The sequence below is a fragment of the Saccostrea cucullata genome, unplaced genomic scaffold, assembly GCF_032062105.1.
Source record: "Saccostrea cucullata isolate Sc308-1 unplaced genomic scaffold, CSIRO_AGI_Scuc_v1 ctg1396, whole genome shotgun sequence".
NCBI lineage: Eukaryota > Metazoa > Mollusca > Bivalvia > Ostreida > Ostreidae > Saccostrea > Saccostrea cuccullata.
Genome location: NW_026919687.1, coordinates 79,364 through 151,452, shown reverse-complemented (window position 1 = coordinate 151,452; position 72,089 = coordinate 79,364). Strand labels below are relative to the sequence as shown.

General features: G+C 35.4%; 3 protein-coding genes and 1 long non-coding RNA gene across 4 annotated transcripts; 3 read left to right on the top strand and 1 right to left on the bottom strand.

The window, feature by feature from the left end:
• Nucleotides 1–18,053: 18,053 nt before the first annotated feature.
• On the top strand, nt 18,054–20,231 carry LOC134235964 (uncharacterized). Its single transcript, XR_009985511.1, has 4 exons — nt 18,054–18,120; nt 18,652–18,705; nt 19,900–19,929; nt 20,144–20,231. It is a non-coding gene; the product is annotated as an uncharacterized LOC134235964 (long non-coding RNA).
• Nucleotides 20,232–20,866: 635 nt separating this feature from the next.
• LOC134235989 (IgGFc-binding protein-like) lies at nt 20,867–22,330 on the top strand. The gene is made up of 2 exons (XM_062718170.1): nt 20,867–20,963; nt 21,054–22,330. Exon 2 carries the CDS (start codon nt 21,155–21,157, stop codon nt 22,328–22,330), a length of 1,176 nt encoding a protein of 391 aa, XP_062574154.1. The 5' UTR covers nt 20,867–20,963; nt 21,054–21,154.
• Nucleotides 22,331–25,810: 3,480 nt separating this feature from the next.
• On the bottom strand, nt 25,811–62,997 carry LOC134235957 (uncharacterized). Its single transcript, XM_062718133.1, has 7 exons — nt 62,954–62,997; nt 32,946–33,005; nt 32,565–32,678; nt 31,145–31,395; nt 30,272–30,336; nt 27,190–27,536; nt 25,811–26,818 (listed from the first exon to the last, which is right to left on the bottom strand). The coding sequence occupies exons 2-7, from the start codon at nt 32,990–32,992 to the stop codon at nt 25,984–25,986; spliced, it is 1,659 nt and encodes a 552-aa protein (XP_062574117.1). The 5' UTR covers nt 32,993–33,005; nt 62,954–62,997; the 3' UTR covers nt 25,811–25,983.
• Nucleotides 39,162–41,378, top strand: LOC134235979 (uncharacterized). The gene has a single exon (XM_062718159.1). The coding sequence runs from the start codon at nt 39,162–39,164 to the stop codon at nt 41,376–41,378; it is 2,217 nt and encodes a 738-aa protein (XP_062574143.1).
• Nucleotides 62,998–72,089: the final 9,092 nt, after the last annotated feature.

Here is a 72,089-nt window from a genome sequence, read left to right as displayed (position 1 = left end):
AAAAAGGGGGTGTAATCCATACTTCAGGTGCCTGTGGGTACACTCAGGTGAAGTGCGATTTACATAATTGAACGAATTAATTACGCTAATAAATCACGACATTTAGTAAATCGTACATTGTTTCAATCTCTCAATATTGGTAACTATACTTGACAAAGAATAATCAGAGAAATATAATACAGAAGGGATATTTTAACATATGAATTATGATCTATTATAAATTTTGAAATGTTTTAGGACTAATTATTGGAAAAAAAAATTAATAAAGGCTTTAGCAATGCATAGTTCTGTGGGTTGTTCGAAAGATGGTAACGCAAACTAACTGTAGAGTTACACTAAATTGAAAGAATAATCTTGTTAAGTATCATCAGGAGTTGGGTCTAATTCAAGTTCATTGTGGTGAAGTCATTTAGTTTGTTAATACCATTAGGGCGGAATGACTTCAATCTGTGCATCCAGAAGGAAGATTTTTATATACACGCATTTTTTTCATGCCCAAGAAGATCAAGAAGATTAAGAAGATCAATCATTTTGATGTAAATTTTGAATAATTTAATGTAATACGTACATTGAGAAATCATAAATAACGTAATTAAATGATTAGAATTTTTTAAAGACAATGTGTGTGTGAAATAGGGGGCATATATTAATATATTCTTATCGGGTCGGGAGAACAATTATTATTTGCCTTTTTCTTTATTCTGATAAAAATCATTCTCGCTCCAAAATTTTCTCCGTGAAAAAGCTCTAATATACAGTGTAATTTTTTAAAGAAAATTTCCGGTAAATATTTGTTGCGAGCTTTTAATGTGTAACTACTATAAATGAAATCTAAATATATTAGATGTACAAAAGGTTACATGTAATTTATAGATGCGATATCATAATTTACGTGTTAAGCAACTTTTGAACTACGATTAAGCAAAACGTAAGGAATGACAAATGTATGTTGAAACTATATAAATCATGAACTTTAAAGGTATTTAGTTTAGATTTCTTTCGTCAGTTTCACTTGTACACCATTCGATACACTGAAAATCAATTCAACACTCTTTTCTTCCTCTTCTTTTTAGTTTTCTCGTTATAACGTAAGAAAAAAAAATGCCTTATAACTCGCTGTTAGTTTGAATTTCTCGGGATAGAGAAATCAAGGAAATCAATTATTCATGTACATGTAAATCTACGTCGAATAAACAGTTTAATTTTAGAAAATTTATCAATGTTCTCCATAATGTCACTGTTTACATGTACAGTGTACATGTCCGCATCGTCGCATAAACAACAATGATCGATCCACGATACCATTACTGTATTGGAATATACAAGGGGCGGGGCTTACTGGCGGTGAGATTAAAGCGGGGTCCGCTTCACGCATAGGTGCGTAAAGCGGTCCCAGGAAGCGAACACCGGGTTCGCTCTAGCGGACCCCGAGCGAACCCGGAGCGCACCCAAAGCGCACCCGGAGCGGTCCCAAAATTTCTGAAAGCGAACCCGAAGCGGACCCCGAGCGAACCCGGGGTCCGCTCCGGTTTGCTCTAGTGTTAGGTTGTGTCCGGTCGGTACTGTACATGTAGAAGACGTTCTCAATCCTTCACCTTGAAATTTAAGTATGAGAAATTCACCTTTAAAATATGTTATTCTCTTTCAAAGTATATTTCAAATTATCATGCATTCCATTTCCTGGTCAGTTTCGATTTCAATTTGCAACGTTAATACAGTTTTGCACAAAGGTTGATAGGACGTTTTATCGCTAAAATGATATTGTCTTACGAACCGGTTTAAGAAAATGTGGTGAGGGCTAGTTAATTTATTATATATTTTATATAACAACAAGAACCGTTTACGGTAGCTCAGTCTGTAGAGCGCTCGCTCCGTGATCGGGAGGTCGTGAGTTCGTATCTCGGCCGCGACTGACCTAGTCGTTAAAATGAGTAGCAACTGTTCCTTCGCCATGCGCTCGGCACTTTGAAGTGAAAGATGCGGGTCCTTCGGATGAGAACTTAAAAACCGAGGCCCCGTGTCAGCGGCAGACGCTGGCACGATAAAGATCCCTCACTGCTCAATGGCCCTGAGTGCCGAGTAAAGGTCAAAATTTGAAGCCCTTCACCGGCATACGGTGACGTCTCCATATGAGTGAAAAATTCACGAGAGGGACGTTAAACAATATACAATCAATCATAACAACAAGAGGCCCATGGCACTTATAGGTCACCTGAGTATTTTGGAAAAACTTTCCAGTGATTGAATTTGATTCATGTTTTAAGTCAGATGCTATGGCATTCACAATTCCGAAAGTGGCACCATTTATTATCATAGCTATACACTTAGCAGTTGCTTAGTTTGGTTACTTAAAACCCATAGGCAGGAAAGGGGAACAAAAACTGCATTTCAACTGATCAGTGATATTCAGCAGTAAACACTAGTGCCCCTACCACACATGAACCCCTGACCCTTGGGCATAGATCCACACATTGAACAATTTTTGAAAAGGTAGTCTTGCTTTTCAAAAATATTTGATTAATACCAAGGAGCAGATTTCAAACAATTCATTCATTTTCAGCATTTAAGTACAGCCCCCCTCTATATGGTACCCCTGACCCTGGGGCCTTGAAATTCACGATTCTGGAAGATTAGGGGCCTTGCTCATCATAACTTTGTAGGTACCTCATCTGCTTTATACCCAGGAGCAGAAAAGAATTTCAAAGACTTAATGCATTCTTACTATATCATCAATAGAACCCCGCCCTAAGACCAGATCCCCCGATCCTGGGGCCATAAAATTTAAAATTTCGGAAGAGGCATTCTTGCTCATCATAACTATCACTGGGTGAAAAAAGTGGTTTCCCATCATGGGAAACTTTATGGAAACCACATGGAAACCTCAAGTTTACATCATGTTTCCCAGTGGTTTCCGTAGCGGATGCTAGGTTATTCCGCCAAGTTTCCGTGACACGGAAACCCCCTACGCTCCGATTCCATAAGGTATCCCGAACCACGGAAACCTCTGTAAACCTGAAGTTTCCCGAACATCCATGTAGTTTCCCGTAATGGGAAACCTGAAGATTCCACTGGTTTCCAGAATCAGGAAACTTGATGGAATCGGAGCGTAGGGGGTTTCCGGGGAATGGAAACTTGGTGGAATCTTTAGGTTTCCTTTTACGGGAAACTACATGGAAGCTCGGGAAACCTCACGATTCCTAAAGTTTCCTTGACTCAGGAAACCATATGGAATCGGAGCGTAGTGGTTTCCGTGGAATGGAAACTTGATGGAATCTTTAGGTTTCCTTATACGGGAAACTACATGGAAGCTCGGGAAACCTCACGATTCCTAAAGTTTCCTTGACTCAGGAAACCATATGGAATATGAGCGTAGTGGTTTCCGTGGAATGGAAACTTGATGGAATCTTAAGGTTTTCTTTTATGGGAAACTACATGGAAGCTCGTGAAACCTTATGATTCCTGAAGTTTCCTTGACTCAGGAAACTATATGGAACTTGTGTAGCACTTTCTGTGTGGCGGAAACTTGGTGGAATTATCTGGAGTCCCATTCCTGGTGGAAATTACTGGGAAACTTCAAGATTCCCTAACTTTTCTAAAGGAAGCAATGTGAAATAATGCGTATTCTTTTAAAAATCTATCAAAAAAATTTATTACATGTAAAAGAAAAAAGCATTACCATTTTATATGTTTAATAATTCATTTGATGTACAAAAACTGTAACTGAATTTTTCAATGATATCAAAATATTAAATAAATTCATATATCTTAGATAAACAATGGAACAGTCTTTCACATTTAAGTCCATTCATAAGGGTCATTAAGTACTTCTTTCAACATCAGTTTCCTGGTTTTCTTCTCATCACCTATGATCTGCAATATTCATACAAAATTATTATATGATGTCAGAATTATAATGCTTGAATATAACTTAGAAATCTGAAAGATCAGTCAATGTCCTTTAATATACCAATATCAATAATTACTTTCCATGACCATGATACATATGATTTCAGCATTTAATGTATCTCTTTAATATTTAATGCTTTATGATAAGTGAAAAAAAATAACATAATATAAATAATGTTTTCAGCCTTATTATGTCATTGAGAATATATTACTACATGTATCTCATACTAAGAACCCTGCTTTAAGTTTGATTAGTTTGAGAGAAAACATACCCTTTATAATAACAAAATATTAGGGAGAGATTTTTTTTTTTTTAAATTTTGATATTCGACCTAGAAATTGGTTGAAGATCATTGCAGACCCTCCACCCCATTGCACAAAAGCTAGATTACACCAGGGGAGAAATATACTCTGGACTACGATTTTAAATAAAGATATACAGTAGATTTTGATACTGACCTTTGACCTAGAAAATTAGTCCAAGGTCACTCTTCATCCTCTATCCACAGGCTCTCTGTAGTTTAAGTTTGAGAGAGAAATATGCTCAGAACAAGTGATTTCAGATGGAGTGATGGGTAGACACTGTCTTAGGGCATCCACAGAACAGGACCTAAAAATAATGCAATATATATGTATTACAGTATATATACACATGTACTTGTATGTTAATGATTTATCATATGCTGCATTGGACACATATGATTTTATCATGGTTTAAGTATACATGTATCTTATGAGTAATTTTATACCGGTATTGCATGTAGCACATGCATGTACGCTCAGTTTATTTAAGAAATAAATAACAAGTTTATAAACTTCAATGGGAGAGATACCACAAATGTATATATAAACAAGTAATTTAATTTTTTTTTTTTTTTACATATATTGACCAACATTATTTAAATCCATTCATCATGTTCATGAATTGGCTGATCAAAATTCAGTCAGTTTTAGATCTATATGATATACCATAAAGGACTTTCACATTTACAAAAGTTATTCCCCTTCGCAGGGTCGATCTGGGGTCAACCGGCTTAAGACGCTGTTTTCCCTCTTTAACCGTATCAACTTTGAGGGACAATATCTTAGAAATAAAATCTGTATGAACATATTCATTATGATTTTCATGTTGCCCCCATACTCTGGCAATACAGATACAGATCGTAATTGTCCAATATTTTTGAAGATTGAAAATATTAACAAGTAACTTACAAAGGACAAAGTGGGAAAAATGAGCGATACGCCGACAATTGGAGAAAACTCTTAGGAATGTGAAATTCGTCTATTGGTGATGACAATTCCTGTTTTAATGTCACTGAAAAATTAAGAGACATTAAAAATTTAAGCCCTATTGTCATACACGCATGCTGTTTTTTCATCCATATAACCTTTTAGTATCATAAAATTTACCAAAATTTAATACTTCAAATAATTTCATTGAATATCTATAAAATAAAGGAAACTCTAAAAACTTAGTGACTTGCAGAAATTATTCCTTGGAGAGAAAAAAATCTATCATATTTCATATAAATATGTGCATAATGAGCCTTTTTTATTCATTTAGAACATATGGTATGTGCCTCATTTCCCCAAGAAATTTTCAAAGACAATGGACTATCTGTAAGCAGAAATCATTGCTGTTTACTTACATTGGAAAAATTTATGAAAATAATTAATTTCCTATTTTTTATTTTTTTTATTTTAAATAATGCTAAAATAATTTAATCTATTAAAAATAATCTAACTGACTGTAAAATAACATTTTTCATAATCAGTATGAACATATTCATTATTAATCTATGGGCAGATCACTCTAACTTCATAAAACTACCTGATATTAAAGTAGAACTCTTTAGTGTGCAGTTTTTAAAGCTTCCTTTAAGTAATCAAAATACTGACCAGCAAGAAATCAGTTAATAAGCATTTCCTTTTTTTCATTCAAATTTTTGGAGAGATCTCAGAGTTTTTTCCTGTTCAATTCAGGTTCAAGACGACAAAGTTTTATTGAAGTGTATGTATTAGAGAACTGATTGTATGTCAATCATAGCAATACACACATAACATGGAGGGGGCAAATTGTTTCAGCCCTAGCTTTTACATAAAACTTCTTGTAGCTCACAGCTGATATACCACAGTTCAGTATTTAAATAAAATTTAGAATCTTTTTTTTTTATACAGGCAATTGTCATATACATGTACAACCCCTCCAAAATCATGAATGAATTACCACTTACCAAATGACCACATGATGACATCCTGAATCATCATACATTTTCTATGATTTTATCTCACTGGTTTTCTTTTAAAGTCACACAGTTTTCTTCTCTCTGAAATAATAAATTATGTCCAGGTACTATTGCATTCTAATTTAAACTAATTATGTAATTAACAGCATTAGCCAACTCGGTTTTTCAGACCCCTTACATACATATGCATTAGTAGTGCAAGTCTTAAATTTTAAGCTCATGCCCAGAAAATATGTCAACATTATTTGATTTTCTTTTTTAAGTCTTATTTCCTATGCCAAGGCCTTAATAGCTGCGTTCAATTCATTCTGACAATTTTATTGAAGTGTATGTATTAGAAAATCATAGCAATACACACATAACATGGAGGGGGCAAATTGTTTCAGCCCTAGCTTTTACATTAAACTTCTTGTAGCTCACAGCTGATATACCACAGTTCAGTATTTAAATAAAATTTAGAATCTTTTTTTTTTCAGGCAACTGTCATATACATATAAATCATGAATGAATTACCACTTACCAAATGACCACATCCTGAATCATCATACATTTTCTATGATTTTATCTCACTGGTTTTCTTTTAACGTCACACAGTTTTCTTTTCTCTGAAATGATAAATTATGTCCAGGTACTCTTGTATTCTAATTTAAACTAATTATGTAATAGCATTAGCAACAACCGGGATGGAAGAAAAAATAACCAGAAGTCTCTGTCGAGATTGTAGCTCTACTGGTTTGTACTTATCAAAAACTGATGCACAGAATTATGTATCTTAGTATAGTCTACTTGTGTGCCAAGTTATATTGAAATCAGACTAAAATTTAAGGAGGAGTAGTGTTTGCAGACAGACGGACAGACGGACAGACGGACGGACGCCGGACGCATTACTATCGCATAAGCTCTTCTGGTCTCTGACCAGTAGAGCTAAAAACAAGATGCGCTTGTGAAACACAGCAACAAAGTTCGAAAATGCAATTTTTTTTAGCATACAGGTCACAGTCAAGATCACATAATCATTGTCCTTGTTGCCATTTGAAAGCACTTCATTAGTGGAGTATGCATACTAAATATGAAGCCACTATCTCGTATAGTTCTAAAGTTATGGTGAAGGTTTAAGTTGACAACAGACACTCAGACAGACACACAGATATACAGTTATGGCAAAAGTTTGAACATTATAACTTGGTATACACACAGCCACTTCGAGGTATCAAGGGTAAAATTCACAGCACAGCGGGACTGCATTTTGACTTCGAGGGATCAAGGGTTTCGAGAGATCAGGAGTTCGAGAAATCAAGAGCAAATCTGCTTAGTTATATAGTGGAAAAAATCGGGACCGGAGACTCACTTCAAGCGATCAAGAACTTCCGAGAAATCGAAGTTCAAGCCATCAAGAGTTACCTGTATATACAGATATAAGAAGCATGTTATTATTTGCAATTTTGACCTAATGACAGCTAAATCTGTTCAGTAAGACAATACCGTGTACATGTATGTAAGTAGTTTTATTGTGCATGATTATTTACTTATTTTCTTGATCTTCTCAACTTGAAGTGTTCTGTATTTTATTACCAAGTTTGTAATAAACATAATGAAACATACCCTTTTCCACATCACATCCTGTATCAGACCTTCGACCAATATCAGCCCTAGGGCCTCTGTCCCTCTGGCTGATATTGGTGTCTCTGGCTAGGATGTGATATGGAAAAGAGTATGTATTATTCACTATACATTGACCTACTCAGGTCAATAATTGTGAAAAAACTGATAATTCAAGCTGATGATTCATTTGCATTTCTTGACATACTATCAATATTAATTCACTATTAGGCTTTTCTTTTTTTACATCTTCATCTCAACAGGTTAGACATTACAAAAAAAAATCTTTTGAGCAGTAAACTATTTCAATAAACAATAAAACAAACCTAATCTCTTCAGAAAAGTGGACAGGCTTTCACCTACATTCACTTTTTTATGTATATTTTTCCTCCATATCATCGTCATGCATATGATTAAGGGTTATGCTATTCGCTACAATCTATTCCAACTGTTCTGATGAGGATATCCTTCATGAATAATCGGATAAGCTGAGATTGAAGACACTTTTTGTAAAAATATCGATGCTTTTATCAAAGTTTTGAACCAAAAATATTTAATTTATACCTTGCCATAAGTCGTAAGTTCCAAAAAACAAGAGTTGGCTATCCGAAAAGTCAGAAAACACATGTATTCAAACCGGATGTTCTACAGTCTGAATTTAACTACGAAACCATGCTCGGTGTAACTATTATCATCCGGATAATTTGAGCGGGGTTAAAAATATTTTTTTTTAATTCCGAAAAGTATTCATTTATATATAGAGAGAGAACATACATATGGAGCATACATTTTAATAAACATGATAAAAGGCGAAACGTTGCCATTTTACAACATACAGCATGCACATGCACGGTGCCTTTGGGGCCTCCATAATCTAAGTTATGCTATATCACTGTCTCAACTTTTTTTTTCTCTCTCTCTCTGCAATATATACACTTAACAATTTAAAACTTAGGTATCCAACTTTTCAAAATGGCGTCAGAACAAAAGTTGCCTCCGATACTCATAGTGAAGATTTGTTGTTGCCAAATATTACAACTATTTACCGTAAAAAGTTAACAAAAATATACGTACACTAATCCTTCATCGTTGGCCATTGCATTTATCACAGTCTTAAAGACACTGGGTGGTGAAACCATCTTAACTTTTCACATTTACCAGCTGCTTACACCTTCTTCTTCGTCCTTCTCGATCCTCCAAAAATGGCGCCTCGGGAAATTGACCAATGAAATAAAGCGCCTACAGAGCGATGCAGGATGGGAAATATAAACTGTTTACATTCACTATGATTAAGTGTGATTATGAGATCTTATATTAGAATTTAATTAAGTTTTCCCCTTTTCATGGAATAAAAAGAGGGGCTCCTAAATATTTTTGCCGATATGATGTGTAGGCCTAGTATATTTAGAAAAAAAGCGGTTAAATACATGAGGCAAGAGCAGAAAAAAAAAAATTGTTTCTTGCTTGACACCTCAACTTATTTGCCTTCGGGATATGGGTTTCGGGGCTTGGTTGTTGGTAGTGGCCGTCCTTGCTGAAAGTACCCCCCCCCCTCCCCTCTCCCCGCTTCTTTTAACTGTTACATGTATGATTATGAATTTATAATGTCACACCAAAAGATGTTAAATTTTTAAAAGCACATTTTTTTTTGTGAACTTTCCACAGGAATCCTAAAAGGCATGAAAATGAGCTACAATTATAATATGATTATCAAGAACAGTTTTTTTTTATTTCAATAGTGATGATTGAAAAGTTCGGTGATTAATAATTCATTGCTAATAAATTGTTGTGTTTTTTTTTGTGGGGGGGGGGGATTAAATTACTAATTGAACTCCCTCCTTTTCTGGGTTTAATTAGATTTTGAGCCTGCTATCAATATTACTGGTGGACCTGCTAGACTTTTCTCTAATTGCTACATGTACATTGTACTTTAAACTCCTTGGCCTTTAGCTAAAAAAATTTCCCACATCATTTTAACACATAAAATTGTTAAATGAATCAGAATGTTGAAAACCTTTTTCTTAGGAGAGTTACATCTCTAGGTGGAACAAAACTAACATCTTATCAGAGGCAGGAAAATATAACAGTATTTTAATTCAGTATTTTAGTCATGATTGGTATAAGTGAAGTCATGGGAAAGATTATGTCGAAAGTCATCTATACTCGTTGATGTGCAGGGCTGTACTTATGCATACAGCTTTAGCTGGTCCCGCCCTGTATTTCTTTAATGTTTTTTTTTTTTCGTTAAGAAATCTGGTAAGGTATGCTAGTAAAAATAAAATCCCGGTTAGTTTATTACTCTAACGGAATTTACTTTCCTCCAGGCCTGGAGATCGAGTCTATTAGTCACGCATTTTTTTTTTAAAAAGTAGCATGTCGGCGAATAAAAATAAAGTAGTGTACAACATAGATAAATAAATGTTTGTTGAAGTATTGACAAACTTCATACCTTTATAGAATGAAATCAACAAAAACTGCACAAAAATACAATCGTGACAATTATACAATGAATTAATTATAAAGTTAATTCTTTTAATAGATTGCCTTAGCATGCACTACTTTAAAAGCCATTGTTCTTAAGGAAAACAAAATCATGCAAAATATTATAGACTTTTCTTTATCTAGAGCAATGGCCTTTGGAGAAAAAAAAATGGCTGAAAATTTTAAAGTTTGTTAAATATAATGTATTTGCATTTAGGACCCTACATTGTAATTTCATGCGAAAAGTGCAGGCGTTTACTACACGGGGATCTGCGTACATATTCAAACAAAAAAAGGAAAGAAAAAAAAAGTTTTTTGTGATGAATTATAATATAAACATTTATCTAATAAATGTCTTTGTAGTACGTTAGATTACAAATTTCACACAAAAACCCATCAACAATATTAAATACAGTTTTGATTTCACCCTGATCTATTAAATTGAATGTCATTCTGATTTAATATAATTATACACGACGAGAATTAAGATCTATTCAATACCTATAGAAAATTATTTAATTTCTAAAGAGGATAGTTTTATTTTAAATCAGTAATGAAAATTGAAATAAAAATTCTAAATAGTTTGTTCTTTCATTGAACTTCTTAAATGAAGGTTATTTTATAAATATGTTCTCTTGTATAACTTTATTTATGGAATATACAATTTTTTAAATGATAAAAGAAACACGAATCACCATCTTAATTTAAAAGAATTTTCGGTCGGAGACTGTGTGTGTACATGCTCGACAACAGCCCATTGTTCCCTTTAGATACAAAACCGTCTCAATTCACATAGAATATACAAAAAATACACAGTGACAGGTGTCTTCGCGGCACGTGTCTCCACCTGAAATGGCACGTGAGGACAGGTGTCCTTAATTACAAAGGCCGACCATAGTGACTTTTTCTAAAGCGTTTTTTTTGGGGGGGGGGGGGGGGCTTCTCAAGGAAAAAATGAAAAGCAACCCACCCACCCCCAATAATATAAATAATAATTAAATAAATTTAAAAAAAAAACAATATTCACTATTAATAGTAAAATACTAGTATGATAATACTCAACCCCCAGCCAATTCGATGAATGATTCTTATATGACCAGTTTAAATTAATATATTAATTCATATTAAAACAAAATCTTTATCACTTTCTAAACTTGTATTTAAAAACTTGAAACACTAAGAATGTAATTTTGACAAACCAACTGAAGTATTTTTTTCCCTGACGGATTACCCCGGTATATAAGAAATGTCAACCTCTGGTATTTAACACAAATGCCCGGTAAGGTACCTTGATGTCTTGTGAATACATGTAATTATGTAAAAATAATTCTTCAATGTCAATTGCAAAATATTGGAAAAAAAAAATAATTATTTTATTGAGGAACGTCTCACCTGTCCTTAATCAGTAATTGTAACTTGACATATCTTTATTTACTTTTTAATCGATCTTTTTAGTAAACCTTTTCTATAAATAATTTCATTAAATGTACCCTTCCTTAGCTCTTCCATTTTTTCAAAGGAACATTCATCATAGACAGCTTCAAGAAAGTGGGATCGGAAATGATTAATTTCTACACAACTGCATGCACTTACTTTTTTCTATTCCACTTCACGCATTCTATACGAGTTTACCAAAACTTATGTGATAGATCAAATTCAAAATTAAATTAAATTAAATAAAATTCAGTTAAATAAAATAAAATAAAATTAAAATTGAATTGCGTTTGCGGTGCTGAAATATTAAATTAATCACACAGAAATACACATCTAGTTATTTTAACTGTTTGAAGTTAATTATTTTGATACAGCATGTAAACACTTTTGAAATATTTCTATAATTGGTAAAAATATGGTACCGGTATTATAATTAAATATTTAACTTTTTGTAAAATAAAAGGTTAGGTGGGTTAGTATTGAGATATACTTTCAAAGTTTCCCTGCCTGGGAAACATGGGGAAAACTACACATTGGTGGCTTCCATGTCGGGAATCTGTATGGAAACCACTGAGGCATGTTTACATGGTTTCCTCCTACTTGGGAAACTTACGGGAAACCACAGGTTGGTTGTTTCCATATTGGGAATCTACATGGAAACCACCGGGGCATGTTTCCATGGTTTCCTATATTGGGAAACTTACGGGAAACCACAGGTTGATTGTTTCCATGTCGGGAATCTATGTGGAAACCACTATGTGGTTTCCATAAAATGGAAACTATATGGAAACTACTGATGTCACGATTCCCATATGTTTCCATCGGGTTTCCAAATTCGGGAAACCTGGCTTTTCATCCTGTGCCAGGGCCATAAATTTCAAAATTATGATAGAGAACTCCATGCTGATTACAGTCATGCAAACAGCTTGACTGCTTGATGTCCAAGAGTGAAGAAGATTTTTAAAGATTGCATTTATTTTAGTGGTTTTGGCCCCACCCCTCAGACCCCAGAAGGCCAGGGATCATGTAAATCACAATATTTGTTCCATTTCACCCATAGATGCTTTGTGTCAAATTTGGTTGAAATTGGTTTAGTGGTTGCAAAGGAAAAGCTGAAAATGTTCATATGTTAACTCAGGTGACCTAAAAAGGCATCGCTTAGCTACATGTACACATCAACACATCTGTGGCGATATCAAATGACCCAATTGATCACCTTACTGTAACTCATAAATTATTCAAATGATGCACATTAATCGCTTTGGCGTAGGTGTATGGTACAATTTTTATAAACATGATACATGTACATAAATAAAATAATTGTATGCTATAAACATTAAATGTATCTGAAAAGTTCTTGGAATGGGATATTATGGTATTAATGTAGGGAATATTTCATGAGAATTTCAACTTGTCTACACATTTGAGAGAGTATTTCACTCATTTATTAACAATAATTTCACCTCGGATGATTTTTGTTTTCAAAGTTAAAAAACTTAACACTAGAATATAAACTTATTCTTATATATACCTCGTCAGTACTGCCTTTCTGTTCGTATATGTTTAGCGTCATTTCTGAAACGACCTTGTGACAACCTGCAATATAATTAATTTAATACCAAAATCAGCATACGAGATTAATTTCATGCAAAAGAGGTTAAATGCTTCAATGTACTTATTTTTCTCATGTTTTAATATTATATGAGACGTTTATATTTCTTTAATAAACTTACCTTTTATTTTGTGAAGCAATCCAAAAATTGTCTCAAGATTTTTTTTTATTTTTTTTGCAAAATGGTTAGCATTACCTAGGGTCAAAGTTTATCAAAATTATTCTTTGGCAACATAGAAATGGGTTTTAATTTTATCCAATAAACATCAATGTAAAACAAAATAATCTATACTAGTCTACCAAAAGAGAAAGCATGAAATACTGTTGAGCAATATAATATCAATACTATTATCCAATATCCTTCTATGGGTTTGAAAGCAAATCAAAATGTATTCTTATTATTATTAATTTAGAGTTTCACGTTTTGAAGTCTCATTTTATGGATGTTGCTAAAACGTGGAACAGAAAACAGAAAAAAATTATTTCCAGTTTAAAAGTCATACTAAAAACGCTATACGTGATTTTCATATTTAATAATTGACTATAAAACGTGAGTTTATTTAAACAATAAAATTATTTCTTTGGTTGATAGTTCGGAAAAACATGTCGCAGCTGTTGCAAAAAAAATGTAATAAATAAACCGCGTAAATCCCGCCTTCGCGTTTCATAGAATTTTTTCTGCGATAGGTGCGACGTTAATTCAGGCACTAACCAAAGAAAGACATGATTTAATATTAAACATTGATAACTGTATAAATAATCATTGTTAGTAGGATTGCCACTTAAAATTAAATCTGATTAAGTAATATGCATAGTGTTGTTCATGAACAGATGAACGCCAATGGTTTTCTTAATAAATCGGAAAAAAAAATCAGTGGATATAGTCGTGCACTCTCAAGATCCCTCAACAAAGTTATGGCATAGGGGACGGAAACTGTACCGAAAATATCTAATGCTGTACATAAACATGTAACTTGTCGTTGTGAAAAAATTTGGATGAGTGGGAAAACTTTATTGAAGACCTCTTGAAAATTATGATGTAATTTCCCTATCAATTCCATTTTCAATTCTTAATGTTATTACTGGCAATTAAGTTGTGCTGTTTTGCTCAGTTTTGACTAATATTACATATTTTTTATTCACAGTTAAGGTGCCTGTTGATTCCATCAAATTTAAAACTCCTGTAACTGTACAAAAAATATAAGAAAATTTTTCCCTTTATGCAAGTGAAATTTGTCTCTAACACAAGTATTATACTCTCCCACTCCCTTTCTCCGTTTGTTTTATAATACAACCTTTTTTCCCATTCATAATAAATGATCCATAACGACCAGACAGGTAGTGTCCTACCTCATCACTTTTATAAACTTATAACTTTCAAAATGTACATTAAAAAGCCCCCCGACCCCCTTTGTTGTAATATAGTCACTGAATTTAAGGGTTTTGTAATAGTGAATATTGAATAAAATTTGGTACTGAAAGAAGTTACACCCCCCCCCCCTCCGTAAAATACACTGTATTCATACAAAATAAAAGTTACGAGTTTGTAATTTTTTTTCAAAAGTACATTATATGGAATAAAATTTGGTACTGAAAGAAGTTAACCCCCCTCCCCTCCTCCTTAACATACACTGTATTCATACAAAATAAATTTTTCCTTATTTTTCAAATAATTTTTTTTTCTCGCCTCTAAACTCCCCCATAAGAAACTCTTCCCCTGCATCTCTACAATGTTAATGCATTTGAAGACAAAATACCAAAAGATAACTTGCAGAGCTATTTAAGAAATATATTCATCAATGTTGAAATAAATGCTGATAACGATCAGAATTCTGGATGAAGAGTCCATTCAAGCATTGTTAATCAAGAGTAGAGCCAACACCGACTTCTATGGAACGCTTGGACAATCTTGAAATGAGGAAATAAAATTCACGATGTGTATTTATTTTTTTTGTGATGTCCTTTTTCTCTTTAAGTGATGTGCTTTCAATATCGGCCGCAGCAACACCCAATGTATTTGTGGTTGTGTTAGAAAGTTTACCCTTTTTACCAATCCTAAAGGTGCACCAAGCCAAGAACAGCGGAACAACCAGGCCAATGCCTCAACAGGAGTCATGAATATAGTAGGTTGATTGATTGATTGTATGTTGTTTAACGTCCCTCTCGAGAATTTTTCACTCATATGGAGACACCACCACTTGCCGGTGGAGGGCTACAAATTGAATTGTGTCCTATGCTCGGCACTCAGGGCCTTTGAACAGTGAGGGATCTTTTTCGTGCCAGCACCTACTGCGACACGGGGCCTCGCTTTATACAGTCTCATCCGAAGGACCAGTCTCCACGTCCCACAGTGGGATTCGCACCCGCAACGTAAGGATTGATTCCTTACTTCGCGACTCTAGAGCAGACGCTCTAACCACTGCGCCACGCAGGCGACCAGGAATATAGTAGAGAGAGCATTTTGAGTGCTGAGGTGCAGATTAAGGTTTGTGGAATTATGACATCCGATTTTCCTCTACTTCAGGTGACAAATGATTTATTTTTACATTATAATTCACTTCTTTTCAGAGATGCCTGCACAAAACAGGTGGGAGTCTACATTATACATCTATAATTATTCACATTATTCGCCTATAGTATATATACATGCAGCTGTTTCAGGCTCCATAATAAAGCAATTAATGAAAGACTCCTTCTCCAAGTTACAGATGATCTAATCCAAATTCTTCATGACAACACTGTGTACAAAGGAAATGCCGTTTCAAAGAGATTTTAAGGGAGAACACAAAACATACAAAGTCACTTAGTGAAATTGTAAATAATTAAATAAACTGCATTGAAATCAAAAATTGATTTTGTGTAATTCATTCAGTGAAACATCAATAAATATTAAAATTATAAAAGATGACCATTTTTATATTAAAAAAAAAAATAAAACCCATTCAGCACTGTATATGGAAATCATTTTATCCAATTGCAAAAAATCAATCTGTAAAAGTAAATGAAAAAGCCATAATTAGGATGAACCCTAATACGATGGTCTACATTTCAAAATAGTGTGTTTGTAGCTGTTTATTACATGTATAACACGATTATTTACATGTATAAATAGACAGTATTTAAATATAATATACAATGATGTATATAAATAACAAGTTACCATGAGTTTATATAAGGAAAGGGAAAATACGGAAGTACCACAGCAAAGCGAGAGCAGCAATGTAAATCGGACACAATGCTCTTATCCATTTTAAAGCAGAATACGCCTATAAATAATTTGCTACAGTTGTCTTCAAACGGAGGTCAAGGAATTCAAAAAAGACACTCTGGCTCACCGTTCTTTACCTTGCTGCAGAAATGTAGCTCTCCGCGAAAAAAAATATATTGAAGGACCAGAAGAGCTACAGAGCCGTCCATTCTAAATAACTGTATATTACAGCGTAATACAGATGCACGGATAAAGAGGAAGTTGACATCGGACTTGAACAAAAACTAGAGGTTCTGTGAGTAATGAGCTCACTAAATGATATCCCCCCCCGCGCCTCCAACATGAATATAATGGAAGTGTCCATGTTTTGTTGTGGGAACCCAAAGTAAAATAAGAGATGCACAAAGGAAATATGTAGTTACTGTAAAAATTCTGTAAAAGTTTAATCAAATTTCATTCAGTGGTATGAGAGGGGTTGCAGATTAGAGAAGTGTTCCCCAAAAAGTAACAGACAGACGGACGGACGTATTGATTACTATATACCCTCCTGCTTTACAAGCAAGGGGTATAATAAATCCAGCCATATACATGTAGCATACATTGGCGTCGGAAGCAAATTGAAAGTGGGGGGGCTAAGTGTAACCAAAAAAAATTTTTTTGTACCTTCACAAAAAACCTGACAAGCAAAAAAAAAAAAAAAAAAAAAAAAAAAACACGAAAATCCTATTTCGTGGGGGGGGGGGGGGGGGGGGGGTTTAGTGGTAGGTTCGAGGTTCAGTACCAATTTTTTTTTCCTAATACATCCACTTTTCCCAATTTTTAACCTATACTAAGACATATCTGTGGAAAATGGGGGGGCTAAACCTAAGAAGATATGTTCAATGTCTATACTAAGTATATATTTGGAAAAAAAGTGGGGGGGGGGCTAAGCCCCCCTAGCCCCCCCGGTTCCGACGCCTATGGCATACCAAAGAAAAGATAATGTTTAAATTCAAAGTATCTGCGATGAGTAGTTGCTCAGAAAACTGCGACCAAGATTTGTTACGGACAGACATACAAGGGTATATTTGGTGCGGGGATATTCATGTTAAACTGCATGAAGATGAATGCACGTTGTTTTTGCTAACAATAAAAAAAAGACGATTTCTTTTCGTTTGCGTTCAACTAAGTGACATTCTAAAAGATATCGTTTTGTTGGCTGACAAATACTTCACGTTTCAGAAGATTACAACAAAAAAGTATATTTTTCTTACTTATTCCGAAATATCATCCTACACATATTTTGACATGTAAGACCCAGCATCGTCTGTTTTTTGTTTTTTTTTTTTTTGTAATTTTTAGGTCACCATGTTCCTTTTCTTCCTGGTACACCTGCACCTGCTTTAATAATAAGGAATCCTCTCTAAAAGGTATGAAAGTTCTACATTTTCTTTAAATCTGCAATAGTTTTTTTTTAATGGAATATGTTATCTTTCATTTCGCACGTTACACTTTTCTGGCAAAGCTTGTACTTTTCATAAATTCAATTTATGTATTGAAATTTTTTAAATAATGAACTTCTATTTTCAGGTCAAGAAAATATAAAGTAATAGGAATTCAAGTAGAGCAAAATGGCTGAACACAATTCGGATCAGGTTGGTTTGTCATCATCGAAGTTACAATATTCTTCACCTGACACCATTAAATGTTCATTGATATCGATTATCATAACGTCAATTTATTTTGTCAAATTTTAATTTTAACTGTAAATATTATGATTATCGTAATACACACATTTCCATTAAAGTGTCAATTTCGCATTATTTTTTAACAATGAAAAAACTTGAGACGCTTGCAAATTAATGTGCTCAAACAATTCATTTTAATTTTGACAAGCTATTTCAAGATTCGGCTAGCAATTCCATGCACGTCATTAGTTATGGAAATCAACAAGAAATTATTTTATCATATATCACAAGCCCTTGTATCTCTTAATCAAACCCGACTTTGAAAAATTGGGGGTTATAATGAAGATATCACAAGTCAAATTTTTGCCATGTAAAGACCTATGTTTGTTTTATATAATTAATGCGAGCGTGCGACTACATGTACTTTATACATGTATTACTTTTTAAGACTCAAATTTCTTTTGTATATATTATCATCATATTATCTCTTCCTTCCAGAATTACGAAAACCCTGCATATCAAACTGACGAGCAAAATCCATATGAAGTCTTGGTAACTATGCAAATGTCTTTTTTACGCTACATTAATAAATTGTTTTTTTACCTTTCCTAAATCATTAATGTATGATTGATTGATTAATTTGTATACTATTTAACGTCCCTCTCCAGAATATTTCATTGATATGGAGACGACACCATTGCCGGTGAAGGGCTGCAAATTTGGGCCTATGCTCCGCACTTAGGGCCATTGAGCAGGGAGGGGTCTTTATCGTGCCACACCTGCTGTGACACGGGGCCTCGGTTTATACGGTCTCATCCGAAGGACCGCCCCATTTAGTCGCCTTTTACGAGAAGCAACGGGGTACTGAGGACCTATTCTAACCCGGATCCCCACGGAAAGATTAATGTATGAAAATATATTTCAGAAGATAACCTTTTTGTGAATAGTAAAAATGTGCTTCCAAAATGTGTTCCAGATTTTTAGTCCTTTATAAATATTTGTTCGAAATGAGGTCCACTGTTTTTGTTAAAATATCATTTATAATATCAGGATACTTGATACTAGTATGACTTTTTTTTTCTCTGTATGTGGTGTTTGAGAAGGGTTTAAATGGCTCTATCCTATTGTGAATTTTTACCTGTTTCCTATTGCCTTTATTTTTTGTGCATCAATTGCCATATATTTTATGAAACGATATACATAAAACGCACATTTTTACTTAATCCTCAATCCTTTTACTCACTATACAGTGGATTTATAACCTTATAAAGTACACAACAATGTAAACTTCACACAAATTTCATGATTAAAACAGAAAGCATACAGCAGTTGTGATCATTCGAAAGGGGTTTCTCACTCCTCCATGGCAACTGACCCCCCCCCCCCCCTCAGATATTTTGGTGGTCAGACCCCCCCCCCCCCAGATTGTTTGCTCTGCTCCTACATGTATTTTGTACTATTTAATGAATACTGTTCGTACTGTTTGATATCTTCATATATTTCATTTAAATATAAATCTACGTAGTTTATGTTCCTGTGAATGTATATTGTATTAAATAAATTCAGTGTCTTTTAAGCTGAGGCTAATGACCATTGGTATTCTAAACAAATACAGATCTACATGTGTTTGAAATTTGAGGAAATTGTTCATTTTTTATAAATGATCAGACAGAAAAGTCTCATCTAAATGATTAAAAATGGAATATATTTAGACACAAAATCATGCACTGATTATTTTTTTTCCAGGAAAACGAGGATGCCGAAGGATATATTTCGGTAAGAATTTAAGGCCATTTTGTTGATAAATTTCCTTATTTGATTTACCAATCAAATATTTCTATTTCATTGCTTATAATTTTGATATTTGTTTGGAAACATTCGGAAAAAACTTCTGGAAATTTGATGAAACTAACGTACATGTAGCTGAATAATAAACTTAATGATAAGTCTTTTAAATCATTAATGACCTCTTTTTTTTTTTTTCATGAAGATAAAAAATATTAAAGCAACCCCTAAAGCGTTAGGAAGAGACCTGGAAGAAAATCATCGAAAATCATCAAAGACCTTTGCAAAAACAGTTTGTCTTATCTTCGTCATCATCGTCGTTTTCGCGTTCGTCGTTGGCTTTGTTACGATGACTTTCTTGTTCCTTCAGGAAAAGAATAAAAATGACGGTACAATGTTTTTATAATATTCTTCCTTGAAAGAAAATTTTCATAAAATTTACTTTTTAAATTGAACTCAGGTTGGTTTGGATAAGAGAATGATAAGCAGTTGACAAATAGTAAAGAATTTGCTTCTCAAATTACTCACTCACCGTGCCCTCAATATCTGCAAACCTTGAGCAGTGGTTTAAATTATTATGAGGTGGTCCTTCATTCGATTGATATTGAACTCTTATGAATTAAACATTTAAGCCCCTCGCTTTAAAAGTTGGAGGGTATATAATGATCGGGATGTCAGCCCGTCTGTCAATACACCCATCTGTTACGCATTAGGAGTACCGTTTCCATTCGAGTGAAAAATTCTCGAGAGGAACGTTAAACAATAAACAAAAAATATATTTAAATTATTTGGAACAATATTTTATAAGGGTTTTCTTTATAAATTTGAGCTAAATTTTCCCGTTTCGGTAGAAAAAAATACCTTGACCCTTTTTTGACAATCTAACTTATCTAATATTGACACTTGATAATTATGCATTATAGGTTCTCTGGATTCATCGCCAAAAGGAACCATACAGTCATTGATACAGGATAAAATTTGTGTGGACGAAAAATCAAATGTATTGAGAACGTACAACGCTTTGGGTGAGAAGTTTTAAAGGCCCTTGATATTTCTCTTTCTCTCCCTTTCTATGTATGATTATATCGATCATTTAAAGATTTTCTGTTTGACAGGCAGCACAGGGCGCAGTTTTCTTGTAACCTTTATCCAGAATCACATTGAAGTAAATGAAACTCATAGAAAGATACTTGTTTCTTCGGAAAATGATTTCAACATGACGGTCACACTTTCAGATAGTCGAAGTCCAAATTTATTAACTACAAGTACGCGCAGAACTGGAAATAGGATATTGAAAAAGATAAGTGTTCATTATTCGATGATTCCCGCTTATTCGGTGATAGAATCTAAGGCTCTTCGTATTACAACATCAGCGTTGACGACTGTATTAATACTAGACGAAGGTGAATACACATCTGACAGTACCTTAGTTTTCCCCATAGACAAGCTATCTAAATACTACATTATTTCAACAGCACCGCCTACAAGGGAATTTCTGGACAGCGGAAGTCACTTTACGATCGCTGCAACCACAGACAATACCCATGTCAGTATAGTCTTTGCTATAGATCACAATACTTCAATTTCTCTTCATGACAAAGAATATGGTAATGGTGATACTTTTACGGTAATATTAAATAATTTTCAAACATTTCAAATTGGACATAAGGCAGATTTGTCGGGAACAACGATAAATTCTACTCAGCCCATTGCCGTATTTGCAGGAAACAAATGCAATAATTTAGGATATCACGGAGCATGCAGCATGCAAATGGAAATGATTCCACCAGTTGACGAATTCGATGACGTTTTTATCGTTCCACCAAACATAAATAGATACCAATCACTTGTAAGAATAATTGCACCTTTTCAAACAAAAGTTACATACACTTTCGGTGGAATGGAAACTACAACTACGCTTTTAAAAACTCGTTATACGGATTTCACCACTCGTGAAAACGAAATAAGTCTCATACAATCTGCCAAACCCGTACTAGTTAATGTTTTTGCCGCTGGTTCAACCAAATCTCAGGTCTACGGTGACCCTTACATGATGACTGTTCCAGGAATCAACCAGTATCTCAATCAGTATATTGTTGATGTACCGGAAGGATACAATTTTAGTTTTGCAACTTTCATAATAAGGAATGAATCAATATTTCACCTCCAAATTAATAACACTAATATCCATGAATACGATGTGGTCTTCCATTCCACGATAACAGTGGGACCATATCTATTTGGCGTAATGACAGTAAACGTACCTAGTGGCGTGATTCAAGTGGAATCAACAGACGGTTCTTTGTTTGGGATGCTTATCTACGGACAGAGGAGGCATGACGGTCATGGTTATGCGGCAAATGCTCTGTTAACAAGAATTTGCAGAAAATAACATCTGGATATTTCTAAAACAAACTATACTTATTCAAACGTTTATGTTTAATGTGTAGAATTTAGACGAGGCATGATTGTTCGGTCATGGTTATGCTGCAAATGCTCCATGAACAAGTATTTGCAGAAAATAACATATCCGGATATTTCTTTAACAAGCTATATTTATTGAAACATTTATGTTTAAAGAGCTAGTAATATGCATATCTACACATTGCGTCCTAAATATCTGCAAAGTTTTACAAAATTCTGAGCGGTTACTGAGGAGTTACACTGACAAAAAATAAAAAGACGGACTGACTGACTGACGGACTGGTCGAACCATTAAACTTCCCGCAACTTTTCGCGCTGGGTATAATACATATAATTGACTAACAATTAGTATGAAAAACGTCAGTCAGCATTTGACTCAATGACAAATTGAATTTGATGAGAAGGTCATTGTATCGACCATAGAATTTACTAAATCTTGCTCGAACTATGAACCCTGGGAATTGGCGCAAGGTCAAGAGAAGTATAACAAGGGGCCAATCTGTTAAAATAACAGAAGGGTCAAAGTATTCCACGTAAGCAATATGGCCCATGGGCCTGTTGTCTTTATTTAAATTAGACTATATGGTTTTGAAAAAATTCTTGCGCCCAGCACATGTAGTTAGAAAGTTTAACAGAATGTCTATTAGCGCTTTTGTATGTTAAAAAAAAGAGGGTGATTATAAGAGTAAAAAATCAGATTGTAATAATTTTATTTTGATAACAAAAATGTTAAAATATAACACATACATAAAAACATGTCCGTTAAACACTTATCTCCCCACCTGGGCATACATGCAAATGTGTGAAATTGAATGGAAAATGCGAGTAATTCAAATTTTTTAACTTTAATTTTTATTTAAATTGTTTGGTCGTAATATATATGACATTATCTCATGGTAAGTCTGTTTAAAAAATTTCAGTTAGGTATATGCAACATAGGCGTCGGAACCGGGGGGGCTAGGGGGGGGGGGGCTTAGCCCCCCACTTTTTTCCCAAATATATACTTAGTATAGACTTAGCCCCCCACTTTTTCCCCAAAGATTTACTATGTATAAACATTGAACATTGATTCGTAGGTTTAGCACCCCCCCACCGCCACTTTCCACAAAAACGTCGCAGTATAGGTAAGACATGGATAAAAGGTGGTGTTTGGATAAAAATTTGGTACTGAAGTTCGAATCTATACCCCCTTCCCCCACGAAATAGGATTTTCGTGTTTGGACAATGGACATTTCTTTTTCTTTTTTTTTTTTTTTTTGCTTGTCAGGTTTTTTGAGAAGGTTTAAAAAATTTTTTACACTTAGCCCCCCCACTTTCAATTTGCTTCCGACGCCAATGTGCAACATCTGCAAAGAAAGTGATTATAAAAATTTATTCTAGCCCAAGGAGTATCACTCAGTAAAATTTGCTCTATCATATCACAAACAAAATTTGACCTCATGATAAATCTGTATACCAAATTGTGCAATTTCTGCGAAGAAAATTACTGCAGAAAATGGTAATATTAAACTGATAGAAGTTGTTTTTATATATATATATAAACACGTCCATGTATTCGTTTGAGTACAACTAGCTTACTTTAAATAATTGACCTCTTTTTAAAGAAATAAGTTATGTTCGGGATAACCCGTAAAAAGTCAGTCTTAGAGCTAAAAAAAAATTCGTTTGAATCTTACAAAATATTATCAATTAACTTGATTTACAATTACAAATGTACCTTAAAGTTTGTATCAAATTTTTTTGATAAAGTTAATATATATAATGTATTTACATGATATTTACATATTTTACATTATTGATTACAATTAATAAATTCGACAGTAAACATTTCAGAATAATGGTTCATTGTAAAATCTGTATTTACTCATAGCTTAATATCACTAGATTTTGTCCGGGAACTTTGCTGTATGTACACGATTTGTTGAATACTAGTAAATGTCAAAACAAACAATTAGAATTAACGTGCAAAAAAAAAAATGATTCCATTCCTTCTACAATTAGAAATTGAGAGATATTATGCTTTCATGTTATATTACACAATGTCAAATTCTTTAAAGGAGAAAAATTAAAAAAAAATTTCCTATCAACATCACAAGTTCACTGTTGTTTTGCGATGTTATAGCCAATGAGAATTTTTGATCTCGGGAGAGCGGCTCTCATTAGGGAATTCCCCTCTTATTAGCTCACCTGAGCCGAAGGCTCAAGTGAGCTTTTCTGATCAAAATTTTTCTGTTGTCTGTCGTTGTCGTCGTTAACTTTTCACATTTTTATCTTCTTCTCAAGAACCCCTGGGCCAATTTCAACTAAACATGCCACAAAGTATCCTTGGGTGAGGGGGATTCAAATGAAGGACCACGCCATCATTCAAAGGGATGTAATTGGATATAAGTGAAAATTTGTTGGCATGTTTTAAAAATCTTTTTCTCAAGAACCACTGTGCCAGGAAAGATGAAACTTATATGGGTAAACATCCTCAGGTAGTGTCGATTCAAGTTTGTTAAAATCATGACCCCCGGGGGTAGGGCGGGGCCAAAATGGCCGATCAAAGTTTTACGTAGAAATATATAGGAAAATTCTTTAAAAGTCTTCTCCAAAATAGCAAACGCTTAATTGATCATAATTTTATGGAAGCATTTACAGGTAGTGTAGATTCAAGTTTGTTAAAATCATGACCCCCGGGGGTAGGGCGGGGCCACAATGGCTGAAATAAGTTTTACATAAAAATACATAGGAAAATTCTTAAAATGTCATCTTCTCCATAATAGCAAAGCCATAATTGATCATATTTAAATGGAAGCATCCTCAGGTAGTGTAGATATGTTTGTTCAAATCATGACCACCGGGGGTAAGGCGGGGCCAAAATAGCCGATCAAAGTTTTACATAGAAATGTATAGGAAAATTCTGTAAAAATATTCTTCTCAAGAATAGCAAAGCCATAATTGATCATATTTAAATGGAAGCATCCTTAGGCAGTTTAAATTCAAGTTTGTTCAAATCATGACCCCAGGGGTAGAGCAGGGCCACAATGGCCGATCAAAGTACTACATAGAAAATTCTTTACAAATCATCTTCTTAAGAATAACAAAGCCATGATTGGTCATGGGAAAACGCTTGGATTTTAACTTTTTAATTATAAACCAATTTCTTTTTTTTCCTAGCCACAATTCTCATGTGAGCGATGTGGCCCATGGGCCTCTTGTTTAGTCAAAAATATCGCTGTTTACGGAAAAAAAATATAACATATGTTTTTATTAATCGAAATTCAATGAATCATTTATTAACATCGACGTTTCTTGAAACAATTTATGGTCAATGTCATGCGCAACACTTTGGCTACTGTGGAGTACGATGGTTAAACGCACAGATGATTTTCAACCCATTTTTTTAATGGAGGGCTACATTGTTGACAGAAAAAAAAATCTTACAACTTTAAAATTTAAATTTAAGAGTTTTTCAGTTGCCTGTATCCAAAAATATATTTGCTTCATGAAGAGCTTAGTTGCTGTTGAATTGTAACCCCCTTTAAAGGAAAATCAAATAAATAGAAATCGAATAGGGCTTCATTATTGCACTTAACTTCGTGAATAATGAGGAAAAGATAATCATGGTCTGGTCTGAGATCAATATCGATGCAGTGTTATTCTTTCATTATCAGACACTCTTTCAAATCTGCGAATCGCTTCATCCAAATATATAGCAAATGAAGCGTTTTCCGGAAATTGTGGGTCACTTTCTCTGAGATTTAAGTCATCGCCAAAAATTAAACCAAGTGCATACAATTTGTTTCCTTGCTCCGTTAGCACAAGCGCACCGCTATCCCCGGGTTCGGAAAACTTTTCTTGATTTTCACGAGTGATGACCATTACGTTATTTCCATACATGTCGAACACTGGAAGGTCGATGTCTCCTTCACTTTTGCCAGTTGAACATCCATGTTTATAAACGCATCGATAAGCAAGCTCCTCTTTTGAATCAACATAAAGGAATATTTCTCTTGAAGTTGAAATATTTTCCGACATTCCCGGGTTTAACTGGACAAGAGCCAAATCTTTTATTCTTGCATGGAAGTGTTCATCGCTTGGTTTCGGTGGCCATGTACAGGTCCCTATTTCAACGTCCTCTCCATTCATTTCACTATTTGCAGTACATCCTTCCCAAATTACGTGGGCGGACGTAATGGCAACATCCTTTTCTACACCATCTTTGACTTTCTTTGCGAATAAACCAAGTGTTCCCAAAAAGTCAGATCTCATGTTCACGAGTTTAGACCCGGCCATTAAAGAATGTTTTCTGAAAATTGGAGTTTGAACATTGAAATGTCGCAACGACAATGGTGAACAGATCTGTTCCAATTCTTTCAATTTTGCATTTAGAGCCCTTGTTTCAGGCTGACTCGTGTAGACTGTAAGGCTTTTACCGTCTGTTCTGTAGGCAATGATACCAATGTCTTGGCCACTGAAATAAATAATTATGATTATTTGAAGAAAAAAGATATCCTGTTTTTTTTTAATTTAAAGTAATCATATAACAGACAGGGTCATTTTCTGATACAATATTCAGAACACATCAATTTTCAATCGCTGTCTTACAAACGTAATATAAAAATGGCTCGATCTTACCTAAAACCGAACTTCTAGATATACTTACGATACATGTTTACAACAAATTTCAATTCAATATGTGCAACCTCGGCAATGAATGGAAACAGCAAATTGATACATTTAACGTTTTTAAGTCCAAGGGGCATAACTCTATCCAAAATAGCATACTTAAATCTTGACCGAAGACAATTTTTATTCATTGCTCTGTGATCAGTATTTAATTACCATTGTAGGAGTCCTTTGCATTCTTTCGAAAGCACAGGCGTATGGTTTTCTCTTAATTTTTCTTTAATACATGCAAATTTTTTCATTGCATTTTCTTTAATGCTTCCCTCCGGAAGGTCTTGCAGAGCTGCCATAACAGATTCGACTACTCCGTCTAGTGATCGATACATTTGTTTGAAGATCATTGATTTCTCCAAGTTGTGTTTGATTAGATGGTTTTTGTCGACATCCATTTTCCAATCTTTTAGAATATTCTCCAATTTTAGGTGTCCAGGCAGATTATGAATGAGAAAGAAATTCTCCTTTGAAGTACTGGAGTACAAATGTTGCATAAATTCTCTTGTTTTCTACAACAGATAAGCATCAATAAATCGCAATTGCGTTTAAAAGGAACATAGCTTCTTGAGAGAAGAGGACCATATTTTTCATGTTGTATAATATCTTGCTAAAATTATTTCATTTTACAACTGGGACGACCATTTGATTCTGAAGGGAGGGGGGCAAGTTTTTTTTCAATTCAGATTATTAATTTTCATGTCGGCGAAGGACAGATTATTTACTTCCAATTAAATAAATGGCAGATAATTTATTTTCTTCTTCAATGAAAAAAGTCTGTCAAGCCAAAAAAAAAAAAGAAATAATAAAAATATAAAAACTCTCATTTCGGGGGGGGGGGTGTCGCATTGGGGACAGATTATTCATTTTCTGTCCAGTCGAGTACATAATATAATTATATCTTCAACATTATCGAGGATAGATTATTTATTTCCAAAATCTGCCATCCCCCTCTCAGAATCAAATGGTCGCCCCCCCCCCTATAATTATAAAAAGTGTATAATTATGGTATTATTATGTGGTTTCTTGGTGAGTCTAAATTAAATTTAGAAATCGGTAAAATTTACACGTTTAAGGTCTTTCCTACCTTACAATTTTAATGGTTAAAAGTACAAAAAATGAATTAATCTTTTTAAATAAAGTTTAAATTTACCAATTATTTCCAAAAATGGTCGCCATATTATTTCAGATGGGAGACATAAATTTACAGAAGCATATACATGTATCAACATAAACCAGAAGTCTCTGTTGAGACTGTAGCTCTACTGGTTTGTGCTTATAACAAAGGATGAGAAAAGAAGCCATTGCCATCAGACCAAAACTGTAGAAGGAGTGGCGTTTTAACGGAATTTCACACATTTCATCAAAATCAAAAACCGATGAAATACTCTATATATCTTAGTGTAGTCTACTTGTGTGCCAAGTTATATTGTTATATATTAGACCAAAACTGTAGGAGGAGTAGCGTTTTAAAGGAATTTCACAGGAAATTCTGTTTTTTAGTAACCATGGCAACACCATTCATCAAAATCAAAATCTGATGCACTATTTTATGTATAATAGTGTAGACTACTTGTGTGCTAAGTTATATTGAAATCAGATCAAAATTATAGAAGGAGTAGAGTTTTAAAGAAATTTCACTGAAAATTCTATTTTTATTAACCATGACAACACCATTCATTGAAATAAAAAATGGATGCACTATTTTATGTATCTTTATATAGTCTACTTGTGTGCCAAGTTATATTGAAATCAGATCAAAATTGTAGGAGGAGTAGCATTTTAAAGGAATTTCACAGAAAATTATATTTTAAGTAACCATGGCAACAACGTTCATCGAAATAAAAAACCAATGCACTATTTTATGTATCTTAGTGTAGTCTACTTGTGTGCCAAGTTATATTGAAATCAGATCAAAATTGTAGGAGGAGTAGCGTTTTAAAGGAATTTCACAGAAAATTCTATTTTTAGTAACCATGGCAACACCTGTCATCGAAATCACAATCCGATGCACTATTTTATGTATCTTTGTGTAGTCTACTTGTGTGCCAAGTTATATTAAAATCAGACCAAAACTGTAGGAGGAGTAGCATTTTGAAAAATTGTTTACAGACAAACGGACAGACAGACGGACGGACGACGGACGCATTACTATCGCATAAGCTCTTCTGGTCTCTGACCAGTAGAGCTAAAAATCGTATCTTTTTGTAAACAGTATCATAATATTTCGTAAAAACTGAGTCAGATGCATAATTATGATGCTGAAAGTTCCTAAGTACTTGTTGCTTATAAGATAGATACTTTTGAATTGTGAATATCACGGAAACTAGTTTACATTAGAAGTTCAATAAAGCAAATGCCTGAATGAAGAGACCTGAGACAGGAGTTATTGCCCTTGTCAACATTTACAGAATGAATAATTGATTGAGTAAGGGAAATATGCATTTTTAAAATGCTATTACCTAACAATATTTATCATTATACCTATGGAAAATCATTCTTCCTAAATATATTAGATTCGAAGAACGAAAACGATCCCTTGCTTCTAAAAAGTCATAGTTGCCGAGCAAAGGTATATATTTTCAGCCTTCAAGTGACAAGTGATGCGTCTCGATATGAGTGAAAATTCTCGAGATGAACGTTAAACAATTAAGAATCATACGTCCTATTCGGAAAATTTCAGCCAGAGAGATTGCTTGACACTCAAGGCTATAGAGTTAGTTGTGATGGTTCTTTTTCTTGTCAACGCCTGTCGAGACACAGGACTTTGATTTTTAAATGTTAACCGAAGGACTCGAATCTTTTTTCTAAGAACCGAGCGCTCGGTTTGGCGAAACAACGGTTGCTACCTAAATGTCGACTCAGTTCAGTCGCCGCAAAAATTCATGAACACAAATTTCCGATTATAAATCTTAACCTACAAAATCAAAATAAAATTATCAAGAAGGGAAACCGTTTCTAAGATTACTTAAGGGAATAAACGACTTCAAATATTGCCAGGTTCCAGCTGTTTTTCTAAAAGTAAATGCTAGCATCAAATACATGTATATTATAAACCATTAAAAGTTGCATTGCTATTTTATTTAGTTTTGAAAACTAACCGATGTGCTGTTTGAATTCCAAACAAACGGTTTTAAGATTTTAAATTTCGTTAGTAGTCAGGCCGACATTCACGTTCAGTGACAAAGTTGTCATGTGCCATTTCATGGAAATGACAGAGAAGCATGTATAGTCAAAATACGCTTACCTTTTCTTTCACTAGATTCTCTTCAACGTAACAAACTACGACAGTTTCCGTTAACTCAGATGCATCTGAAAAATATTTTCTTCATAATTTCTATCATGGAATAAAAAAGCCCATGGTTCATATTGCTCCCATGAGCACATTGGTTTATTGAAAATATAAAGAAAAAAGTGGCTTGGGATGGGGATGTTAACAAAACTGAAGATGACTTTTCATGGCTCATTTAGATTTTAAATATAAACATTTTTCTATACTTTTTACACCTATTAAACCTTGATCAGTCTTGTGGCCAATCGATATCGTACAATGTATGGCAATAAAACGGTGCAAGCGAGCTTGCAAATACTCAAAAAATAATATGTTGACGGTGCGACCGTTAGAGCGAGCGCAAACTCTTCTATTGTTTTAATTTAGATCGGGCTCGTCAAACCGCACGTGACATTTGGTGCGTCTAGACTCTGACGTCACATGACGTCGTATGTAAGTTACAAATGTTACAAATACCAAGAAAAAACTGAACAGTGCTGAAAGTTAATGAAAAAAAGTTACGTTTACAATTTATCTTCAATATGTATCCATTTAATCAAGGCGAGTAAACTTTTTGTTGAACATTTGCCGTCATTCTCGCGAGAACGCAACTTTGCTAAGTGATGCATTGTGGGTCAAAATTACTGCAGCAAAAAATTCAAAAATTCTAAAGAATGAATGTGCAGTAGTCCGAATTTTCTCTTCGCCCAGGCGTTGTCGTTAGAGCTCGCAGTTACGAGCGTCGCTTCGCGACGCTCGCTATAATGTATACTTGTGGAAAATTAAGCGAAACGCAAATGTAGTATATTGATATGATTTCTACGTGTATACTATGATAATTATACCTACCTCCACTCATCTCCTCATTAGGAATCGAATCAAAACTAAGAAGACAAACATCTTTCGTTTGAAGATTGGAATGATGACAAAGTAAAAATCGATTGACTAGATCCAACTGTCTAGGAATTTCACTTTTGATGAGATTCATCAAATGTTTTAATCGTTTTGCAACGAATGATAGTCGATTCAACTCTGGTGGACCGAATGCAAAGGATACGAGAAGTTGTTTGAAACATTTTTCAACAGTGTATTTGCCTTTTCTGAAAAAGAAAAGGGAGTTTTAAAGTGTGCTTAAAACGGCATTTAATTCTATAAGGGCATTATTTTAAAAAAAGTGTTTGGTTGCCCTCTCCGAACTGACTGGATAAAAATTGTCCGACTCAATGCGTTTTACCCTACAGGAAGCAATTTTTAAAATCTACGTTGGGATTTCTTTTTTATCAGAAATTTGCATTCAAATTGAAAATTATGAAAAAAATCTCACCTACAGACCTAATCGGGAGAGGACAAACAAACATTGTAAAATAATCAGAAGGCATCCTTCGGTATAGGTGATAAAGACTTGGTCAAATAAAAAAAACCCTGGCCTTGAAGCTCTTTCAGTGACTATTAAAATGAAATAAACCAGTAGAACAGCAAGAAATAAATTTTAAAAATTTAAATTAATATTGAGTAACAAAATATTTATAAAAGTTTTCATCTGATTGATATCCCTTTACTAAATTTTAAGTTTGAAGAATTGAATTTTTTTACATACGTATATTACTATATATTTTTTAAATTAGTGCCTTCAAGACCTCCAGATCTGGTGTTCGTAATGGACGAATATGTGTAAGAGTCATTTTGATAAGGGAAGTTAACCCAACTTTGGTGTGCATGTAACAAAAGTACTTAAGATGCATACATGTACTGTTCCTGTTGTGCAGTATACCGCGCAATGAAAAAGGGTTTCGTGTATGCTGTAGAATATTTAATTTTGCGGTGTTGCAAAGGACTGCAAAGAAGAATTCTGCAGTGAATTAAAAAAAAAACATTTTGTAAATTTTGCGTGACGTACGATAGTGTATTTGTAAACACTTACTTTTTATGTATGTTGAATGACATGTGCAAGTTACACATAATATTTCTCGTAACAGTTGCATATATATCTCTTCTAACAAAGTAAGTCAATTTCCTACTTATATTTACATTTTAATAAATAATCCAGAAGAGTTACATGTGAATACGTGAAGTATATAATTCGTATGTGTGTCATTGTATTTTTCGCTGCTCAAGAAATCTTGACAGCGGACTAAGTAAATGGTGTTAACTGCTTGTAAGCGACTGTGGACATGTACAAGGAAAAAAGATTATATTCAGAGGATGAAATATTTCCACATTTTTAAAATTTTTGGCGTTATAAAGCAGCACATCGGTAAAAAATTAATACTTTGCATTTCCTCTATATGCAAAATCCGAGACTCCCTCAGGATCAAGTTTTCTTTTGGAATTACTTGTTTCTTTTTGCTGACTGCGTAATTTCATTGTGTATGTTTTAATTTTTCTACAAAATAAAGAATATAATAATAAAATCAGTTCAAATGTAAAGGGAAAAAAACTACTGTTCGCTTTCTGAATCTGAGTGCATTGTTCTTAACTGTAAAGTAGGCTATTTATTTCAAAGATAAGTTTATGAAGTAGAGGAAAGAAACATTTTTTGAGAAATAAAAAACATTAACTCCAAGTATAGTTTTAACACTTTTTTAATATCAAGTTAAGGTCCAAGAAAATGAAATTTTGAAATCATGAAGAATTGAAACAGATGGTTCACCTGTGTGAGCTTTCATGCGTTTTGCATTCTGTCGGTAGAGCCAACATGTCTAAGGATGTCCTAAGAAAAGAATTTTTGATAATAAAAATCATAGCAAAATTGATCAATTTACGTACAAGTAATAAAATCACTAAGCAATCCTTGGCTCCTTCTTCGCAAACCAAGGATTCATTAAATTAAAAAAAATGTTGAAGAAGTCTCATGTCGTAATTTTTTAACCGCTAATTGTTTAAAAATTTAGTTTTTAAAAGTTGATCATGAATACACTTTTTGTTCACATGGGGAATTCCAATGAATTTTGATGGATAGGACATGAAACATACATGTATCTACAGACAGAATCCATTTATTCCCTCCTTTTCAAAACATGCACACTTAAGGCTTTACTTGCCTTTTACATCCATGGTCCAGAAACACTGGAGTCACAATTTGAAAAAAAATTTTTTCTTGCAGGAGAGAGGAATTTTACAAATGTGGAAGTGTCAGATACATTGCTTCCTACTAACTTGGGCAAGTGGGTTAACCCTCAGTCCACTTGGTCGAACCCCGGACCTGCAAGCCATTCAGAGGCAGTTACAAGTCATTGTTACATCTAGAGCCTACGTTTAATCCCGGGTGTTTTCTGGCGGGTGAGAGTGATAATCCCTAGAAGCATCAGAACATGCAGGGAAATTGAACCTTGAATTTTAAGATAACGAAGAATGGGTTCGATTTATAAGACGTTAGGCGAATAAAATGCTACAAAACTTACTTTGGCTCTGGGAAAAGAATAAATTTAAAAAGGTTTCCTGTATTTTCAAAACCTACCTTTTTCATGGAATTATAAACCTAATCCTTTACTTGGTGATTAAAAATACTTTTTGCATTGCATTCATATATTTTGTAAACAAGGAAACTTCCAACATGTTTTCTTCCTTCTTATGATGACATGCTGTATATTTATTTTTAGATAAGTCACGCGTTAAAGGAATAGGGACATCATGGGTTATAGATATTTTAAATGTTTCCATTAAGGTATAGATTTCACTACTATATTGCAGTTAAACGAACGTTCAATGATAGATTTTGAACTTTTTTTAAAAATATGCTTTAACATAGTATTACATAGTTGTAGATTAGCTGCAATAATGTAGCCCTCTCCGATTTTTTTTATCTGACATTTTCTGGAGAGGGCTACAATTCCACAGCATCTCCGTAATGTTCCAAAAATATTTTTTAATACGCGTGACTGCAGGCAGAATAAATTGTTTTTACATTGAACTTACCTCTAATAAGACAAAATTTTTATTGACTGTCGACATCATAGCTCGTTAAACGCGAAAACCATCATGTAAAATAAATCTTGTCGCTTTATTCAGCAGCCATGACAGTTCACGCGTGACGTATCGATCGATACTTGCGCTTGAAATTTAGAATAACTCAATAAAGCACATGTCGATGTTTATAAATAATTGTGATGAATAATAACACTAAACATCAATAAAAAATTATTCCATGTGTCATTTTTTCGTAAACATTGACATTGAAATCCGCTCCCTTTAGATCCTTAATCTCATTGGCTGCTCCAAAGTAAAATCTGTCAAGGTCAGTAAACATATGGCGGATAAATTTAAGTTGTGATGTTGACATACAGAAAAATACGGATATATGGATTGTTCCCTATATTTTCGGACCGTTTACTTACAATTTAAGCCGAAATCCGTGTGGGAGTGAATCACTCCCGCTTTGCACCATTACGGAGATCCTAAGGAGTTGTAGCCCTCTCCCCCCCTCCCCCCCCCCAAAAAAAGGGAGAGGGCTACATTATTGCAGTTAAGTTGTCGATAAGAGTGAACCTTTTTAATCACGGCAATATTTTTTTAAAATTGTGGTATCATTTTTGTGTATGTCTATCTAAATATATTAAATTAAATTGTAAGGCTTCGATTTCCGAATAATCTAGATTGAAGTCCTTAACCGGTATACACACTGGTGTGTTCTCATTCCTCCTTAACTAGGAAATACAGGTAACAAAGAGTTTATAAGTACTTAGGTGAAAAGGAAATTTTCTTTTCACATTGTTGTATAAACAAAAGTTGTTAATTGACAAGATGTTTTTGTTATTAGTTAATTTCATAATTAAGAAAGCAAAATAAATCAAATTAAAACAAATTTGGATAAAAACAACATATAGGAAAAGATAAACAAAACTAAGGAATATTAACATATTTTAGTATTTGCAGAATTTAAAATTATAACAAGGTTAAAAATTATTAGATGGAATTTAAGAGTTGATGGGAATTTATGAGAACAATAAATGAAATAATACATGTAATACTACATATAAGTATTTTTGTTTATTTATGCTAAATATATTGAATCTTCATAATATTTTCCCTCAATTAACTACCAACTTTGTAAATTAAAGTATTAATTTATTTTAAATTTTGGAGCTTTCTGTTAATTGGTGAGTTTACTTCTTTGATGCTAATCCAAGTTCCCCTCTCCAAAAATCACTTCACTAATTAGTTATTTTGAGATCAATTCAAATTATCCAAAATAGACTCCAAGCAATGAGAATCATCAATTTACTGAAAACAGTGTAATACTTCATGTTGACTTCATACAGACCAGCAAGGGAAGCAGCCATCATGTTTGGAATGGCTTTACAAATAATAGGAAAAACAACGAGATAGAAACATGAGTATCTTAGAATTGTACTCAAGGAAACTGGAAAGCTACAATTTGTACCAGGAATGATACACCAAGCAAGATTGGTCAATTACATAATCATCCACCCTTGACCGAGCAGCTGTTGAGGGAAGGCTATTACTCTCATCCTTGAGTAATATTTAAAACAATGACTTCCTTAAAGACATACTACGTGCTTTTGTTAGTATATATATGCATAGCTGTAAAGCAAGATAAAGTATTTTATAGAATCACAACCTATATTAGGAACACAACAAATGCAATTCTTTTCCTAACCTTTGTGTACGGAATAATTTTACTTAGACCCTGAGACGTGCTACTACCCCACACGCTCGCTGCACGAACGGTACACGAACGCTACACGGTTCGCACGAAAAGCTGCACGGTTTACACGAAACGCTACACGGTTTGCACGAAACGCTACACGATTTACACTAAACGTTTTACACGAAAGGCTGCACGGTTTACACGAAAGGCTGCACGAAACGCTTTGTACACGTTTCTCACACGCTTTGTACACGATTCTCACGTTTTGGCCTCGGTATGAGTAGTATAAGCAGCCCCGCTAGGACCGCATTCTGATTGGTTGAGAGAAATCACGTGATCAGATTTGATTGGTGGAGGGGATAAGTGGGTCAACTGAGTACAGTGCTAACCCTAACCCCCTATCCCTAACTAGCCCTAACTAACCCTAACCCCCTAACCCTAACCCTAACTAACCCTAACCCCTAACCCTAACTAACCCTAACCCTAACCCTAACCCTAACCCCCTAACTAACCCCACCCCCTAGCCCTAACTAACCCTAACCCTATCCCCCTTAGCCCTCTAACCCTAACCTATTCCCTAAATACAGGGTGTGTTTACACTGTTTACATTGGTACGTAGGTACTACGTTTTTTGTTTTTATGCTGACTATACAGGTAAAAATGCGCCGTGTGCAAAAACATTTCAAGAATGTGATTATGACGTCACGCATTCACAGTCTAGACAGTCCTATAACCGGCTTGAACTGGTTTTACTGAAAACAAAATCAAACAAGACAGATTTTGATTTTTCAATTTTATTCACAATGAAAAATACAAAAAATGATTTTAATTTCCACTGTATCGGCATAAGGGACATTTCTGGTAGGAAGTCTCAAAAAGTTTCTTCACACACTTTTCACAACACGGATATTGCCTGCATTGTCCGCATTTCCATTTCCCTTGAGTCTTTTCCTCGTAGCACATCATACATTCTTTCAAGGGTGTGTTCCTAGTCATTTTCATCCATCGGGGAGGCGGTATGTTCTCAATTCCCTTCTTCCAGATGAAATATTTCAGACACCAGCTACACCCACGAGTCTTCATACTAGGCTCATCATCTTTAAACCAGTGTGGAAATGGCATTTCACAATGCTGGCAAATCCTGTACGTTTTCCAATTCCATTCCGGACACGGGTTATACACTGTGAATGTTTTATAATTCATCGTATTCTGATCACAGTAATGACAAATTGTATTTTCTACATCAATCCAATACACAAATCTCCACAGGGAAAACATGATGGATATAATGAGCGCAGGGTACTCCTAACTCTGGTTTATATACTATAGGAATATTTTAGGGGTCGTGTGCAAAAAATATGCTGACTACACAGGTAAATACTTGGCAGCGAGCCAAGTTTGTTTAGGGCCGTTTGCAAAAAATATGCTGACTACACAGGTAAATACTTGGCAGCGAGCCAAGTTTGTTTAGGGCCGTGTGCAAAAACTTACCTGTGCATTATGACGTCATCCACTGTATATAAATACGGTTTTCTCCCGACTTTGGGTTCATTTTACTCTCAGAGCCATCAGCTGATAGACATGGATTCTACTAGAGAAAAACAGGTACAGGCTCGACGCATATTGAAACGAAAAAGTACCGAGAGAGAAATAGATTTACCACCTAAACCCATTTCGGAGTATTATCACATGAGACTAGCTGAAAAATGGACCTCTCCAAAATTTAAAGCGCATGAAAATGAATATGTCGTTCATTTCGATGAATTTCCAGAAGAAGAAGAAAGCACAGCTTTCCTTCTACGATTATTCAAAAACATGTTACAGGACTTCAAATCGAAAATGCAGTGTGATCCTAACGATTACCTTCGCCTGAACATAAGTCACGATTCTCTGGATTCAGACATTTCTTACGGGTTTATGCAATGTAAAGATTTAAACGAAGACGTCATTTTTAAAGAAATACAACGTGTGCAACAATCCAAAAAGGATTTCAAAATCGGCGACGGCTCCACGAAATTCGATCTGTTACACATCGAGAATCCCCAGGGGAGTGGTGGAAACAGAAACAAACATCTACAACTGGATAAAGAAACTTTCAAGAAAAATAAACAATCCATCGTTCGGATCGTCAATCCCCATGATAAATTTTGTTTGGCTAGAGCCATCGTCGTCACTCGATTACACAGTCAGAAACCCGATCATCCAGACCCGGAATGGGAAAAACGTTGGCTCCGTATGCGGAAGGGAGATAAGGAATCCTTGGACCAGAAGAACCAAGCCATAGCTCTCATGGAACAGGCCGGATGTGATATCACTCAAGCGTGTGGATCTGCAGAGTGGATAAAATTACAACAGGTATTAGCTCCTCAGTATCGTCTGAAAATATTTCAGTTCAAATCTACTTCCACTAAACTCTGTTTAGAGCGCATCTTCAAAGGCTGGGGAGATGGAACTTGTTTGAACATTTTGTTAGACAACCGTCATTGCGATGCCATCCTATCCATGCCCGGAGTAACGGGGAACCCCTATTACTGTGATCATTGCGACGTGGGGTACACTAAATTCACAGACCATCGGTCCAAATGCCCTCATCGCTGTACCTTTTGTTTAGGACCTCACCCTAAATGTCCCGATGAAGGGATCAAGATTAAATGCCAGGAATGCCATGGAACTTTTAAGAACAGGACCTGCTACGAAGATCATTTAAAACCTCATGGTAAGAAAACCACCACTACTGTCTGCAATTTAATGGGACTATGCGAGAAATGTCAGTCCTGGATACCAAAGAAATTATTACCTCATCACAAATGCGGAGATCAGAAACAGTGTAAGATCTGTAAGAAAATCGTCGATGCCGATCATCGGTGCTACGTTCCACAGAAACCCAAGAAGAAGAAGAAGAAGGGAGAAGACACCTTAGAGTTTACCATTTATTTCGATTTCGAATGCACTCAGGAATCGGGCATTCACGTCCCTAATCTGTGTGTGGCACATCGCGTCTGTCAACATTGCGATGACTTAGACATAGACCAACCTTGTCCTCATTGTCAACACATGGGACCCCGTCAGCACCTATTTCAAGGCCCAGACACCTTAAAGAAGTTCATGGACTGGTTATTTCAACCCACTACAGGTACTAAGAATTCCACTTTAGTACACGACGGGGCCATCGTCATCGCCCATAACTTCAAAGGATACGACGGACAATTCATTTTGAATTACATAGTGCATTCTTCTCCCCTGAAACCTAGCGTGATCATGAACGGGAGTAAGATCTTGTCCATGGAAATATGTGGACTCAAATTCATCGACTCGTATAGTTTCTTAACCTTTCCTTTGGCCCAGATGCCCTCCGCTTTCGATTTGAACGAAATGAAGAAAGGTTATTTCCCTCACTTTTTTAATACGGAACAGAACCAGAATTACGTGGGACCTTATCCACCGGCAGCTTTCTACAATCCGGACGAAATGACTACCAGTGGACGAAAAGCTTTTTACGAATGGTACGACCAACAGAGGGGAAAAGTGTTTGATTTCCAGAAAGAGTTTGTAGGGTATTGTATCTCGGACGTCGACATTTTACACAAATGCTGTGCACGGTTTAGAAGCACCCTCAAGAAGTTGGTCAACGTGGACCCTTTCCAGGAATCCATCACGTTTGCCAGTGCTGCTAATTTAGCCTACCGTCGAAATTTCATGCCTAAAGACAGCATTGCCATCATTCCGAACCTCGGGTATGATCCGGCACGACAATATTCGGCCAAAGCCTGTCGATGGCTCACCTGGATGAGTCATCAGAATGGATGTCACATACGACATGCCAGAAACGGAGGCGAAGTCCCGATCGGAAATTATACCGTCGACGGATACCAGGAAGCGACTCGTACCGTCTACGAATTTTACGGATGCTATTGGCACGGATGCCCCACTTGCTATCCCAGTTTACAGACGGAAACTCATCCTCACCGGACCCAATTTACTTACCAACAATTACACGAGAAAACTCTCAGAAGGACTGCGGATTTAGAGGACATGGGGTACAACGTGTGTAGTATCTGGGAGCACGATTTCGATCAACAAGTGCAACAAGATGAGACTTTACAGCAATTTGTACGAGATCTGGACATTCCGGATCCTTTGAAACCTCGAGAAGCCCTGTACGGAGGCCGGACCAATGCCACTAAATTATATTGTGAAGAAGGGGACATGAGATACGTGGACGTGTGTTCCTTATACCCTTACGTGTTGAAACACAGACCTTTTCCCCTAGGGCATCCCGAGATCATCACAGACGACTTCCAGGACGTGAGAAGTTATTTCGGTCTCATTCACTGTCGGGTCTTACCACCCCGAGGCCTCTTTCACCCCGTATTACCTTATCGGACGGGAGGTAAGTTATTATTTCCCTTATGTCGCACGTGTGCCCAACAACAAGACTCTACGTCTCAACACCCATGTCAACACACCGATCGGGAACGTAGTCTCACGGGTACTTGGGTGACGTGCGAATTACATAAAGCCTTGGACATGGGGTATACCTTAGAGCAAACTTACGAAGTGTGGCATTTCAAAGAACGCAGTCAAGACTTATTTAAAGACTACATCGATACCTTCCTCAAGATCAAACAGGAAGCGTCCGGATTTCCCTCCGAATGTAAGACCTCAGAACAAGAACAAGATTACATTCGAGAAGTGTTATACAAAGAAGGATTCATGATGGACATTCTCAGTATCAAGAAGAATCCAGTGTTAAGAACCATTGCTAAACTCTTTTTAAATTGTCTGTGGGGAAAATTTGCTCAACGCTTGTTATTACCCAAAGTCAGATACTTGGACGAAGTAGAGGAATTACATCAACTCTTACAAAATTCGACGGTCGACATCAAGGGTGTGCGACTCTTAGTCAATAAAGAAGATTCCATTGAAGACAAGATGCTAGTGAATTTTCAAGACAAACAGGAATTCGTCGAAGAATGTCCCTTTGGAAACGTGATCCTAGCTTGTTTTACCACCGCCTATGCCCGCTTACATCTCTACGAGACTTTACGACCTTTAGAAGAACGGGGCCTTTATTTCGATACGGACAGTATCATTTACCAACATAAGGAAGGAGCTTTTAATCCTACTTTGGGCAATAGTTTAGGAGAATGGACCGACGAATTAGACGGGGATCACATCACCAAATTCATGTCGGCAGGTCCTAAAAATTATGGTTTCCGAACGGACAAAGGAACCGAGACCCTTAAATGCAAAGGGGTCACTCTCAACCATCGAACCTCTCAGTTGGTGTGCCCAGAGACTTTACAAAAAATGCTCAAGGGAGAAATAGAGGAAGTAAAAGTCCCCTATCCCAGCAAAATCCAGAGGACCCGGGATTGTGAGGTGGTGAACAAACCTTCAGAGAAAACAGTGAGAATTGTATATGACAAGAGACAAATTGTAGAGAATTATAACACTTTACCTTATGGTTATTGATATGTTTGTTTGTTTGTTTGTTACAAATAAAAAATTGAATTGTTTTTATATGTGTTGTTTCTTCTTCTCTATAAAAAAGACATTCTTCTATAAATAAGTATAAGAATAAGTATAAATAAGACCCTGAACCCAACTTTTCTTTCATTGATCAACATGTATTCCGAGGAGACACCCCTCCCCTCTTTTCAATTGAAACACGAATTTACCATGGTAGTTGCTGGACCCTCGAAATCGGGCAAAACAGAATTCGTCAAGTCATTAGTGAACAATCTAGACTGGATCACCCCCAGGCCCGAAAAGATCGTCTGGTGTTATCGGGAATGGCAACCCGCTTACACTTCTTTAAAAGAGAAGGTATCTTTCATCCGAAATATTCCAGAAGACGACGAGAAATTAGTAGCCAATTTGAGTGTGCCCCATTTACTCATTTTTGACGACATGATGGGAGGAAAAGCCATCGAATCGATTGTGGATTGGTTTACCCGTAAAGCTCATCATCGGAATACCAGTGTGATTTACATCACTCAGAATTTATTTGATCGAGCTGCCTCTCATCGCACCATTAGTTTGAATGCTCATTATTTAGTCTTATTCAAAAATCCCAGAGACAAATCACAGATCAGTGTATTGAGTCGTCAGCTAGCTTTGCCTCATTTGATGTCTGCTTATCAAGAAGCCACCCAGGTACCTCACGGTTATCTTCTCGTGGATTTGAGTCCCCAGACCCCAGACGAATACCGATTAAGAAGTCGAATGTTTGAATTGTTGACTATACACATGCCTCAAGAGTATAAATAAAAGTGTTTCCCACTCTTCTGAGTCATTATTCATTTCACTCTCATCATGGCTCCATCAGCCAAGAGTAAATTAGTGAGAACCTTACGACGTTTACAGCGGGAACGAGATCCCACCAAACGAGCCCATTTAATCGAATTAGGGCGTAAAGCCTTATTGAATTGGTTTGCCATGGGAGCTCGCAATTTAATGAAAGGGGTCTTACCTATCAATAAACTGACTCAAAAGTTTATTAATAATCATCGTCAAGATTTAAAGATCATTGCCGATCAATCGGCTAGTGACGAAGATAGGAAAACAGCTATTTTAAAACGCGGAGGAGCTGGATTTCTAGGTGGAGTCATCATTCGTCATTTATTCAAATGGAATAGTCCTAAAAAACGCCGGGTTCGTCGTTTAAAGAGTGTAGTGGTAAGAGTCGATAATAAGAAACAAAGAGTGTTTCCAGATTGGATGGTCCGAGTGGGAGGAGCAGCTCAAAAGAGTAGAAAAAAGAAGAAGAAAAAAGCCCCACCCAAGAAGAAAAAAGCCCCTCCCAAGAAAACAGGGGCAAAAAGGCGAAAATCTGCTCCTCAAACTGTAGCTCAAAGTAAAGCCATGCCCGAAAGTTTAAAAAACGAAATCAATCAGTATTATAAGGAACAAAGACAAAAGACCATAGGAGAGTTACTCAAGAAACAAGCAGAACTGAGAATGGATCGTACTATGGGACCCATAGGGAGTCAAAGAGCTAGCGATTTAGAAGTGTTTCCTCGAGTGAATGTGGGCATTCCCTCCCCTGGAATTAAAGTTCCCATTCATGTCCCTAAAATCACACGTTTTCAACCCTTGACAGCCTCCACCCCTCAACTTCCTAAAGGTCTGAGATATAAATGCCGATATTGTGGAAAAATTTATGTCAGGGAGAAAAATAGAGATAAACACGAGAGTGACAAACACGGAGGGTATGCCCCTCCTTAAGACACTATAAAAGGGAGTGACATGAGAGACTTCTCTTCATTGTTTTCAAAGATGGCCAAGAAGAAAAAGGGATGTTGTACGCGATTAAAAGCGCATGCTCCTCTTTTAAGAGTGTTATCGGATCCTCACTATTCCTCGTCCTTAAAAACGGGGATTTTAAAACATTGTTCTGGAGACTGTATTCTGAAAATTTGTGAGATCGTCTACAACCTATTAAAAGGAGTGTTACCTCTCCATTCGGCTCAGAAACGAAAACTAGCTCCTAAGAAACACATCTTAAGGAGACTGGTTCAACCTCAATCCATCCAGAGACGAAGAGCTTTATTAGTACAACAAAAAGGAGGTATTTTTCCTTTTTTTATTCGCAGCAGCCGCTCCTTTACTGTTAAACCTTCTAAAATGAGTCGTAAAATGGTGTTAGTACCTGAAGTTCTGTTGAATGAACTCAAAGGAAAACTCCCCAAACCTCCGGAATTTCAATCTACGCTGAGTATAGGTCAAGAATTGGACCAGATTACCAGACGTGAAGATTTAACTCCAGAAGAAAAAGTGGCTTTATACGGTCAAGAACTTCATCGGTATAGGAATTATTTACAACAAGCGAGGGAGACAACGACTACCAAAAAAACCCCTGCACCCTTAGCCCCAGCCCCCGCAGCAGCAGCAGCAGCTCCAGCAGTAGCAGCAGCACCACTAGCAGCCTCAGACCCCGAGATCGATCAACAAATCATTCAAAGTGTGAATAAACCCATGCAAAGGAAAGCTGAATTATTATTAAATCATTTAAAGAAAACCAACGTCTTGACTTGGGATAAAGACGGAGAAATCAGTTATCGAGGTCAAAAAGTGCCCGATTCTAACATTGTGGATATAATGGCCGAAAACATGAGAACCAGATCCTTGAAAAATCGTCCGGTGCCTAAAGGATTAGATGAATTTGCTCAAGCTTTAAAAGAGACCCGTACTCCCATGACTTACTTGCAAAATCGAGACCTTATAAAAGCCATGCAGAAACCAGGAAAAATCAGTACTCCTAAAGGGGCTTTGAGTGACGACGACGACGAAGAAGAAGAGAGCGGATTTCAGGATGCTTCCTCTTCTTTTTTGACCCCTATTAGTCGACCTGTAGAGGCAAGATCAAGGGTGTTAAAAAAATTCACACCTAAATATAGTCCCTATCGAGCCCAAAAGCAATTAAAAGCCCAAGAAGAAGAAGCCAATAAGAAATTAGAACAAATCGAGGAAAATTGGCTATCATTGCCTAAGACATGAAGAAGAAGAAGAAGAAGAAGGAAGTAGAAGACATTTTAACAGAGATTTATTACGATCCTAAGAGAGGGTATGGAGGCATACAGACTTTGTATCGTCAGGTCAAAAGTTTGGGACATAAGATTTCCTTAAACACCATACGAGAATGGTTAAAAGAGCAAGATACTTATACTTTACATAAACCCATTCATCGAAAATTCCGGAGACAACAGACCAGAGTGACGGATATGGACGAACAATGGCAATTAGATTTAGCCGATGTGTCCAGTTTAAAGAAACATAATGACGGCTATACTTTTTTATTGTGTGCCATTGACGTCTTATCTAAATATGCTTGGGTGGTGCCTTTAAAACAGAAAACGGGAAAAGAAATGATTCGAGGATTACAAGAGATTTTCCGACAAGACGGTCGACGTCCCGTCCGCATTCAATCGGATCAAGGCAAAGAATTTACCAATCGAGAATTCTTACAGGCATTTAAATCCATTCATTTCTTTACCACTCGCAATACGGACACCAAAGCCAGTATCGTGGAACGATTTCAAAGAACCCTCAAAGCACGCATGTGGCGGTATTTCACTCGAAATAAAACCAGACGGTATTTAGAGGTCTTACCGGATTTAGTGTATGCTTACAATCATACCTTTCATCGCAGTATCCAAAGAGCTCCAGCTCAAGTGAATCCCTCGAATGTGTTAAAAGTCTGGAAAACTTTATATGGGGAAGAATCATCACCTAAAACCAAAAAACCCCCCAAATTTAAAACAGGAGATAAAGTGCGCATCAGTAAAGCCAAACGCACTTTTGAAAAAGGATATTTACCGAACTGGACCACGGAAATATTTACCATTGCTCAACGAGTTCCCGGTCGGTATCCTTACGTGTATCGAGTACAAGATTATAACCAGGAGGAATTAGAAGGGACATTTTACGAGAAAGAATTACAACAGATCATTAAAAAAGACGACGTGTACGAAGTGGAGGAAATCTTGGGGTATAAAAAGCGACGAGTCGGGAAAAAAATCATTCAAGAAGTCAAAGTCCGGTGGAAAGGATATCCCCCAAGTTTCGATTCATGGATTCCCCAAACGGATCTCATCAAATAACACCTCACTGGAAATTTTGTGGAGAGAATATTCCTCGAGAAGAAATTGTGTATTTTGCACAATTATTCATCTGTATTTCCCTCATCATCACCAGTGTGGTCATGTTAGCTTTACACGATTCTAATCGAGAATATTGGATGATCTGTGTGAGTTCTTCGGTGGGTTACATCATGCCTAGTCCTACCATGATGCATCATACCCCTACGGTCAAGAAGACGCCGAATTCACCCAGTTAATCCCGGAATCTAAAAATAGATACATCCCTCTATATAAAAAGGAGATAACCAAAGCCTAAGAGGATCATTTCTGATCTGAGTGAGGGACAGAGCACACACGTCATGGAATTTTTAAGCTCAGAGTATCGTTGGAAAATAGTAGAACCTGAAAAGGGTACTACTTTAAAGGGAGAATGGATGAAAAACAAAGAGACATGTATTCAAGATTTCTTTGATCAGAATCCAGGGACAAAAACAGGTCACCATGAAATCTACCTGTATAAGAGATTCAAGTTACCGGACCGCCAAAGAAGCAAACACATGGTCTTATTAGGACCCAGACAGCCCAAGTATAGGGAATTCAAATGGAAAATCAATTACGTCTTGCCTCACCAAAGAGAGGGACCGGAAACCACTTTGTTTCAAGGGAAATGGATGGAAAAAGCTGGAGATTGTATTAAAGACTATTTGAAAGAAGTGATCGTAAAAGGATTCAATGCCTGTGGTAACCGTTGTGAAACAGACTATTTGTACATGAGGAGATCCTTCCCCATACAAAAAGAACTGAATCAAAGTTTTGAATGTTTGTTATTATAATGATGTTCTTGTTTCTTGTTCTTGTTGTTATTGTTATGAATCAATAAAATAAAAGAAAAACAAAAATCTTGTTGTTTTTTAAAAAAAGTGTTGTTATAAATACAAAGGTCCTTAGGTCAAAGGTCTCAGTCTTAGATTGAACATGGCAGAGAGCAGTGGGTTTTACATGACTTTACCCAGTGATGGGTCTATGACCTCTTTTTCTACCAATACGACCGCTCAATTTAAAACCTTATTACCACAAACAGTGGATTTAACCGACGGAGAATGGGAAGTGGCTTTAACAGAAATGATGTATCCCAATTCATTGAAAAACATTACAGAAAAGGAGGCTTATTTTGACATCCTTATCCCTCAGTCTTTTGCTCCCCAGAACAAAGATATCAAAGACCCAAATGTTTTTAAATCGGGCAGATTTAAAATGAAAACCTTAGACCCAATGCCATTACGTCAATGTCCTGTACTGATAGATTGGGCCCATAATAAACGGCCTTCACTCATTGATCTAGATGGCAAGATGGAAATTAGACGAATTCACTTCAGACCCGGGCCTTACGTTCACCCCAAGGCTTTAACAGAGGAAATAAGTCTAGGACTACAGAGATCATTGAGAAAAATATGGAAAACCGTTGGTCATCCAGATGAAGAAAATTCTATGAAATTAGTATATTACGAGACCTATGATCGAGTGATGTATCAAATTAATGGAAAAAATCTTACTCCCTTATGCATTCGTTTCCCCACATCCCTAGCTTATAAGCTAGGCATGGACAGTCAGAAAGTCATTCTTCAGAACGATACAGAAAACATGACCAAATGGATCAACATTAGTTACTTGGGAAACAATACTGTGGATTTATATGAAAATCTGAAATCCATGTATGTCTATTGTGACTTGATTCAACCCCAGACGGTAGGCTCCAATGCCTTGAAACTCTTAAGAGTGGTGCCTTGTACATTTCATTTGGAGGATTCAAAACAAGCCAAATGGGAACCCATTCGAGCGGAATATTTGAAACTAAGTAAAAAACATTTCGATACCATTGAGATTCACATCATGACTCCTTTAGGGACTCCCATGCCCTTTGTAAGTGGTAAATCAGTGGTGAAACTTCATTTCAGAAAAGTATACTGAGATGAATGTACCGTTATTGTGTTCCATCTTATTGGGCGTGGTGGCTTGTCTGGTCTGCTGTCTGTATTGTATTCAGCCCTAAAAAAGGGTATAAAAGGAAGTCCCCCGAGGACAGAAAGGTCAGTTGAATAAGAGACATGAACCATGCAGTATCATCCCGGATTACTGAGACAAAGAGGACACGGACAGTTTGTCTATCATAGAGGGTTATTACGTCAAAAAGGACACGGTTTTTTAGGATCCCTATTTAAAGTAGCAGCTCCTTTAGTCAGCAATCTAGTAGGAGGATTATTGGGTCAACAGCAACCCCCACCACCACCACCACCACCACCAGGCTATTATCCACCCCAAAACTATCAAAGAGGGGAAGGATTTTTTACTGATTTACTGAAAACCGGAGCTAAACACGCCTTGACTGCTGCTGCTAGAACGGGATTAGACGTATTAGAAAATAAGAGATCTTTAAAAGACGCAGTCAAAACTCACGGAGTACAAGCTCTAAAAAATACTTCGGGAATGGTGAAACAAAGAATGAATCTAGGAGGTACTAACAAAAGAAGAAGAAAAAGAATGAAAAAACAGAGAGGATCGGGAATGGTGATTAAAATAACAAGAAGAAAAAGAAGACGACAGAGAGGGCGAGGATTTTTTACTGATTTACTGAAAACAGGAGCTAAACACGCCTTGACTGCTGCTGCTAGAACGGGATTAGACGTATTAGAAAATAAGAGATCTTTAAAAGACGCAGTCAAAACTCACGGAGTACAAGCTCTAAAAAATACTTCGGGAATGGTGAAACAAAGAATGAATCTAGGAGGTACTAACAACAGAAGAAAAAAGACCCCTATGTTAGCCCGAGGAGGTCCTAAGAGAAAAAGGAAAAAACAAGGAGGAGGAATTCCTAAAAGAAAACGTCCTTTAGATGTGTTTGACTGAGAGAGAGAGAGTATAAATAGGCCAGTCCTGTGAACAGAAGGTTCATTTGTGAAAACTGAATCCTAGTAGACACATCATGTTACAACCCGATTCCTGTGCGTGTGGGATGAACAATTTACAATTGTTTGAAGTCCCTCCCACTAATATTGCTTTAGAAGACTCGAAATGGGAAGAATATTACCCCATTTCCAGTACTTTAGATTCGGACACCGCTCCCATCGAATTTGAAATTAAAGGACAAGGAGATCACTATCTGGATTTATCTCAAACTTATCTTCAAATGGTATGTAAATTTACCAAAGACGATGGAAGTAATCTGACCGGGGCAAACAGCACTTCGAGTCCAGTGAATAATATCTTACATTCCATGTTTACGGAAATCGATGTCAGTCTGAATGGAAAAATAGTGACTCCAGGGACGGATACTTATCCTTACAAAGCTTATCTGGAGAAATTATTGTCTTACCGACCCAGAACATTAAAGACACAGGCGAGGGCCTGTAGTCTGTGGGAAAAAGATACGGCAGGACACATGGACGAAGTGGGGTTAGAGGCTCTTGGTGTAGCTCAAAATAAAACCTTTGATGTAACTCCAGCTGGAAATGGTGGTGCCGACACGGTGACCATTAACGAACCCATCCTCACAGCGTTACCGGCCAATTCTAAAAACGAAGGATTCCGAAAAAGACACCAAGCTATTGCTAACAGTAAGAAAATCAGTTTGCTGGATCGTTTACATCTGGATTTGTTTCAACAAGATCGATTTCTACCTAATGGAGTGGACGTCCGTTTGCGATTTAATCGAGCTAGACCTGCTTTCTACATGATGATCAAAGGAGGAAGTACAGGAAAAGTGAAAATTTTGAGTATGGTCTTGTGGGTGAGAAAAGTCAAACCCACACCAGTCATGATGAATGCCATTAATCAGAGTTTGAATACCCACAGAGCCAAATATCCCTTGAGAAGAGTGGAAGTGAAAACCTTTACCATCCCCACAGGAACTCAGTCTAAGATTACGGATCATCTGTTTCAAGGCCAGATGCCTAAACGTCTCATTTTAGGCTTTGTGGAGAATGCGGCCTTTAACGGAGATAAAACTAAAAATCCCTTTCATTTCCAAAACTTTGGGATCAAGAAATTAGATGTCAGTATCAACGGAGAGACCATGAGTACTCGATGTTTTGAGCCTAATTTCAACGACGATTTATATCTGAGATCTTATCTCAGTCTGTATCAAGCTCTGGGAAAATTAGGAGAAGATTGGGCTCCAGACATCACCTTAGAAGAGTATAAAAGCGGCTACACTCTATGGGGCTGGGATTTCACTAAAGATCAAGAGGCGCAATCGGATAAATTCCACATCATAGAAACAGGAAATCTGAGAGTAGAAGTGCAGTTTACCAACAATACACCTAACACCTTAAATTGTGTGGTGTATGCAGAATTCGATAACCTATTAGAAATTAACAAACAGAGAGAAGTGAGCATTGATTACTAATGGATACGGGACAATTGAGAGAAGTCTTATCCAGAGAATTCAAGAGTTCGTTTGGAGGGGTGTATCCTGTAGATTTATTACCGGATCAATTAAGACCTGGAGAAAAAGCTGTGGTGGTCAATACGGATCCTCAAGATCGACCTGGAGAACATTGGGTGTGTCTGTATGTGAGCAATCCCGTGGTGGAATATTTCGATTCTTATGGATTTCCTCCCTTACAAAAAGAAATTCAAGATTTTATCCAGCGTCATGCTCAACAATGGATTTATAATCCGTATCGCTATCAAGACTGGAATACCGATGTGTGTGGACAATATTGCGTGTATTATTTACATCAAAGAGACAAGAAAAGAAAGAAAGCCAACGAATGGCTATTCCCTTTTGACCAGAGTACGGCTTTACAAAGGGACAGATACGTAGCGAATTGGTTTAAAAACACTTATCATAAATTACCTACGGGTCATGGACAAAAGTGTCAATGTTTTTATCAAAATGTATTGTAAATATGTTGTTTGTTGTTTGTTGTTGTTGTTTGTTGTTACAAAATAAAGAATGAAAAAATCAAAAATCTGTGTTTTCTTTGTTATTTATGTGTAAGTAAAAAATCCAGTTTGAACTAGTTAGGCTAGGCTAGACTGTGAAGCGTGACGTCATAATCACATTCTTGCAATGTTTTTTGCACACGGCGCATTTACCTGTGCAGTCAGCATAAACAAAAAACGTAGGTCTATCGTATATTTCTTTGCACACGGCGCTAGTATTTACCTGTGCAGTCAGCATATTTTTTTTTTTTTGCACACCACCCTTATCTTTTGCAAAGGTGTGAGGGGGTATAAAAACAAAAGGTGTTAAAGAAAATCCTCATTAGTTGGGGCCCAATTGAGTAAACGATAGTGTGCCAAACGAATTCCTAGAATATTAAAAGACATGGAGATGAAGATGGAAAAACTTACCTTATTAGAAAAGAGAATGATAAAACCTATGGAGGTGGATCAGGAACCTAGGAATGAATATTTACCCCTGCATGAGAAAGTGAAGGATCCTAAATGTCCGGACAGATGTTACAGGATAGCCATTAATTGGAATTTCATCATTCCAGACCCCAAAGAACAAGAAGATCGAGATATGTTTCTGAGTAATGAAGATGAATTTAACTATTTGATTTTACAAAAGGAAAGACATCCCTGGACAGGAGAAGTACATAAAATCAGGGGATTCATTCAAATGAAAAGACCAGTAGGAGGACTGGATATCTATAGACTTCATTGTACTGCCAGATTTGCCAGATTTGTTATGTCTTACAGTACCCCAGAATTGGAAAGTATGTTTTACAGGCAAGGAGGTGACTATGAAGAATATGGAGTTTTGAAACCTGGGGAGAGAAACAAAGAATTGGAGCCCAGATTTGATGACTTGTTTACAACAAATGAGTAGTTTACCTTACCAGACTTATGCTTTTCCTTTTGGATTATGTTGTGGACTAGCCCAAGGAAATTGGATTCATTATAGATATTATATTGATCAATTTGTACACACTTATGAAAAACATGTGTACATTCTTCATCATTAATTGTATGTTTTTTCATGTGATGTAAAATAAAAAAAAAAGTACCTTTTTATCTGTCATACTTTAAAGTCTGTTTTAAACTGGAGGTCCACACCAATCCCCATGCACTCATAAGCAGATCTTTGGGGGGAGGCAGTAGAAACACTCAAGTAGTTTTTTCTTCTTTCCCCTGTGATATAATGTCAAATAGTTAATGGAAAATTCAGAAATTCATCAGTAATTGGTTTTTTTCAAAACTTGCTATCTTTATGATATTGATTTTCCATGATCAGATTTCTTTTAATCCATTTTTAAAAATATAAAAACATTTAAAATAATTATCTTAATGATAATGAAAATAAATTAAAATGATATCTCATTGAAAACTTTTTTAGATTCAAGTTTTTGTTTTTGTTTTTATCATAATTGATTCACTGTGTATTTTCCCCAAAGGAAGACTAGCAGCCAGCACGCTTCACTTCACTTAGAGAATGGATTGGTTAGGAACATAGCTTCCAGGTTGAGGACTGTATAGAAAAAAATAAAACCCATTTTTGTTATTATGATTTAAATTACATGAGACAATGCCTCTTATAAATGTAATGCAAAAATAATATCTTATATATGGATTCCTATAAAACTTGCTATCTTTATGATATTGATTTTCCATGATCAGATTTTATTTTTTAAATCCATTTTTAAAAATATAAAAAAAACATTTAAAATAATTATCTTAATAATAATGAAAATAAATTAAAATGATATCTCATTGAAACTGTTTTAAGATTCAAGTTTTTGTTTTTTTTTAATTGATTCACTGTGTATTTTCCCCAAAGGAAGACCAGCAGCCAGCACGCTTCACTTCACTTAGAGAATGGATTGGTTAGGAACATATCTTCCAGGATAAGGACTGTATAGAAAAAAAATAAATCCCATTTGTGTTATTATGAATTAAATTACATGAGACCTTATAAATGTAATGCAAAAATAATATCTCTTATATATGGATACCTATACTCTAATCATATTAAATGTCATTTGTAAAAAATGTATCTTTTAAAAAGACAGATTTATTTTGAGGAGCGACTTTTTAAATGATAACATGAATAGCACGCCATACTTTAAGCACATGACAAAAACATTCTCTCAAATTACACAGAAATGGGTCGTTTAGCATAGCTGACATTAAACATATAGGTGAGGGATAACATAATCACAATCATAAACAATGTGAAAGAACTTTAAAAGACCTACACGATGGATTACAAGCCTTTTTTCACTGGGGTAAAAATCTCGGCGAGATTCGACAATGGCCGCCTAACATGAATAGTAGGCCATACTTTCAGCACATGACAAAACATTTTTCTCAAATTACACAGAAATGGGTTATTTAGCATAGCTGACATTAAACATATAGGCGAGGGATAACATAATCACAATCATAAACAATGTGAAACAACTTTAAACGACCTACACGATGGATTACAAACCTTTTTCACTGGGGTAAAATCTTTGCCGAGATTCGACAATGGCCGCCTAATTTACATAAAAAAATTACGGCGTACTTGGAGACATAAAAATTTTTTAAAAAAGTGACCTGGTGTTATAACTTGAAAGAAACACAATGTTTCTTTTTGACTGTACAGAAGGTACTCTTTTCTTTTTTGAACACACACAAACGTTTCGTTTCTTTGACTGTATATAAAAAAGATCATTTTTTTTTCCCTAAGATACAATCGTTTCTTTGACTGTATTTTAGAAAAAAAAAAAGATTTTTTTTTCTAAGACACACACAGAACGTTTCTTTTTATTGACTGAATATGAAGGCATCTTTTCGAAACAATTGGGTAGCCCTTAAAAGGGCTTTTTTTGTTTTTTTTTCGTTGTTTTGTAGTTTTTTTTGGTTTTTTCGTTGTTTTGTTGATTTTTTTGGTTTTTTTTTTACATTTTGGTTTCAAGGTGGCTCCCATGGGGTCTCTCTAGGCGCCAAGAAGCTCCTGGACCATCTGGCCCAATGGCTCATCATCATCGTCATCTGAAGAACTGTCATCTCCGGGGGGTCCTGGCCTCTGAGGACAGAACGGGGACCCCGCCTGGTTCCTGCAGAGGGGGCAGGGCAGATTTTGTTCAATCACCCGCTCGCGCACACAGAGGCAGGAAGGCCTCTGTATGCAGCGGGAACAACAGTAATTATTTTCTCCCCCTCTGCAGACATAACGTGCAACAATTGACTGGCTGGGGGACCCGGAACCCCCAGGTGGGGATCGGCCCTGGTTCCGGCCTGTACCTGGGGGGGTAGCTGCAGCAGTGGGTCCGGTCTGGGCGGTGGTGGGGGCGGCGATCTTGGGAAGGTTCTTTGCTGCTGCTTCGGAGTCTGGTGTAGGGGTGGCCTCCTCCTCTGCTGGGGGGCTCTGTATTAGCTGGAACTCTATATTGTATCGTGAACTCCTCCCCTGTGTCTAATCGCCTAATCACGACTGGTGCTCATAGCTAATCCCCGGGGATCATCCAAAAATCTCATGAAATTGTTGGTCTGCCATCTTTGTTTTCTTCTTCTTCTTCTTCTTTTTTTTCTTTCTCAAAATCAGCTACAAGCAGAATGGCACTGAAATCACGGAGGGGCTGTATTTATTTACAATAGCAGACGATACTGGAATCGCGTGCGAAACATGGAAAAACCAATCATGTGATCAAATGTGATTGGCTAAAAGAAAATCACCCCATTTGGTAAACACGCCCATCACAGTGAGAAAGCAAAATTGAAGGGGGGAAAGGCCGAACCCGAGTGTATCCATGACGTCATACAATAAACATAACAGTGATGTAGTATTACAAGATTTTTTTTTATTTTGTTTTATTTGTTAAAAACTAACAATGCTTCTAACTGTCGAATTCTCCTCCGAAATAGTATTTTGTATATGATATTCATTGCATCCAAGGGGGTGGGGTCTAGTCATTCGTAGATTTGATTGAGGTTTTGGTATTTAAAAAAAAAAACGATTTTTTCTTAACCCTGTGTGAAATTTCCAAGGTATTGAATACATACTTTTTTTTTCTTTCCATTGCATCTATGTATTATCACAGTAAAAAAAAAATATTATTATTATTTTTTATTCTCATTTTTTATAGCCCACGTAGGTAAAACGTATTGATGCACACGAACCCCTTACAGGTGATGCAACAGGTATAGAAAACGCAGGTTAAAAGTGCACACGGCCCCTAAGTTTTGGCACACGGTCCTTTACAGAGGATGTAACAGGTATATAAAGCCCAGGTAAAAAAGGTGCACACGGCTCATAGCAGGTATATAAACTAAAAACTGTAAAATTTGATAATCATTCTGCGTGAGCACTTCGAACTGGACACAGGTGAAAAAGAAATAGAAGCAATGATGAATACTTCAGAAAATTCCCAGTATTATGTGACACCTGAAGGATATGTAGGAGCTCCCATGACAGAGATAATAAAGGATGCCGTGGAATTGGATTTGAATTTGGACATGGTTAATTTTCCTGAAGACATGAATAAAGAAGATATGAGCATTTTAAACACCACTTTGGACGGAATTGTGAACATGTTATCTGCTCTAGATAACAAACTAAATCAAATGAACACCAAGATGAATGATGTGGATGACAAGGTGAATAAATTGAACAGCAAGGTGAGTGCTCTTGAAAACAAGATGGAAAAACTGAAATGTCATAACAGCAGTGGATTTTGTTATATTAGTGGATTATTATCACCAATCACAAAGTCATTCACGGGGAAAGAGACAAAAATGAGAGAAGAAGGAGGAAACATTGACCAGAAAAAAGAAGGGACCCAGGGCGGATCAGGAGAGAGTAAGAAACAAATGGAGCCATGCTATGTATCGGTAAAAGACATAGAAAGAAAACCTAGGGAAACCAAAAGGAAACTACCCCTGACCAGTGAGAAGGCCCAGAAGAAACAGAAAATGTAAATTGTATGTATATTTTCACTTGAATAAAAATTGAAAAAAATCAAAATCTGTGTGTTCTTGTTTTCAGTAAAACCATCAAACCGGTTATAGGACTGTCTAGACTGTGAAGCGTGACGTCATAATCACATTCTTGAAATGTTTTTTGCACACGGCGCATTTTTTACCTGTGCAGTCAGCATAAAAACAAAAAAAAGTAGTACCTACGTACCCATGTAAACAACTCCAGTATTTAAGGGGATAGGGTTAGTTAGGGGGAATAGGTTAGGGTTAGTTAGGGGGGTTAGGGTTAGGGTTAGGGTAGGGGTTAGGGTTAGTTAGGGTTAGGGTTAGTTAGGGCTAGGGTTAGGGTTAGGGTTAGGGTTAGTGTTAGGGTTAGGGTTAGGGTTAGAGTTAGGGTTAGGCTTAAAATATGAATTTGGTTAGGCTGTTAGGGCTAGGGTTAGGGTTAGGGTTAGGGTTAGGGGTTTAGGGTTAGTTAGGGTTAGGGTTAGGGTTAGGGGGCTAGGGGGTTAGGGTTAGCACTGCACTCAGTTGACCCATTTATCCCCTCCACCAATCAAATCTGATCACGTGATTTCTCTCAGCCAATCGTTACGCTTTGGGGTACCCATTTCTTATCCGCAACTCCTCTCATACCATTGAATGAAATTTGATGCAACTTTCACAGAATCTTTATTACATATTGCCATTGTGCATCTCCTATTTTACTTTTAGATCCGACACATATTTTGGGTTTCCCGGCCACAGGAAAACATGGACTTTTTCCCCAGTTATAACCATATTGGAGGCGGGGGTATATTTAGTGAGCTCATCGCTCACAGTACCTCTAGTTTTTATATATTTATCGTTCATAACAATATGTTTCTTGCATTTAAATATTTTTACACGTATTATATTAACCAAATATTTAATTTCTTACTTCAGGTAGCTACAACTCAATTATTGATTTTAAATAAAATTCATTGATTAATTTGCGTTTGGTACATGTATCTGTAGGCAGATTACTTTTCTTGTTTTTATTAAATAATAAAATTTGTCTATATTTTGTCCGACAAACGATTAAGGGTCCATTTTTTATTGCAAAATGTACATGTATATTACATGTCAGTAAAATTGCATACAGATGTAGTCGGGTTATTATTCAGTTAATACAATGTAAACTTACACATTCAGATATGTTAGAAAGTAAACTTAAAATATCCTAGATAAAATAAAAAAAATCATAAAAAAAACAATGATTCATGATTTACTTCTGAACTTTTAAATATTATTTTCATGAAAATTCAAAAATCAGTTCTACATGTTTGTACTTTTTTTTTTTTTACTATATATGTAATTTTGTCTAGAAATTCAGATTTGCTAATAAAAGATCAAATCCACGGATATACATTGTACATGTAAGTTGTAGCCATTAAATAATTAAACAATTTTTTTCATCTCATAAAATATTTCTCAGTATCATGAAGCCGTGATCTCAACATGTACATGTCGCAAAACAGATTAGTTTAGCTCCATGCACTCGGAGCCCATGATCGCTTTTGTAAATGACCTTGATCACAGTTGAAAAGGCGGAAAGAAGATTCCAATATATTTTTTAACGTGTCGGCGCACACTATTACATTGTAACAGAAGATTTAAAAGAGAATAGAAAAATTAAACAAAAAATATAGAGGAAAATCAAACATTTATTTAAACTAACGTTAAAGTTAACAACAAAATTAAAAGACTGTACTATCATTTCCCCCCCCCCCCTCCCCCCCCCGTCCCTACACATACACACACTACCCGGGAATATATAAATCTGTGCTCGACGGTGCAAGTGAATTAAAATTTTAATCCATTTATTTGACAAGAATGAACAAAATTATGTTTTAAAAGGTATTAAATGACATATCGTTTCTGAAATTTCTATCAAATACTTTAAAAGTTAAGACAAGTGCGGGTATCTTTCTGCTTAAAATAACTCTATGTACATGCATGAATACTGGTATATATATCTTTCTTTGAGAAAAAAATATTTAAAAGCCATGATCGCATTGATAGTATATTGAATTATTTGCCCTTAAAATTGTAGTACATGAACACTATGCAGAGAGTAATTAATTAATTTGAACAAGTTTTCTGTAAAAGAAAATAACGCAAACAAATGTATTATTCATTACCGTGTACATGTAATTTCATTTAGTTGTTCCCATACATTTTTAACTCCTAAAATACTACAAGAATAACTAATAAAATACTAACACAATTTGACACCAAGACCAATCGATAGCCATATTAAAATGAAATCGACTTCCGAATGAATCTTACACGTTTCTTTTACGATTCTTGCACGAAAATCGCACGTTTCTCGCACGGATCTTACACGAAAGTCTCACGTTTCTTACACGCTTCTCGCACGCTCGCTACACGGTTTACACCAAACGCTTTAGAGCTTACACGAAACGCTACACGGTTTACACGAAACGCTACACGGTTTGCACGAAACGGAAAGCGCACGAAAGTTACACGCTTTTTTGGGGCGGTAGTAGCATGTCTCATTGTCTGGACACTTCCGATAAAAATGATATACATTTTGCACATCTATAGACTTGGGACTATCATACCTGAAATTTTCATGTTTCTATCTACATGTACATGTATGGGCATTTTTTAGAACATTCGCGGACAACCTGACCCTTCATGTACATGCAGTGTATATATTTGCCTATTTGACGGGAGGTATTTTGGTACAAAGTAGAAATTTATTGATTCGCCTTATAAGAAATCATGGCAGATACAATGTAAATAATCAGGGTCATTAAGATAAGCTGTGTCTCCCTCTTAAGGAAAAAAGAAGAGCGTGCGATTGTGTGTCTGCGGACTCTAGAAGGGTGCTTTGGTAAAAAAAAAATTATTGCGAAAGTTCAATAGGTTCTTGACATATCCGAAAATGAAAGTTTGGAATTGTCCCTGGCCCAGGAGTTCTGGAGAAAATGATATTGTAAAAAGTTTACGACAGCGGACAACGGAGAAATTTCGATTTGAATTGTTCACTTTGAGCCTTCAGCTGAGCTAGGCAAAGTTATTCAAAACATTTGCGCAGCCATTACGTTAACCATGTTCTAGAGAAATTGAGAACCATACTACAAAAGACTTTCCTAGCCAAGAGAGACAAGTCACTTAATTGTTCAACACAAAATCAAAGATATTAGAGCAATTAAACTCTGCAAGTTATTTCTGTTTATTTCTTCTTGTCAGTTTTATTTAAATACCTAAACAATTACGCAGTTTTGTCAATTGTTTCATCCCTTTGAAGTTTAAAAATGTTGGGATACGGTTGTTTTCTTATCATTATATAACTGATATACCGGTATTATTTGTATGACGTTCTGCAATAATGAAAAATATGCTAATCATCCATCTTCGTTCGCCATAGTATTGAATTTAAGATCAAAATATCATCATACTGATAAGAATATGAATAATAAATGACAATGATATTCCTGTTTTACAGGCAGCATTCCAATTGTGGCTCAGCTTTATAGAAAATTATCGCCACAGATACAAGGCGATGGATTCCTTGTGTTACTGAGTCCATTATTGATATTAAATATTTTATTGATATTAAATATTCGGTCAAAACATCATCATACTTATTAAATTATTAATGATTCTGCACAGGCAACACTCCAATTCTGATTCTGGCTCACTTGTATAGAAAATCATAGACACAGATCAAAAGGTAATCGATTCCTACTTTTAAATTAAAAAGTACCGGTCTTCCACGTTAAATTTATGGGTACGCACTTCACTTCAATGACATAAGCAACTACACATTTGTATGCATTTCAGCGCACTTATAGATGACGCCAGGCTTTATTGTTTCCACACAATATGAACATCTATCAAGTTATAAAATAAAAATAAACACAACTATTGAACTACAATGTATGCTTCTTTCGCCACCCAGGAAAAACCATAGATAAAAAAACCCACTGATTTATGTTGGAAAATCTATGGAAACCTGTAAGTCCACAGCAATATTGCGAGTACACAATTATCTGGTATTATACTTCCGTTCTGACTCAAACAATTTGTTTACATGTCGTTAGGACAAATATTTCTCGCTTTACTTCGTAACGCAAGAAATTTTGATAAAGAGTTTTTTGAAGACTGCAAAAATTGTTGAGAAATGATTTCATAACCTGATACTTATGAATCAATATCAAATTAATTTTTATCAATTTAGAAAGCACTTTATACAATCGTTCTCCAAGATAAATTTAAGCCAAGGCTTTCTGACATCATGGACTGATGTTTTTTTTTTCAATAAAAGGAAAACAAATCAAATTGTTTTTAGCTTTTTATTTGCCAAAACAAGGAGTTGAATCTTACATCGCGGGTTCAAATCCCACCGATGAACGTAGAGACAGGCGCTCTGGGTCAAACTCCAAGGTCAAAGTTCTCGGTAACCAATGAAAAGGCTTCTCACACGCTTTAAACATGTAAAGTATGAAAGCCCTATCCACTACAGTTTTAAAGTTATAGCCAAGGTTAAAGTTTTTTCAAGTATATAAATTTCAAAGGTCAAGGTCAAAGTTGTCGGTATCCAATGTTAGGTCTATTCACAAAGAATACATATGAGAAGTATTAAATTCCTTCTATCTGCCAATTAAAAGTTATTGGCAAGGTAAAAAGTCAAGATTTTTTGTTTAAAAGTGTGTCAAAGTCCAGGGTCACAGTCTATAAGTCAAATTTGTTGGTACCTTAAGAAAGGTCTTGTCACAAGGAATGAACATATGAAAAATGAAAATCATAGATCCACTAAAAGGAAGTTATGAGCAAGGTTAGCTTTACAGGCAGACAGATAGATAGACGGATAGACACGACAGAAATTATATACATGTGTACCCCCGAATCTTCAATTACAGGGGCATAAAAACGTGTAATGTTGACTTTGGATAAAGATAAGAGAAAAATCCATGCAATGCCATAAATATTTGTGAAGAAGTATACTTCTAATTTATTGCAACTATATAATTTTGTTTGTGTCCTTTTTATATAGTTTTTGATTTTATATAGATATATTGCTAAATGTGATTCAGTTAGGATTTTAATTAATTACATATTAAAGGTGACGTCCTTACCTATCGGTTTAAGTTATGTTAGATTAGATTTCGTAATAAGATTATAATTATGTTATAAACTATTCGGAATGTTTGTAAACAAATACTGCACAGTCAGAAAGTGGCGAATTGTGGTTCATTGTAAATGTTCACGACAATTGTTTTATCACCTGAGGTGTTTTCAGTTTACCTCTTGTAACTCTTTTGTTTTGATAAATGTTCACTTACCCTGTTATTATCGCAGACAAGAAAAGATAATCGACCGCCTATTCACTTGAAATTGAAACTCTAAAAAGTTCGACACATTTTAAAACCCTTCTATGTATAATGCCATGTATGTCAGAAGCAAAAAAGGCAGAAGTTTAATGATATACTTATAATCAAGGATACAAAACAAAAATCGGGATATTTCTATAACCGACTAATTTCAGATGCATCCCTAAAATTAAATTTTGTATTGACATGTATGCTCTGCTGTGCTGTGCTGTGAGCCAAATTGGGATCAGTGATCGACCCACCCCACCTCAACCCCCCTCCCAAAGAAAAAATAACATTCTTAAATCAACGTAAAATATAGATAATTATTTTCTTTAATGCATAATATGAATAAAGGAAACTTTAAACATCGAATGTCAACCTTAAATAATTCTAAATATATGGACAAGAAAGTTAAGATATACTTAAGTCACCTCTACCGGCCGCCTAAGTTTTGCTAAGATTGCCAAATCTAAGTACGCTTCTAATTACGGTCTTAAGTTTTAGACTGTACTTAAGTCCTACTTAAGCACGGTCTAAGACCTAAGTAGCCTTTATGTTACGACCCCCAGGAAGAGGTGACTTAAGTATATCTTAACTTTCTTGTACATAGATTTAGAATTATTTAATTTGACATTCGATGTTAAAAAGATTCCTCTATTCATATTATGCATTGAAGAAAATTATTATCACTATTTGACGCTGATTTAGGAATTTAATTTTTTTGTTGGGAAGGGGGGGGTTGTCACTGATTCTGTTTTCAGTAGATAATTGAAGAACGCGACAAGCGCGGATTTAGACAGGGCTCACTACATTTCTAGAGAGACAGAGAGAGAATTGCTGATAAATGGAGACATACGAAAAAAAAATCCAATTTTTTTTTGTATTCTTGATTAAATTGCACATGAGTATAGCATTTTTTGCTTCTGACATGCATGGCCTTAAAAATAGTGGGGGTTCATAAATATATTGAACTTTTTAGAGTTTAAATTTCAAGTGAATAGGCGGTCGATTATTTTTTTTTTGTCTGCGATAATAACAGAGTAAGTAAACATTTATCAAAACATAAGAATTAAGAAAGGTAAACTGAAAACATAACATGTGATAAAACAATTGTCGTGAACATTTACAATGAACCAAAAATCGTCCCTCTCTGACCGTGCGGTATTTGTTTTCAAATATTCGAAAAAAGTTTATAACATAATTATAATTTTAATACGAAATCTAATATAACATAACTTAAACCGATAGGTTAGGTCGTCAACTTTAATATGTTATTAATTATAACCCTAACTGAATCACTTTTAGCAATATATCTAGTATATAAAATCAAAAACTATAGGTTTACTCATATGACATTTTTTAACATTAGTCCGACTTAGCTAGGACCTAGCTTAGTTCGCTTTATGTTACGGTTTAAGACATACTTAAGTAGTACTTAGACAGATCCTAAGATTGTGCCTTAACCGTACTTACGACCCAACTTAAGTCAAAAACTTAGCAAGCTTTATGTTGGAAATCCAATGAGCTATTAACGAATAAATGATCAAACTGCCCTTTACATTCTATTTTAATTTAAATACTAAAATTGGAATTCAATTCCACTTTGTAAGATTTATCATTCTTATAAAGTGCTCCTTCGCACTATATTTGTATTTCAATATATAAAAATATAAATATTTAAGTTTACGTTCAAAAAATTAATAAAAAGTAATTAAATGTAATCATTTTAATCAGGTCAACCAGAGGAATCAACAGGGAAAAATGTTTTATGTGTTGACTTAATCAGCAATATATTCAAACAAAAACAACAACTGCCTGATTGTAAGCAAAGAACAATTCCACGAACTAGCCTTATATAACTATATGTGTAGTCGTAGGCAGACGAATATAAAAGAAAAATGTTAATTTTCTCTCCTGATACAGTTCTTCTAAAAAAATACATAAGGCGTTGGAATTTATTTTGTTCCGATAAGTCTTTAGGAGTGTTCAGAAATCGACGGTTAGGTAAACTTATTACAGCTTTAATGTTAATATTGAAATTTTTGTTCACTGACATATTTTATTTAATTTTACCTCGTAATTGTAAAAATCCAAGTCCATTCATTTCATGTGTACTTATGACGTTTCTATGCGAAATATATAGTTATTGATAAAAAGTGATTATATAGACTCATCTATAAACAGTACATACCACGTCAAGAATCAAAATCAGTCCACTAAGAAATCAAGATCACCATTTCATTGAATTCGTCTTTTCCACCATCAAACTAGATGTATTACCACTATGCATGTGTTCTTGGTAAAACGAATCTTTCGGTTAAAATGGCTGTTTATTAATGCTAAGTTTTAACAGGTCCAGTTCAAAGACTATTTCAACCTACGTAGCTATTAATAGCTACCTAGGTATTTAAACCTACCCAAAGTAGCTATTTTTATCTATTTTCTGCTTTACTTGCATTTTGTGGCCAAATGCAGGAACGGTGCAACATGGTGAGCATAAAATTTTTTGATACAGTCACACTGATGATGGATATGACAAAAATAAGGCCAAAAATAATTACTTCGCATAATTATTATCTATTATGCATAGAAACTAATGTAAAATGCCGATTCAGGAAGTAATAATTTTTTGGCCAAACTTTTGTCGTATTCATCATTAGTAATTGTATCAAACAAGAGGCCAAGGGGCCATAGCGCTCACCTGAGCACATCGGGCATGAATTTAACACCCCCCCAAGGTGTTCCTCATTTGAATAAACTAGAATCTACACTACCAGAGGATGATTCCATATCAATATCACTAACCATAGCTTTGAAGTACTTAAATAGTAATTATAAGTTCCCTATATATCCCTATGTGATAATTGGTTTGGCCATTTTGGCCCCACGCTTGGCCCTGGGGTCATGATTTTAACAAACTTGAATCTACACTACCTGAGGATGATTCCACATCAATTTAATCTATTCTGGCCCAGTGATTCTGGAGAAGATTTTTAAAGATATTTCCTATATATTCCTATGTAAAATTTGGCAGGAAAGATGAAACTAAGGGGAAACATCCTCAGGTAGTGTAGATTCAAGTTTGTTCAAATCATTATCACCGGGGGTAGGGCGGGGTCAAAATGGCCGACCAAAGTTTTACATAGAAATACAAAAGAAAATTCTTTAAAAATCTTCTTCTCAAGAATGACAAAGCCATAATTCATCATATTTATAAGGAAGCATGTTCAGGTAGTGTAGATTCAAGGTTGTTCAAATCATGACCCCCCGGGGTAGGGCGGGGCCAAAATGGCCGACCAAAGTTTTACATAGAAATATATAGGAAAATTCTTAAAAAATCTTCTTCTCAAGAATGACAAAGCCATAATTCATCATATTTATATGGAAGCATGCTTAAGTAGTGTAGATTTAAATTTGTTCAAATCATGACCCCCCGGGGTAGGGCGGGGCCAAAATGGCCGACCAAAAATTTTAAAGATATATATAGGAAAATTCTTTAAAAATCATTTTCTTAAAAATAGCAAATCAATGATTGGTCATGGGACTACTTTTGGATTTAAACTACCGATGAACGATGTGGCCTATGGGCCTCTTGTTTCAAAATGCAATTAATTTTTAACAAATTCATGATTATCTCCCCTTGCAAGAGGGCGTGGCCCTTCATTTGAACAAACTTGAATCCCCTCAACCCAAGGATATTCTGTAGCAAGTTTGGTTGAAATTGGCCCAGTGGTTCTTGAGGAGAAGATGAAAATGTAAAGTTTACGACAACGACAGACAACAGACAAATTTTGATCAGAAAACTCACTTGAGCCTTTGGCACAGGTGAGCTAAAATGTTGGTATTCACCATGTTACGCCGTTCGGTCTTTTGGCCGCAGAACGCTGAAAATATGAAAAGTAGGTAGAAATAGCTACTTTGGGTAGGTTTTAATACCTAGGTAGCTATTAATAGCTACGTAGGTAGAAATTGTCTTTGGACTGGACCTGTTTAACGATTGACCCTAGTGATAATAAACATTTTGTTTAAATTGTTGCGAGAATTCAAGTCAAGAAGGATAACTTACCGGAGGTTGTTTACAGCTGCGGCAGGCGAAAGATGACATTTTCAGCTCTTCTGGTCAGAGACCAAAAGAGCTTATGCAATAGTAGTAGTACATGTAATGCGTCCGTCGTCCGTCCGCCCGTCTGTAAACAATTTTCAAACTGCTACTCCAACTACTGTTTTGGTCAGATTTCAATAAAACTTCGAACACAAGTAGACTGCACCAAGATACATAATTCTGTATATCGGTTTTGATTTGAATGAACGGTGTTGCAGTAGTAACTAAAATAGAAATTTCTGTGAATACTTTTGAATTGCTACATTTGTACTCCAAATACAGTTTTAGTCTGATTATGATATTATAATTTGGCATGGAAGTAGACTACACTGAGATACATAATTATCAAGTTTTGTTTTTTAATTTAAAAAACTGATGTTTCCATGGTTACTAAAATAGAAAATCCTGTGTAAAGTTTAATAAAAGCTACTCTTCCAGTTGAAGTATTTTTGGGGACCTATTTTAAACAAGCATAAAAGCATGATGCAATGAAAAAAAATCGAAGATAACAAACAGTGATAGATCTCACCGATATACAGAAATATGTATCCTGGTGTGGTCATAAATCTGGTAAAAGAGATAAAAGAACATAAAAAAAATGGACCTAAGTAGTTTGTCTATCAATAAATTCAAAAGGGATTTTAAAAGATTAAAGTTGTTGCTATAGAGTTTTCTGTGTTTAACAACGTGGTGGGTTTCTCAAAATCTGTTCCCTGCATAAATTAAATTTTTCTGTCAAGATAATCCGGTCACTGAGGTCCATCTTATTGATTTTACTTAAAGCCTTTGTAAACAGCTGTTTCAATACGATATTTCATTGAATTAATGAAGATTTGCCTATAGATATTTTAACAAATGGTATAACCAAAATTTGTTTACATATTACACATGTTATTACTTCATTGCCTCCTAATGATTTTTGTAATGTTCAAATACTGTAATAATCAAATTTACCACAGTGTGAGCACCTTAAAATGAGTTAATTTGGAAGTGCATATCTTTATCGTGTTTTTAAAAAAATGCAGGTAGCCGGGTAGGAGTTGTGCTAAAACGCGGAAGGAAAAACGGAATGGAAAGGAAAGCGGAAAATTTATGTCAAACAAATAACTTGGATTCGATATAAATCATTTGTTTAAAAGCAATATTCACCATATAAAAGTCATATCTAATTAAAATCCTCTATCGTCAACTATGATTTTTTTAATGAATTATGCACACCCTCAAAAATGACAAGTGCACATTTGATGGTCTATAAAATACATAAAAAGGGGGTTTTTAAAAAAGAGAAAACTTAAGCTTACCGTCTTTAGCAACAACCTTAACATTACACAGTAAACTTATCTGCACCTGTCAAAGTTGTGTTATTCTTGAGAATTTCTTGATTTTGTTTTAGCTCTACTGGTCAGAGACCTGGGGCCCGTTTTACAAAAGAACTTACGACTAAGACCAAAAACTTCAGAATGTTGTAATATTTTGCAAAATGAATATTTTTCTTTGAAATTGTTTGTGTAAAAATATCATACCACATTTCTTTGAAGAAGTTTAAAATAATTTTCGATATAATGTTAATTAAAGAATTATGTAAAGCATTAAATGTGGTATTAAGTCGTAAGTCCTTTTGCAAAACAGGCCCCAGAAGAGCTTATGCGATAGTAAGGTGTCCGTCGCCCCTCCGTCTGTCAGTAAACATTTTTTGTTCAAAATGCTACTCCTCCTACAGTTTTGGTCTGGTTTCAATATAACTTGGCAGACAAATCGACTTTACGAAGAAACATTATTTAGTGCATCGGTTTTCAATTTCGATAAATGGTGTTGCCATGGTTATAAAAAGTAGAAACATCCGTGAAATTCATATATTTACATTTGCAAATGTTTTCCTTTATATAACACTACTGAAAGGAATGTGTATCTATAACTGTATAAATACAGGTATGGTGTCAAGAGGTCATAGATGTGCGTTTGGATAATCGTTTGACGTAATTTCTCAGTGACGTCATAAAGGGTCGACACGCGATCAGTGGATTACAATACTTGTTGTTGGGTTTGAAAAATATTGCATTTCACACGTTGAAAGTCAAAATCAGACAAATATAAAGTATGTATAAATCACAAATGTAAATATAAGTAATAAGGTATCATTTTAAAACATCTATCGGGCTATAAATACGGGTTGGTACGAGATTAAATTCATCATAAAGCCCTTCGGGCTTTATGGAATTTAATCTCGTGACCAACCCGTATTTATATCCCGATAGATGTTTAAAAATGAAACCTTATTTCTTATTTAAAACGCTACTTCTCGTACAGTTTTGGTCTAATTTCAATATAACTTAGCACACAAGTAAACTACACTAAGATACATGATTCTTTTATTCGGTTTTTAATTTCGATGAAAAGTGTTGCAGTGGTTACTAAAGATAGACATAGAAAGGTTTACACATGTTAAGTATGAAAGCCCTATCCGGCTCTACCTTTTTAAAGTTATAGCCAAGGCTAAAGTTTATTAAAGTACATAAATCGCACAGGTCAAGGTCAAAGATGTCGGTATCTATTGATAGGTGTATTCACAAATTAAGAATACAAACATGTGAAGTATTAAAGTCCTTATATCTGCCATGTTAAAGTTGCCAAGTATTAAAGTACTTATATCTGCCATGTTAAAGTTATTGGCAAGGTAAAGTTAAGATTTTGTTTACAAGTGTGTCAAAGTCCAAGGTCACATTTTGTAGGTCAAATTTGGTGGTACCTTAACAAAGGTTTTGTCACAAGGAATAAGTATCTGAAATATGAAAATCATAGGTCAACTAAATAAGAAGTTATGAGCAAGGTTAGTTTTACAGGCAGACGTAATCATCGATTACTGGGACTTAAAACGCGTAATATTGACTGTGGATAGAGATGAGAAAAATCCATGCAATGCCATAAATATTTGTCTGGAAGTGTACTTCTAATTTATTGCAACTATATTTTGTTTGTGTCCTTTTACTGAAAGAGTAGACACAAAGATCTGGGGCTCGTAACATAAAGCTTGCTAAGTTTTTGACTTAAGTAGGGTCGTAAGTACGGTTTAGGCACAATCTTAGGACCTGTCTAAGTACTGCTTAAGTATGTCTTAAACCGTTACATAAAGCGAAATAAGCGAGGTCCTAGCTAAGTCAGACTTATGTTAAAAATATTTCAAATGAGTCAACCTATAGTTTTTGATTTTATATGGATATATTGCTAAATGTGATTCAGTTAGGGTTTTAATTAATTACATATTAAAGTTGACGTCCTTACCTATCAGTTTAAGTTATGTAAGATTAGATTTCGTATTAAAATTATAATTATGTTATAAACTATTCGGAATGTTTGAAAACAAATACATGTACTACACGGTCAGAAAGTGGCGAATTGTGGTTCATTGTAAATGTTCACGACAATTGTTTTATCACCTGAGGTGTTTTCAGTTTACCTCTTGTAACTCTTTTGTTTTGATAAATGTTCACTAACCCTGTTATTATCGCAGACAAGAAAAGATAATCGACCGCCTATTCACTTGAAATTGAAACTCTAAAAAGTTTGATACATTTTGAATCCCCGCTATGTAAAATGCCATGTATGTCAGAAGCAAAAAATGCAGAAGTTTAATGATATACTAGTACTTATAATCAAGGATACAAAACAAAAATCGGGATATTTGTATAACCGAATTCCTACTAATTTCAGACGTATCCCTAAAATTAAATTTTGTATTTACATGTATGCTAGCGCTGTGCTGTGAGTGAAATTGGGATCAGTTATCACCCCACCCCACCCACACCCCCTCCCAACGAAAAAATAAAATTCTTAAATCAGCGTCAAACATAGATAATTATTTTCTTTAATGCATAATATGAATAGAGAAAACTTTAAACATCGAAAGTCAACATTAAATAACTCTAAATATATGTACAATATAGTTAAGATATACTTAAGTCACCTCTACCGGCCGCCTAAGTTTTGCTAAGATTGCCATATCTAAGTACGCTTCTAGTTACGGTCTTAAATTTTAGCACGGTCTAAGACTTAAGTAGCCTTTATGTTATGACCCCCAGATTACAAAGATATGAACCATTTAAATAATGAAATTGGAAATCCAATCAGCTATTAACGAATAAATGATCAAACTACCCTTTACATTCTATTTTAACTTAAATACTGAAATTGGAATTCAATTTAACTATGTAAGATTTATTATTCTCTTTAAGTGCTCTTTCGCACTATATTTGTATTTTAATACATAAAAATATAGATATTTAAGTTTACCTTCAAAAAATTAATAAAAAGTAATTAAATGTATCAATCAGGTCAACCAAAGGAATCAACAGGGAAAAATGTTTTATGTGTTGACTTAATCAGCAATATATTCAAACAAAAACAACTGTCTGATTGTGAGCATAGAACAATTCCACGCACTAGCCTTATATAACTATATGTGTAGTCGTAGGCAGACGAATATAAAACAAAAATGTTATTTTTCTCTCCTGATACAGTTCTTTTCAAAAAATACATAAGGCGATGGAATTTATTTTGTTCCGATAAGTCTTTAGCAGTGTTTAGAAATCGACGGTTAGGTAAACTTATTACAGCTTTAATGTTAATATTGAAGTTTTTGTTCACTGACATATTTTATTTGATTTTACCTCGTAATTGTAAGCATCCAAGTCCATACATTTCATTTGTACTTATGACTTTTTTTATGCGCAATATATATTTATTGATAAAAAGTGGTTATAGACTCATCTATAAAAAGTACATACCCCGTCAAGAATCAAAATCAGTCCACTAAGAAATCAAGATCACCATTTCATTGAATTCGTCTTTTCCACCATCAAACTAGATGTATTACCACTATGCATGTGTTCTTGGTGAAACGAATCTTTCGGTTGAAATGGCTGTTTTATAATGCTAGGGTTTTAAGAGGTCCAGTCCAAAGACTACTTCTACCTACGTAGCTATTAATAGCTACCTAGGTATTTAAACCTACCCAATGTAGCTATTTTTACCTATTGTCTGCTTTACTTGCATTTTGTGGCCAAATTCAGGAACGGCGCAAAATGGTGAGCATAAAATTTCTTGATACAGTAAAATTGATGATGGATATGACAAAACTAAGGCCAAAAATTATTACTTCGCATATTATCAATTATGCAAAGAAACTAATGTAAAATGCCGATAGGAAGTAATCTTTTTTTGGCCAAAATTTTGTAGTATTCATCATAAGTGTGACTGTATCAAACAAGATGCCCAGGGGCCACAGCGCTCACCTGAGCACATCGGGCATGAATTTAAACCCCCCACCCAGGTGTTCCTCATTTGAAAAACTAGAATCTACACTACAAGAGGATGATTCCATAGAAAGATCTCTAACCATAGCTTTGAAGTACTTAAATAGAAGATTTTAAAAGGTTTCCCTGTATATCCCTATGTGATAATTGGTTTGGCCATTTTGGCCCCAAGCTAGCCCCTGGGGTCATGATTTAAACAAACTTGAATCTACACTACCTGAGGATAATTCCACATCAGTTTAATCTATTCTGGCCCAGTGATTCTTGAGAAGAAGATTTTTAAAGATTTTTCCTATATATTCCTATGTAAAACTTGGGTCGGCCATTTTGGCCCCACCCTTGCCCCCGGGGTCATGATTTGAACAAACTTGAATCTACACTACCTGAGGATGATTCCACATGAGTTTCATCTTTCCTGGCCCAGTGGTTCTGGAGAAGAAGATTTTTAAAGATTTTCCCTATATATTCCAATGTAAAACTTGGGTCGGCCATGTTGGCCCCACCCTTGCCCCGATGGTCATGATTTGAATAAACTTGAATCTACACTACCTGAGGATGCTTCCACATGAGTTTCATGTCTCCTGGCCCAGCGGTTCTTGACAAAAAGATTTTTAGCTTACCTGAGCTGAAAGCTCAAGTGAGCTTTTCTTATTACATTTGGTCCGGCGTCCGTCTGGCTGTCCGTCCGTCTGTCTGTCTAAACTTTTCACATTTTCGAATTCTTCTCAAGAACCGCTGGGCCAATTTCAACCAAACTTGCCACAAAGTATCCTTGGGTAAAGGAAATTCAAATTTGTTCAAATGAAGGGCCACATCCTCATTGAAGGGGAGATAATTGGGGATTAATGAAAATTTGGTGGCATATTTTAAAAATCTTCTTCTCAAGAACCACTGTGCCAGGAAAGATGAAACTTATGGGGAAACATCCTCAGGTAGTGTAGATTTAAATTTGTTCAAATCATTACCCCCGGGGTAGGGCGGGGCCAATATGGCTGACCTAAGTTTACCATAGAAATAATTAGGAAAATTCTTTAAAAATCTTCTTCTCAATAATGACAAAGTCATAATTCATCATATTTATATGGAAGCATGCTCAGGTAGTGTAGATTCCAGTTTGTTCGAATCATTACCCCCTAGGGGTAGGGGGGGGGGGGCAAAATGGCCGACCAAACTTTTACATAGAAATATATAGGAAAATTCTTTAAAAATCTTCTTTCAAGAATGACAAAGCCATAATTCATTATATTTATATGGAAGCATGTTCAGGTAGTGGAGATTCAAGTTTGTTCAAATCATGACCCCCAGGGGTAGGGTTGGGCCAAAATGGCCGACCAAATTTTTACATAGAAATATATAGGAAAATTCTTTAAACATCTTCTCAAGAATGACAAAGTCATAATTCATCATATTTATATGGAAGCATGTTCAGGTAGTGTAGATTCAAGTTTTTTCAATCGTAGGGTAGGGCGGGGCCAAAATGGCCGACCAAAGTTTTACATAGAAATATGTAGGACAATTCTTTAAAAATCTTCTTCTCAAGAATGACAAAGCCTTAATTCATCATATTTATATGAAAGCATGCGCAGATAGTGTAGATTCAAGTTTGTTCAAATCATGACCCGCAGCGTAGGGTTGGGCCAAAATGGCTGACCAAAGTTTTACATAGAAATATATAGGAAAATTCTTTAAACATCTTCTCAAGAATGACAAAGTCATAATTCATCATATTTATTTGGAAGCATGTTCAGATAGCGTAGATTCAAGTTTCTTTGAATCATGACCCCCTGGGGTAGGGTTGGGCCAAAATGGCCGACCAAACTTTTACATAGAAATATATAGGAAAATTCTTTAAAAATTTTCTTCTCAAGAATGATAAAGCCATTACTGATCATATTTATATGGAAGCATGCTCAGGT

Excerpts from the sequence above, each read along its gene's own strand:
- LOC134235957 (XM_062718133.1), bottom strand. The coding sequence starts at position 32,992 with ATGTTGGCTCTACCGACAGAATGCAAAACGCATGAAAGCTCACACAG. Across the intron at positions 31,396-32,564 it reads GCATATAGAGGAAATGCAAA|AAAAGGCAAATACACTGTTG; the intron begins GTATTAATTTTT and ends TTTCTTTTTCAG. Across the intron at positions 30,337-31,144 it reads TAATGAGGAGATGAGTGGAG|ATGCATCTGAGTTAACGGAA; the intron begins GTAGGTATAATT and ends AATATTTTTCAG.
- LOC134235979 (XM_062718159.1), top strand. The coding sequence starts at position 39,162 with ATGAACGGGAGTAAGATCTTGTCCATGGAAATATGTGGACTCAAATTC.
- LOC134235989 (XM_062718170.1), top strand. The coding sequence starts at position 21,155 with ATGACGGTCACACTTTCAGATAGTCGAAGTCCAAATTTATTAACTACA.